This window comes from Lathamus discolor, chromosome 1 (assembly GCF_037157495.1).
Source record: "Lathamus discolor isolate bLatDis1 chromosome 1, bLatDis1.hap1, whole genome shotgun sequence".
Taxonomy (NCBI): domain Eukaryota; kingdom Metazoa; phylum Chordata; class Aves; order Psittaciformes; family Psittacidae; genus Lathamus; species Lathamus discolor.
Window position 1 is genome coordinate 134392888 of NC_088884.1, and position 72089 is coordinate 134464976.

General features: G+C 36.2%; 1 long non-coding RNA gene across 1 annotated transcript; it reads left to right on the forward strand.

The window, feature by feature from the left end:
- The first annotated feature begins 8856 nt into the window (after positions 1-8856).
- On the forward strand, positions 8857-45896 carry LOC136007373 (uncharacterized). Its single transcript, XR_010609669.1, has 4 exons — positions 8857-8923; positions 39706-39765; positions 43400-43484; positions 45721-45896. It is a non-coding gene; the product is annotated as an uncharacterized LOC136007373 (long non-coding RNA).
- Positions 45897-72089: the final 26193 nt, after the last annotated feature.

Here is a 72089-nt window from a genome sequence, read left to right on the forward strand (position 1 = left end):
GACATCAGAAGACCTGATCTGTGTGGTCTGTCTCTGAGCTGCTGACCTTGGGGAAGTCATTTGTCATAAGTGTATTTCTTTTCCCTCCTGTAAAACTGAAACACAATGTTCTTTAGTGCTTTTAAAAAAACCTTGGTATTGGATGAGGTTTGTATGTAGCTGCTCAGGTCAACTAAAAGCTACAACATTGTACTCGACTGTATTTTTTGTCCTTTAAAATGTTAACTAAGGAGAAAGAAAGCTTTGACAGCAAACTCAAACACGTTTAGCACTTAGATGGTTATCTAAATCTAACATCATTTTCAGCTCTCTGCTATAATCCTTGCCAGTGGACAATTTCTCCCTATAAATCACCCATCTCTCTGAGTGCAAGCTTATAATTTTTGACTTTTCTAACTTCTGGTTTGCTGTTTCTCCCAGTTCACAATGACATCTTTCAGAATAGTAAGGCAACTCTACCAAAGGTGGTGTTTCTCACCCACAGCTGGGAAATTAGGGCAAAGGATCCTTGAAGTCACTCAGTTTACACTCCATTGGTGTTCTCTGGCTGACTGAACAACCTACCTGGCAACAGCAAGACCATAAGCTTTTCAGGATGTAATATGTCTTGACAGTGATGCAAGACCTGAATACACATACTATTTCTCGTTTATGACCCTGGTTATTATGATATTCCTATAGAAGTATTTTGCAATTCATCTGCTTTGCAGATCTCACTTTGATGTAATAAAAATAAATTAGATGAGTCCTAAAATGAAATACAGTAAAACCAGGTACTAGCTGATATACCTATAAAGTAAAAAGCTCATGCTATTAGGATTTCAACAATTAAGATGTTCCCCAAATGACAAATTAATTTTGTTGGATAATTTGAAAGTGGGCAGTTGTTGAAACTTAAGGTATAGTCCAAGTTAGCCACTGTGATGTCAGGAAAACTTACCATTAATGTATCAGAGCTAGGCAATCATCACCAGGCAGCTTCATCTTCTTAGTAGACAGAGATCATCTTTTGACATCAGCAAATATTCTTTGTGACTTCAAAGTTTATCAGTTAAACTGGAACATTGAACAGCACAGTGTCAAAGACAAACTGTCTTGTCTTTGTGAAATACTGTGATATGCTGTGACATCTGTGAAGACTGGGCTAATTTCTCAATCAGAGTTGCAATCAGATCTGCTGTATTGTTTGGAAACCCTACAGCCCCGTTTCAAATTGAAAGGATATTAAGCATGTGTAAAGTATCATTGCGCTGAATTTATTGCAAGTTGAAAAGTTCTTCATAAACGGGATGATTTATATAAGAACATCTTTGCAGCGTTTCTACTTGCATAGAATTTGTTCCCCCAAAATCTTACATTACTAGATCTTACTGAGGTAAGTGAAGTTTACTATTTAAGAAAGTGAGACACGATCAATAAATGTCTTCCAAAGGGTTGAAATTTATCATGTATAAGGAAAGTTACTGTTCATTTCATTAAAAAAAAAATCTTTCTGCGGATTTTAATATTCTGTTGTTGTGTGTAGCAAATAGTGTTCTTTCCATTTCATTGCTCCAGTATACAATCAACAGTACTGTTTCTAAATGCAATTTCTGAACTGTCATTGCATAAGCAACTGAATCAAAATTATCCTAGTATTTATGCAACACCCTGTAGAACCAAAAAGTGAGAAGTTACAATCTTGACCAGCTACCTAGCTTATTTTTTAAATGATTGTTTAAAATCTAAGCCACTGTTAATCTTTGAAACCATACATAACTCCAAAATAGTAAAATCTGTCAAAAAATGTCATTCTGCCAATATTTGATTTCATGCCAGGATCAATAAGCATGCACAAGCACATTAAAAATAACTGTTCAGTAGGAAAAAAAGGTCAGCTCTCTCTTGGTTTTTTTTTATTTTTTTTTTTTTTTCTGTCTCAGTTTTCCAAAGGATAGAGATTGTGTTTATGCACAACAGAGGGAAGTGGAAGTGGTGAGAACAGGTTTCTTAGATAGCACACTTACGCTTATGTTTCTAAATTTATGCTGTAATATTGATGGTATATGCCAAGAACAAAACACAGAATCTGAAGTTAAATTGTTTGAACTGAGATAAATATATGGCCAGAGGACATGGAGTGAAAGCTTTATTACCTAGAGAACTGGGAATCCCTGACTTCCCCTAAGTTATTGCTAAGGTATATGTAAGATGGAACAAGCTTTATAATTCATTATCATTTATTTGATTTTAGAAGTTACTCAGGCATTTCAGCTATGATTTGAATTTCTGTTGGTACTAAGTTCCTTGATACTGTGGCTAAAGCCAAAGCAAGATCAAGCAGAATATGCGCTGAAAGGTTTCAGAGAACACCACATCTTGGCATTATTTTAAAATATCCTGTCTCTAAAATGTCTCTCTTAAACAGAATTAATGACACCAAAAGTAATACAAGTACCATGCAGTAGAATATTTAGTTAGAAGTGGGTTTTACTCATGAGTACACTCCATTTATTTATTACAATATGTACAAACCAAACAAGATTAGCTTTTTTCCCTAAACACAAGGTGAACACCATAGTTCATGTTCTGAACAACTTTTTACGTAACACAAATGATGGCAGTATAAAATGATGTTACATATTGTGTGTAATAAATATTATAAAAGGCAGAAAGATCATAGTAGTGTCATGAGTTTTTTGACTTTTTTTTCTTTGGTAAGAATTGATTAGGAGGACACCTAGCAAATAGTGAAGAGACTATACAGAGGAGAAGGAGAGAAGAGGACAAACAGGGAGAAAAGGGAAGGGATGAAAGAATTAATATGAAGAAGAATGTGGAGCTGAACAGACCTAAAAAGGTGTGGGAATAACAGGAGTACACAGCCCATCAGTAGTTGATGGAGAAAAGCCAGTCAAATCTGATGACATTCTGACTCACTTATTAGCAGCCTTTGCAGGTGCCATAAGCATCTTAATTTCTTCTCCCCAGATATATTTTTCTAGATGGCTTGTGGTGTGACAGTACATAATGTTTAATCTAACATCTCCTGAGGGAATCTTTCCAGTGCTTTTCTGTGACCACAGATTTTGAAATGAGGGATTACCATGATTATTTGCCATTTTACTGGTTGGCAGCCAAGAATAGTTTCATATCTCCTGTCTCAACCTACCTTGTGCTGTTTCTTACTGCCTGTGGAAGATAGTAAAATTTGCAAACGTTATGCACTGCAAATAGACTGTTCATACATTATTCACCAAAACCATTCTGACTGTATAAACATATTTGTTTGAAACTTATTCAATGAACACATATACAAACATATCAGGCTATGGATTATTCATGAACTATTTGTTTTGAATTTGTTTTGAAATCTTGTGTCTTTGCAGCACAATTGCACCAAATGCTACTGTATTATCATTGCTTTCCCTTCTGTTCGTAACAGGTTAAACAAGATTTCCTGCTAGCTACATGGAGAATAGTGAACTAGGCACACAGTAATTGCAGGGCAATTTTTTTGTTTCTTTCTGACAAGAGAAATGAAAGAACTTATTTAGATATTTTTAAAATTGGAAAAGGTTCTCAGTGTCAAATTGAATTCATAGTTTTTATTCAAATGAATGTTTATAAGCACATTTTCACAATATTTACTCATGCTAATAGTATTGAAAGATATTCTTGAAGAAGAAAATAGTGTTATAGCTTACCCATAGATATCAGGGCCTTGATAACTTGAGTGAAAGTAATGACTGTGATTTCACTATCCTGCAATTGTATTTGGAAAACATTGGGATCTATTTTCCTCTCCCTAAAGGCTCTCCACCCTGCAATAGAAGATGGCACTGGAACAAAAATCTTTACAGACTGAGGGAAGGTGGTAACAGTGCTGTGAAGTTGCTGTTCTACTAATTCATAAGCCATGTAAATTTTTGTGTTACTTTAGTTCTGAAATTTGTCTGAGAAACTTCTGCAGCTGATACAAACCCTGAGAACTTTGCTGTTCTCCATTAACCTGCTTGGCTTTTTTATCAGTGGCAAGTCTTAGATTTATGTTAAAATAGAAGAGGTATTAGGCATAAATATTTTTATCTTTAATAATGGAGTGATTTTTACAATCCATGACATCTATTTCAAAATCACTTGATTGACATAATTTGCATGGCACAAGCTGAACAGAGACTGAACAAAGATAGTCTTGTAAAGGAAAATAGGGGAACAGACTTTTTAATTGGCTGCAACTTGAAGTGAAACACAAAAAAAACCCAAAGTAAAGCGACTTGGAAAATTAATCAAAAAAGAGCATAGATTTGCTCTTTGAAACTCTCTAGGTTGCTAAAAAATAACATTAAAAAATGATTCAGCTGAAAAAGATGTAACAAGTATATTGTCTGGAAATTACAGCCAATTTAGAAATAGGTAGAAATATCCCACGGGAAAAGTGGTAAAGCATTTTAACAAACTATCAAGAGAGAAGATTAATTCTATATCTTTTCTAAGTCAGAACTAGAAATTACATTTTAGCTACATCTGAGTTGTTGGCTTCGGTACAGATGGATGTATATCTTTCTTTGTCTGCATTGCCAGAAGAGGTCATGTTATGTGATTTAATGGTACTTTCCAGCTTCAAAATCAATTTTGCTGTTGTATAGGTTTTCCAATAGGATGAACAGAGGGGAAAGGGAACAACCATGATGTACCTGTGCATCCACGACATCTCCAATATCTTTTATTACTTTTTTGGCAGGCAGCAGATTGCTCTGCAACTACTTTTCTCTCCTTGCTGCTCTGGGAAGCCTCTGTCTGAGCCAGGGGGGAATTTGCCATTTGAGCTGCTTGTGGAAGTAGCATCAGGCTCATCCAGCCTCACAACTACTGGCAGTCATGAGAGGGACTTGTGCAGAGCCACACTCTATGTATCTGTGGCCGATTTATTTACAGAATAGGTAATAAAGAGCAGATTACATTAGCAAGCCTTTTTATGATAGGCAGCCTCTGGATCTCTGAGAATATTTTTAGTGACATACTGCCTGCCTGATATATCTCTTCCCTTAATGCTGCCCTTTCACATGTGAAGCAGTGGCAGGCTTTACATAAGTAGAATTAATATGTATGTAACAGGTTTGCCATATTTAGAATACATGAAAGCTAGCTGGCATATAACTTTATTTAATTTGACTAAATCTATCCATTTTTTGCAATGTAATTCGAATTTGCTGCAAATAAATGACAGGCAGATTCTTAGAAACAGGGTAAGACAATTTTTTCAACAGACAGATGAATGCTAGTAATATGAGAAATTGTGATTTATTTAAGAAACAAGAGCTTTCAAAAATCTCTTTATGACATCTCACTTCCATTTTCCTATGTTGTGAATGTGACAATAAATTTTAACATAGGGTATATAGAAGTGCAACTCACAGAATCAATATATGACAACTATAATAGTTCAAGATCTGTTAGAATCAAATTGCTACTGTCCATAGCAACTCCACTACTTAAACTGGTTGTTCTAATTGTGCAGGTTGGCTAGACTCCTACTGAGGTCACTGGTCAATGCTCTTGGTGAAATCCACCTGCATGCGAAGCTTCACAGAAGACATTTGCACAGTAGTCTTTAAATGGAAAAACAAAAGGGATTTTAAACTGAGAACTTGTGCCAAGACTCTGCTTCTGTGTGAATTTTATTTTAAATAATCATAAAGTTATAATTTAATATTACAAATCAAATAATTGTTTCTGCACATTTTCTGACTCTTCTGCATTGTTGTGTTCAAGAATTTTTTTTCAGCTGCAGATTCATATGGTTTTACAGCATGCTGCTGTGAAGTTGAATGAAAGTGTGTAACTGTCCTGGGTTTACCAGGAGCCGTTTTGCTCCTTCTTAGTAACTGGTGCAAGCTCTGTGTTTTGACTTCCAGCCTGGGCAGAGAGCTGATAACACCGATTGTTTTTAATTGTTGTTAAGTAATGTTTATTCTGGCCAAGGACTTTGTGAGTCTCATGCTCTGCTGGGGATGAGGGGAGGCCGGGAGGAAGCAGAGACAAGACACCTGACCCAAACTAGCCAAAGAGGTATTCCATACCACAGCACGTCATGCCCAGGAGGTAAACTGGGAGTTACCCGGAAGGGCACACTCTCTCTTCAGGGGGGTCGAACTCATTCGGCGGTGGTATTGTATTCTCTTGTTATTTTCTCTTATCAATATTATCATTGGTGGTAGCAGTAGTGATTTGTGTTATACCTTAGTTACTGGGCTGTTCTTATCTCAACCCCTGGGAGTTACATTCTCTTGATTGTCCTCCCCATCCCTCCGGGAGCGGGGAGGGTCGGGGGTGGGGGTGAGTGGACGAACTGTGTGGATCGGTTTAAACCACGACAGTAACTTTTTGGCAGATTGCGCAAATAACTACTTGCAATTATATAAAGAAATGAAACCCAAAGAAAACAATGTCTGTTTAATGAATTTGTCTCTAAAGAAAATTTGCAAAGTATTAACCATGCATTTTTTAACCATTTTAAACCATTTTAAACCATTTAGTGATTAACTAATTACTGCTTCTTTTACTCACGGTGGTTGTGACTATATGTTAAGACAGACAAGATATCAAAAATTAGACTAATGTGAACGAAAGAAGTAAAGACCTGATGTTATAAAATCAGGTAATCTGATCAGATGCTTCTGGATATCTTTAAATATCAGATATACAATAACAAATATGTAACTAAAAATTGATTGTAATGATTCTAATTTTAATTAGAATTAGATTCTAATTCTGAAATGTCATTCTGGTGCTGAATTTTTAAGTTTATTTTTAGTGTAGTGAAATGCACGTTTAGATTAAACTGGATAAAGTACAGAAACAGTCCTGGCAATAGAGGTTAGAATGGAGGAGCCCCCTTTCTAGTTTAGATTCAAAAATCCAAATATTTTTTTCCCTAGCTGTACAACTTTGCATTTGACATTGAAGTATGGGTTTTGAAAACATAAAAAAATGAGCAGTCTAATTTTTTTTCCCGATACCGCTTGGAAATTTTGGATTTTGCCTGCTATTCAGCTCAATGTTGAAAACTTCTGAAAATACGCTGTTGAAAAAGATTTAACCCAAAGAAACTTTAAGACACTGATGATCAAGAAACAAGACTCAAATATACTAAACAAAAAACCGTGCAGTGACCACCTTAAGTACAGTATGGCATATAACTGATTAGGAATACCAAAAGCAAAGAAAATTACACTTTTGTTTACAACTGCTCCGCTTCTACTTTTACAGAGATAAGGAAAGAAAGAGAAAGCAGCAAGATTGGTGTTACTTTGTGGTGTCATACAGTTTTGTAGCCAATTCATACCTAACCTGTGCTTAAACCATCAGGAGTTTATTAACTGCTTTTGAAGCATAATAGGATGACATAAATCACTGACTTAATTATTTCATAAAATGTCTTTAAAAGTCTACCTTATAGCAATACACATAAATTTTGGAACATCAGTAAGGCAATCAGAGGCACGCACTCTGACTGCAGTCATGCTTCTGGTGTAGTTGAAGGCACTATCTTTCAACATTCAGGCAGCATATCTCCTCATTGTATTGCATTTTCATGCTTCAGTCTTAAGCTTCAAAAGCTAAAAGACAACAAATTAACCTAACCTGCTCTGCTATGGATTACTCCTAAAACACAGTCCAAAGAATGGCTTCTGCCAAGGTTTACTTTTTCCTTGCAGGCTCTCTGTTCTATGTTCATGACTTATTAGGAAAAATAAAATGAGTCGAGTAAGGCAGTAAAAAATGCTGTTGATATTATGATCCCACATTGTTATATTTGAGGAAATGAAGGTTGTTCTTGTACTAAAAAGAATGATAACTGATAAGCTCAGTAATGATAACATACCAAGGTCATCCTCTGTTACACAGAGACAAAAAGACTGTGACAGATAATTTCAACATATGAAGAATGCCGTGTTTATCTTGGGGTATTAAAAAATGAAAAGCTCTGATTTATTTTGAGACATATTTATTTGTAGATAAAAACATATGTTAAAATATTCTGTCATAACATCAGGAAAGAGAAAATTTACTTTTAAAAGGAAACTGTCTCTCATGCCCAAGCCCATATTATGGTGTTTTTTTTAAGGCCTGCTTCAGTTGTACCTTGATGGGTTTCTGGTAGCTGTCTCACTCGTTGTTTAATCTAGTGAACATGCTTTTCATTTCATTCCAGTTTCCTGCTAGCAGTATTTCCCTTGTTGCTTCACAAATATCTGTATTATGATATGCAGCAGCAACAATGGGAAACTCTTCTCCATGTTTGACTGCTTTTCTGCCTACTAAACATACTGTTGGGAGTCAACCAGTCCATATCCCTTAGCATCATAATTCCTTTCTATCACATGAGGTGAAAAGCACAGGAAAAACGTTCCTTCTCTCATTAAGATGAACATTTGCTGATTTGTGACTCCTTGCAGAGCTGTAAATGAGTACCTTCTTCTTTTGTTTATGTTCCCAGCAGAGAACACAGCTGACAGGATGTGAGTAGGGGTTGTGTATGCATCTGTTATCTACTATACTTTTATAATGTTGATGCTACTATGTTATACGGTATATTATCTAGAATAAGAACTTTGTGAGGCTAGATAGTCTTTGATACCTGAATGATGGCTGATAAATCAAAGGTTTCCTTACACGCCAAATTTTTGGCCATTACATAATTCAAGCTTTTGGCTCTGAAGGCTTCTAGAGTATGACCATAATTCTAGAGCATGAAACCTAGTGTTCCACTGTCAAAATTTACCTTGTTTTAATGCATATTCTCTGGAAATTTAGGTAAGCATGGCACATGACTGCAGCAGTGTGCCTTTCTCAATTCAGCAAATCAGTAAAGAAGCCACTGTGGTATAGTGCTAATGTGACCATGGACATATTGGATGGCTCATCATCGCAAACTCTGGTATGATATTTCATCCTGCTTTGGTGACTGTTTCAAAGGGTTTGGTGATTTTCATGGAGTGTCTGCAGCACTTGTTTCATCTTGAGGTGGCTGATCTCTTCTCCCAAGTAACAAGTGATAGGATAAGAGGAAATGGCCTCAAGGTGCACCAGGGGAGGTTTAGACTGGATATTAGGAAAAATTTCTTCACTGAAAGGGTTGTCAGGCATTGGAACAGACTTAAGAGTTAAGGATTTTTTGGATCCTGTGGGAGTTTGACAATTGTACCGTCACATACCACTGTGACCACCACTACATAGTGTTTTGGTAGCCGCCTACCATACTGCCTGAGTACCAAATCAGGTCATCAGGTCCTGAGTCAACGCTATAGTTAATTATGTGAACCTGGACCCCTGCTGCTGGGAGAAGACTTTGAAGTGGTCAATAGTAATATGTCTATAAAAATATGAAGAACTTCCCAAAACTGAAAGTGTTTGGTGCAGTTTCTGAAACGCCAGTATTTTCCTGTGAAATCATAATAAATTGACCTGAGTCAATAATAAATACAACATTTTTACATCTTCTTAGTTGTTCAGCATTTGGTCTTATTAAATATGTATGGTATTGACCTATTCAGTTTACTTAGTAGGTCAATACCAGAAGTTACAACTATGTCGTAGGACTTTGAAGGTCATTAATGATCAGAAGAGCCTTTTCAGTGGTCTTACAATAGCCTCTTACCAAAAATAATGATGTTTTCTACTTTAATACAATACATAGTTAGCCTTGAATCTGGCTGTTTGAGGGTTTGTTTTTTTGTTGGTGATTTTTTTTTTTTTTTAATTTCATCATGCTTTCAGAAGAATCCATAAGAATAGACAAGAATTGAATTTGTAGTTATGATTTAATATATGCAGTATACAGTGATTTTGAAATCTACAGCCTAAAGAGCCCTTCTATGTTTATTAAATTGATCATACTGTTTTCAGCTAAATTAGAATGAAATTTGAGTTTGCAACAAAACTGATATGCTGAAAGAAATGGATAGTTTTGTTTTATGTGTTATCTTTCCTAAGAAACTGTATTCACTTGATTGCTGATGATTCAAATTAATTATGCACAGGCTTTTTAAGTAGATAGGTGTGTTTATTTCTCTTCATTATATTTTAATCAAAAGTTTTGGAGAGTTTCTTTTTAACATAGCAGGGATAGACCCTCTGACCCATCAGAAATGGATTTTTATGTCTGAAATTATGCAGAAACTGATTTAAGATGTGATGAAGCTTCTTCAAGTCACAGTTACAGTTGTGTAGTGTATGCTGTGGTAAATTTTGACCTTGTCATGTGATGACAGCTGAATTATGATCCAGTCTCTGTGAGAAATGATATGTCTACCATATTAGATTAATTTCCTGTAAACTTCACCATTTTGCATTACCAAACCTTGTAAATGTCATCTTTATCCATCATCATGCAATATTTTGCTGTTGCTTATGGAGCAGTTCTCATTTCATTTCAGCTTTTCTAAAGAGTTCTGTTTCACTGTTAAATTACATTTTTTAAGTTCCGTATTTTTATTAGTTTCTGTCTAAGTCTGCATAGCAGCCTTTAAAAAGTTAATAAATGTGTCTTAGTTTCACTGTAAATTACTTGACAGCACTTCTCTGTGAAAGTCTGGATTATTTTTTTTCTTTTTTTTAATATTTTTGTGAAAGGAAAAAAGGAATGTTTATATTACTATTGTAATTGAAGTAAGGAACGAAATAAGGTAATTCATAGATGTAATCTCATATTCAATCTTCTTTCTAACTAGCTGCCTTTCTGTCTTTAATGTGTAGCACTACATTCTAATAAGGAAAACTTAGACCTGTGAAGGTAAAATAAAGTAGCTTATGAAAATCTGAAAATCCAAAGATCTAATTTGAAAAGAATACTGAGACCCTAAAAAGAGGCCTTTAAATCTGTACTCAAAGCACTTCTTTTTCTCCTGTAAGAACTGTATGTAGACAGAACCGATGAGCAGGCTTTCTTTGCCTGATAATTACATTGTTTTAGACAATCAAAAGCACAAAAGAAATATCCTGTTTCTCATGTCTTACATGATGGGGAAATTCTGGTCCATCTGCTTAAATACTTCAGCTATTAGCTCTCTTAAGAAGTTATGTTCTGTTGCGGTTTAGACCTAGCTGGTAACTCGGCAGTACACAGCCATTCACTCCTCCCCTTCCCTTGTCCCACTGCTCCATGTGAGATGGAGAGGAGAATCGAAAGAATGTTGAGATAAAAACAGCTTAATAACTAAAATAAAGTAAAATGTAGTGATAATAGAAAGACTACCAATAATAACAATAATAATAAAAATTGGAAACAAGAGAAGAAATGAAAGCTCAGAAAACACAGGTGATGCCCAATAAAATTGCTCACCACCCACTGACTGATACCCAGCCTGACCTGAGTAGCAATCAGTCCCTGCCAGGTAACTCCCCCCAGTTTATATATTGGGCATGACGTGCTGTGGTGTGGAATATCCTTTTGGCTAGTTTGGGTCAGGTGTCCTGTCTCTGCTTCCTTCCAGCCTCCTGTGCCCTTCTTCACTGGCAGGGCATGAGAGACTGAAAAGTCCTTGATCACAGTAAACATTACTTAGCAACAGCTGAAACATCAGTGTGCTGTCAACACTGTTCTCAAACTAAAGCCAAAACACAGCACTGCACCAGCTACTAGGAAGAAAATTAACTGTTACAGCTGAAACCAGGACATGTTAATGAGAATGCAGTTTTGCAGTTGAAACTAATTTATATTGCTAATTCATTTTCCGAAGTTGAATTTGGGAAATGAATTTTACCCTCTTTGTTCTTATTCCACTAATAAATGATTTTTATTTATCTGCCATGGAATATCTCCTTTCATTTAAACTATTCAAGAGGTAGCTTGGGTATTTTTAGTTCTGTTTACCTCTTCAGTTCCTCGTATTCGAAATTAAGAGTGGTTTTTTTTTTTTTTTGACTTCTTGTTAAAGTTTATCATTCCATTTTTATGAAAATACGGTACTTTATTCAGGAGAAATGTTTTTTATTTTATTTTTGTTTCCAGTTCATGTTTTTAACCTACTCTTGTGACTTAACCATTGTTTAACTGCCCAGGCCCTACGAATACAGGCCACATTCCTCTGTTATATATTCTTTTATTAAAGCTAGCAAACATCTTTTCACTACTCTGAGCTATATTATGTCAATACTTGGTTTCTTTAACTCACTCTTACATTTTTCATTATCATTCCAATCTGCTCTGTCCTCTTTTTTGTTCAGTTTCTTACGAATTATTTAATACCTCTGCTATGTACTGTAGTAAGAGATAAAGAACAATTTAAGAAGAAAAAAATATTTTTTACAACAATGTCCATTATGTCATTGTTCACATTTTTGTGTGTGAAATGATACTTTCAAGGTAAAATAGTCATGAAATGTAAAAAATAAATGGGAAAAGATTAAGAATAAAAATGAATCTGGTTTGATAAATAGTTTACTTTATATTTCTTTTATTTCTATTTTCCTCCTTCTATGCCTTTAATTATTTTTATTTTTATTTTTTCTTCACTTCAAGATGGGTAGCACTTATTTTCTGTTTCTTTTCTGTGTGGATTATCCAGAAGAGGGAGTCATGGGCATGTACACTTAAACTGTATACTGCAAAATCAGTCATTAACAATAAACTTAATGTGTTTGTGAGATTTATAATGCAGTTCTCTTCCAAACTAACGGTTGACAAGTCACCTACGGCCAACGTAATCTGTCAGGAAGCACTGGGACAGTCAATGTTCAGACAATTTTATCAGGACAATGTAAACTTCTGCTGGTCTTGGCAATCCTAGGAATCATTAATGTACTGTTACAGTGATGAATTTAGCATGTATAAGTAGTAAATTTTATACCATTTCCATATCTCAGATATTAAATTATTTATTAGTGCGGTCAAGGCTGTGCTTTAAATCAAACACTGGTTTTGGTTTTTCCATTATGAATGCATGTGATAAGAATGTTTTTGAAATTAAAACCTTTTAGCTATACAGTATAGACAGGTTAGTCATACTGTAAGAAAAATACATGTTATTTACTTTATTTTATAGATCAACAGTATATTCAGAATTATGTTAATTTGGAAAGATTTTATGGCATATTCCATATTCCTCTTTAAATTCAGAGGAAAGGAAGGTTAGTACTTAGGACTCAGCATAAAAGCTGAGCAGCACAAAGGAACTTCCTATTTAATCCTCTTTAAATGCAGAAATCTGGAGTTCAGTGGTCTTGAAAAGTCTTTTTTCAATCTTTGAAAACTATGGCAGAGATGCTGTCACAGTTCACACATGCATAGTCCTGGTCTCCTTTCTTCTGCCCGTCTAAAGATAATCCAACAAGCAGGCAGATTCTCTGAAACTTAAGACTTCTTTAATACATACTGCCACACTTGTATTTTGATAGTCTGTGATGAGTAAAATACAGTAAAAGTTTGTGAGTTACTTTATATATAGCTATGTACAGTTATGTATATATAAGTAAGTGTGGTTATGTAGCTCCCTCAATCAATTCCTTCTCAGATGTGCATTCATGTTTAGATTTGCATCTGCATCAAACTTGACGGTGCTGTTTTAATAGTTTTTCAAAATATTTCAGACACTAAAATCCACTGATCTAAAATCATAGCTTTGCCAGGTAGGTGCTAGATAGCAACAAGCAATGGGACATTTTCATCAATGACCTGGATGAGGGAACTGACTGCACCATCAGCAAGTTCGCTGATGACACAAAACTGGGAGGAGTGGCTGACACACCAGAAGGCTGTGCTGACATTCAGCGAGACCTGGACAGGCTGGAGAGTTGGGCGGGGAGAAACTTGATGAAATTTAACAAGGGCAAGTGTAGAGTCTTGCATCTGGGGAAGAACAACCCCATGTACCAGTACAGGTTGGGGGCTGACCTGCTGGAAAGTAGCGAAGGGGAAAGGGACCTGGGGGTCCTGGAGGATGACCATGAGCCAGCAATGTGCCCTTGTGGCCAAGAAGGCAAATGGCATCTTAGGGTGCATTAGAAAGGGTGTGGTTAGTAGGTCAAGAGAGGTTCTCCTCCCCCTCTACTCAGCCTTGGTGAGGCCGCATCTGGAATATTGCGTCCAGTTCTGGGCCCCTCTGTTCAAGAAGGACAGGGAATTGCTTGAAGGAGTCCAGCGCAGAGCCACAAAGATGATTAAGGGAGTGGAACATCTCCCTTATGAGGAGAGGCTGAGGGAGCTGGGTCTCTTTAGCTTGGAGAAGAGGAGACTGAGGGGTGACCTCATCAATGTTTACAAATATGTAAAGGGTAGGTGTCAGGATGATGGAGCTAGGCTTTTTTCAGTGATATCCAGTGATAGGACAAGGGGCAATGGGTGTAAACTGGAGCATAGGAAGTTCCACGTTAACATCAGGAAGAACTTCTTTACTGTAAGAGTGACAGAGCACTAGAACAGGTTGCCCAGGGGGGTTGTGGAGTCTCCTACACTGGAGATACTCAAGGCCCGCCTGGACAAGTTCCTGTGTGATGTACTGTAGGTTACCCTGCTCTTGCGGGGGGGTTGGACTAGATGATCTTTTGAGGTCCCTTCCAACCCTTGGGATTCTGTGATTCTGTGACATATATGCAGATTCCTTGCTTCCTGAAGCATGACTGGCGATGGCCATTATAGGCCAAAACCAATGGCTGGATCTGTTGCGATATGTCAGCGTGTTGGCAAGGAGATCCAGCTGACTGTACAGAGTCTTAATATAAAGAATATATTGAACATCAGACCAGTTGCCCTTTTGAAAAAGCACCATTTGAAGCCTGACAGAGATGATGACAAGTGTGGTTAAAGACAGAGGGGTGTCAGTACCTTTGTTATCTACCTCTGAGATTTACTTAGCAGGGCTTGCTTTCTAGTACTTTGATGTGTACATCAAATGTACATCTGCAGTGAGAACCATAATTCCTAACAATGCTAATGTGTATCAAGAAATTTTCAGTCATCTGATCTTGAATTGTCTTGTACTGACATCTTGGCTGTGGCATCTGGTAAAAGGGTCATTGAAATTATGGTACAGTAGAGAAGAAAGGAAACCTGTTGATATGTTCTGCTGTTCTAAGTCTGGAAACTGGTGATAATCTACAATGAACATTTCTGCAAGTGAATGTTAAAAGTGTCAAATAATTCTTTTAAATATCAGGGACAAACTCAGGGTTTCCCAGTTCTGACTCTAGTCTCCTTCATCCCCTATGTGAAAATGTTGAAAGAAAAACATTTAAAGTACAATGTCTGCTTTAAGGCTTTACTTCGCTATGTTCCAGTGTTATGTGTGTGTTTAGCTGATCTGTCTTGAGAAGTAGACACCCCCTGCACCTTGTGTTGTTGTCATGGGGACTATATAGCTAGATAGGCAGTTATTAGACAAGATGTCCTAGTAAATAGGCTGAACACTTAAAATCCATCCTCAGCCAAATAAAAAGCCAAGCATGCTCTAAATGCCCCACATATTGTGAATGGCAGCTTAACCCACTTTGTCAGAAATGTTTTCTAAAGAACAATGCTGTTAAAGGTACTATTCTACTCAATGGCCAGATTATAACTGAGAATCCAAATGACAGCAGCAGCACAGAACAAAAACTTCAAAGACTACTTCTGATTTTGTATTTATTTATGCATAATGTGGAAATACTTGTTCGTCCGGAGTTTTGTGGAATATAGAATCTGATAACATTCAAAATAACAACAGATTGGAAAGTCTATCAAATTTCTGGTACCATAAGATGACTTCTGAACAGCTGGCTATGTTCTTTACTTAGAGGTAAATATATATAAAAAAATCTATTTTTATGACGTATTAAGTAGCAAAGAGGAAATCTATTTCCAGCAGCTTCTCGTTATGTTTAATCCTGCAGAAAATCTATATAACAGTCCCTGTCTGAAATGATTAAAAAATCGATAGCGCACTTCTTTTTTAGAATTGTGTTTTGATAATCTTTCTCCGTGTACCGTTCTGGACATCCTTCACCACTTGCCTGGATGCATTATCTGTAGTTGTCTTTTAATAGACTGAGACTAAATTATTAGAAAAGAATTGCATCACCAGGGAGTAAGGGTTGTCAGATACCACTGAGATGTAATACATCAAATGCTGTTGTGTACAGCCTTATCTCATAGGCTGTTTTGTTTTAAGACACTGAAAAAAGTTTTGACCTTTGTCACCTGTTCTAGTTCAGGACAGGTAAAATAATGAATGCAAAATTGCATGCAGCTCCATCGAATTAATAAATCAATGGCAACAACAACATATTGGATAAAAAGTCCATGACCTGAAAAGCAGATGCTGCAAAGTTTCTTTTTAGCAGAGCGTAGGTTTGTTTTTCTGTCCACGGCTAAAGAGTTCAGTAGGAAAGTGCAGAGAGGTTTGCTTTGGCACTACAAGTTATTTACTGTGTGTTCCTCCAAAGTACTCTTCTACTTCACTGAGAAAGCATTTGAGCAATAGATAAGGGCTTGACAAATTCTTGAATTCCTGGAGTTTCTCTGGCTAAGCATTAGAGCAAGAATTTAACAGCTTTATGTATCGAGTGTCTTATCACCTACATGAAGATGTTAAAAATAAATAGCTACATATAAGTTGACAACGTTTAATTTGAGAGAATATTTGGATAGTGTTTTGGTATCCATCAGCATGTGTTATGTAATTTATTTTCATTATTTTGTTGATTTAATTAAATAATTATTGCATGTCATGGTTTAAGCCATGACACTGCAAAAGATTATCAAAAGCAAGAGCTGGATGAGAATGGTACCCCTATTTGCAGTTAGGAAAAGGTAATTTCGCTTTATGGTTCCTGTACTTTGAAGAAAGGAGCAGTGCCACAAGCTAGACAAGTGGCTGGACAATAGAACGGAATCCTCCTCCATATGTCAGTGCTGATTAAGTAGAGGGTCACCTAAACAGTGGGGTATTTTGGCAGGAACTTGAACAGAAGGGAGAGGAAACACAGCCTTCATATGTGAGATAAGCTTTGCACTTAGTTAATGTGCTGAAGAGAGTGGCAGTGAGGAGCAGCTGCTCACACTGTGGACAGGAGTCTTCTTTATGGACAGAAGGGTTCAAGGGCTTCAGAGTAAGAAAATATGTGTGATGGAGAACTGAAGGTGCATAAGGGCAAAATAATTTCTTTAGCAAAAAAAGGAATGAGTACTTGCTTCACAGGACAAGGAACATGCTAGGAGTGGCATAGTTATGTTTCCTAGGCAGCAGGAAGATAATTTCCTTTACTAACACAAGAAGCTAAGCTTTCCTCTTACATCTTTCTCATGTGCTTGCATGCTTTGAGACAGACAGGAAATTGCCTTGCTGTTACTTTATGTGGGTGCACTAGAGGGGCAAGCATCTGTATAACATTACCATTCCCCAGTGCACCTATGCACAGGGTAGGATTTAGCCACATGTTTCTTTTAGGCCTCCAGCTAATTTTTTTTCTTCAACTGTGGTGCTCACTACACTGTGCTTTACTGATAATGCACTCCATAAATGTTTCCCCTTAATACTTACTCTTTTATTGATTTTTAAAAAAGAAATAACATGAGAAAAGATGCCTTGCATGAGCAATCTGTCTGTGAGAAACACAATCAAAAATACAGTGTCTGATTCTCTGGGATTCTATCTGTGAGGAGTCTAAATTTCAGAAGCTGAGGTGTCAGGTGCTTAAGGTATGAGTCTGGGGGGAGAATATGTATATTCTGATTTTTCTGAAAAAAAAAAAAAAAAATAATAGCTTAGTAAGCTCACCACTTTTGCCCAAGAACTGAAAATGAATTTAATACTATTTTGAGTTTTCAGGGGGCCAAGCTGTTTGTGCTATCAAATTCATTATTTATAGAACTAGAAAAGGGAAGATGCATTTTTGATAACTTCTAGAATTTATTAATTTTTTTTTAATAAACTGTTTGTACAATCCTGAAAGAAATAACAGGGTTAAGACTTTTAGTACATAAATTACTCCCATTTCTCTTCAAAGGCAGGGGATGTAATGTGAGTTCTGTCATTTGATCTGAGTAGTTTTAAGACCTGTCTCTCTGAGCCTTTGAGAAATGAAAGTCTGGAGCTGAGCTTCTCTGAAAATTTTTGAAAGGCATAATTAATTAAATGTGCATTTTAATATGTAATATAATAGTATAGTAGTTTTTGAAAGGCATGAATGAGATTCTGGGCCCTACTGAAATCAGTGGGAGTTCTGTGATTCATCATCTTAGGGCCAAGATTTCATCAGCTGCAAAATTCCTTAGATATTGCTTCTGCAAGTCCCTTAAAGAAAAAGAAAACAAACCTGAAAACTAAATGACATAATTACATGCTGGAACATTGGGCCTGGAGAAAGCCACCTTACAAAACTGACAAAAAAATATATGCTATTTTTGTTCTTGAAAGACATTAAAAGATGTGTACAGAGTTTTCTCTGATTTGGTACTGGAAAAACATGCTGCAAAATAAATTTTATAGAGGTCTGTTATTTGTTTCAATAAATCGGAAATTTCACACAGGAGAGAGGGAAAGGTTATTTTTGAATCAGAAGAAAGAAACAGTTACCAGTTCTCCACATTATCTACATTGTACCTGTACAATAAAACTTAGCTTTAAAACTAAAAAAAAAAACCAACAACCAACCCAAAAGAGCAGCAGCTCAGAGCTCACAAACAAGTTTTGAATAACCTTCAATAGAGTTTGTCTTTTCTCTAGATATTAGACTCACAAATAACAAGAGAAAGATTTGATACAAGTTTGATTTATGTTTCCATTCATTTTACCAATGGAAGGAAGAGACTGAAGCTTCAAACAGAATAAAATTTACAGAATTAAGTCTGAGGTTAGTCCTGAAGGCAGCTGCTTTGAAAACTCTCTCCCCTACATATGACCAGCTGATTTTTGTCTTGAAACTTATGTGAATATTTCACTGCCAACAGCAGTTAAAGACTTTACACCGCAATATCTATTTCTAAAGAAAACCCCATTGAATTCATGTATTTGAAATAGCTATGGTATTAAAAGGCATTTGATGTTCTTATCCAAAGACAGAAATAAATTAGTCTTTTTATCAAGTTCAAAGAAGACCTATGTATCTTATGAATGGTGAGCTACATTGAAATCTATCTAATTTAATCAATTGCTAGTTTGTTGTTTCCTTGAACTGTTCATTATTGTGGCAGCTCTATGTGGACTGACATACTATTTACAGTTTGAGATACATTAAAAGTTTTTTAAAATCAAAGACACAGTTAATTGTCAGATGGTGTAATTTCTTGTCTAACCTGCAACGTGAACTGTACATGGAAATGTTTGCTTTAGAAGAGTACCAAAATTGGTCTGAAGATTTCTAGGCATGGAGAATGTACAGAAATTGTTCTTCTCCTAGATGTATGTTCCATATACTAATCATTTTCTTAAAGTGTGTGCATTATTTCTAATCTGCATATGATTAGCTGTAGTTTGTAAACAGTTTTCTCTTTTCAAAAAGTCCACAAAGAAGTTATTTAGATGTGATTCTTTCTTTAAAAGAACTAAAAAACTGAATTTACATTTTGTATAAGAAAAAGAATGAAAGTATACATTGGGTGCATGGAAAGGAATTAAGTGAGATTATACGGCCATTGGATTAATTTTGTGTACATTTGTGCAGATTAAAAACTGTGCCTGTATATCTAGTGTTAGGTTTACTTCCTTCTCATAAGATTTTCTATAGAAGTTAGTAGTGAGAATTTTTTATGAAAGGAAAAGTGATGTCACGTTCAACTGTCAAAGAAAGAGAGGGGGGTGGAGGGCAGGAGAATAAACAGTGTGAGATTATAGAAAGAAAGAAAATGAGTGAAGAAGAGACAAGGGTAGAAATGCATGCAAATCTTAAAAATATGCAAGATCCTAAAGTTCAGACAACTTGGGTCCACTGTAGGAAAGGATCTGGTTCGAGACCATCTTAAAAATCTGAACGTGCACAAGTCCATGGGACCTGATGGAATCCATCTGCGGGTCCTGAAGGAGCTGGCGAATGAAGTTGCTAAGCCATTGGCCATCATATTTGAAAAATCATGGCAGTCAGGTGAAGTTCCCGACGACTGGAAAAAGGGAAATATAACCCCCATTTTCAAGAAGGGGAAAATGGAAGACCCGGGGAATTACAGACCAGTCAGTCTCACCTCTGTGCCTGCTAAAATCCTGGAGCAGATTATCCTGGAAGGCATGCTAAGGCACATGAAAAACAACAAGGTGCTTGGTGTCAGCCAACATTGTTTCACTAAGGGGAAATCCTGCCTGACCAATTTGGTGGCCTTCTATGATGGGGCTACAGAATTGATGGACAAAGTTAAAGCAGTTGATGTCATCTACCTGGACTTGTGCAAAGCGTTTGACATTGTCCCACACGACATCCTTCTCTCTAAATTGGAGAGACATCAATTTGATGGATGGACCACTTGGTGGATAAAGAACTGGCTGGATGGCCGCACACAAAGAGTTGTGGTCAATGGCTTGATGTCCAGCTGGAGACCGGTAACGAGTGGTGTCCCTCAGGGATTGTTGCTGGGACTGGTCTTGTTTAACATCGTCATTGCTGACATGGACAGTGGGATTGAGTGCGCCCTCAGCAAGTTTGCCGATGACACCAAGCTGTGTGGTCCCGTTGATATGCTGGAGGGAAGGGATGCCATCCACAGGGACCCTGACACGCTTGTAAGGTGGGCTGATGCCAGCCTTATGAAGTTCAACCACGACAAGTGCAGGGTCCTACACCTGGGTCGGAGCAATCCCAGGCACAGCTACAGGTTGGGCAAAGAAGAGATTCAGAGCAGCCCTGCAGAGAAGGACTTGGGGGTGTTGATTGATGAGAAAATGAACATGGGCTGGCAGTGTGCGCTCGCAGCCCAGAAAGCAACCGTATCCTGGGCTGCATCAAAAGGAGTGTGACCAGCAGGTCAAAGGAGGTGATCCTGCCCCTCTACTCTGCTCTTGTGAGACCTCACTTGGAATATTGTGTGCAGTTCTGATGTCCTCAGCATAAAAAGGACATGGAACTGCTGGAACAAGTCCAGAGGAGGGCCATGAGGATGATGAGGGGACTGGAGCACCTCCCGCATGAAGATAGGCTGAGAAAGTTGGGGCTGTTCAGCCTGGAGAAGAGCAGGCTGCATGGAGACCTCGTAGCAGCCTTCCAGTACCTGAAGGGGGCCTATAGGGATGCTGGGGAGGGTCTCTTTGTCAGGGACTGTAGTGACAGGACAAGGGGTGACGGGTTCAAACTTAAACAGGGGAAGTTTAGATTGGATATAAGGAGGAAATTCTTTCCTGTTAGGGTGGTGAGGCACTGGAATGTGTTGCCCAGGGAGGTTGTGAGTGCTCCATCCCTGGCGGTGTTCAAGGCCATGTTGTATGAAACCTTGTGTGGGATGGTTTAGTGTGAGGTGTCCCTGCCTATGGCAGGGGGGTTTGAACTAGATGACCTTGAGGTCCTTTCCAACCCTAACTGTTCTATGATTCTATGATTCTATGATTCTACTAAGAGTGTTACCACTGGGAGAATTAAAGGATGGTTTGACCAAACCAGAAAGATTAAAAATATTATTTTGAATTACTTCAATGAGAGGAAGGTGCATGAAATGTTAATGTGACGGTGTGTTATTTATCAAGGTTTGGGCATTTACCACAGTCGAGGAGAATGAAGCAACGAAAAGGCAAAAATCAGTGGTTATTGAAGCTTGTTTGTTGGAGGGATCTATAATTCACAGGTTGCAGGCCTGTGGTCTAAGAGTTCATAGGAAGTGACGACTGGATAAAGCTAGATTGATGAAGTTCAGTTGAAAACCGGGAAAGGTTTAAATGATATGACTGTAATTACATTGAAATAGTAATTTATTTTTCATGATGATGTAAAGTTATTGGCAATGCATGGAAGTCTCTTTTAATACAAATTCCTTAATCCAACTATTTTAAAATGCTGCATTATGACATTTTAATTAGGGATCTAATAAGGTTTTGTACGATCCAGTGCTTTGCACACTGGTCATAGAAGTTTAGAATGTTACGGCTGGAGACACATCAGGTAAATCTCCCCTGTTGACTTTTTGGATGAGTGTGGTGCAGTCATTCAAATAATGTGGCATCAGAGAAGATGCTTTCCCTGACCACATTTCATACAATCAGAAAATGCATCTGAGGTAGAAACTATATTTTGTTATCTACATTTTATGGTGGTGAAGTGAGAATAAGTAGAGGTAATGGCCCTGATTTTAACAATCACGTAAGGATGCAAAGAGCAGAGACTTAAATGACTAGTCAAATCTGCCACAGGAAAGTTTATAAAACAGATGATCCCAGAATCTGAGAATAGCTAAAGATCTTTCCTATCCTGAAGCCCTTAATATGTGACAAGATTTTCAATGGTTGTTGTTATTTTTATTCAGAATTCATTTTCAACACAGAAATAAAGAAGAAATTGTTTCAAAAGAAAGGCTAAATTGAGATAATTCTAAATAAAATTTAAAACTTTTTGAATAGCTTTCAGCCTTCCTGGCAGTAAATGAAGAAAACACCGAGGCAGAGTGAAATTTTGTTTAGCTGCCTTTGATTCCAAGGCTATAGGCAGTTGTTGTCCCCTAGCTGAGCTGACAGAACATCCTGTGAAAAAACTCAGATCTCTTGGAGTGCTGCTGTTTCTGTCTCTCTTGTTTTAGGTTTAACAAGACTGGGTATTTGATGACTTTTAGGATGTGATACATAGCATGTTTTGATCAAGATTTGAACAAGCTACAACGATTACTGTATATTTCAAGGGTTTATATTTTTTGTAACAGTTGCTTTTATTTTAATTATTATAATGCAGAAACTTGTTACAGAAAACAGATGTCTGGAGATCAGTTACATAACCAAAACTGCATGAGTCATAAGGACAGCTAGAGACTTCTTTTTGAAAGAACTGAGATCTGAAAGAATGTGATATAATCCTATATGTAAATCATATCTTGACACCTGTCTGCATGAGGAGATTCTATATACCTGTGAATAAGTAAGATTTATTATTTCACTTTCATTTTGCAGAGACTTAATGCACTGTCCATAATTATAATTCTCTGAGATTTTATTTTCTGTGGAATATCCTCTTTCTACCAATATGCTCCAACCGAATTTATACATTTAATCAGAACTTTCCCTTGAAATCAGGTCACTGATAGTAGCTACACAACACTATTACTTTCCTGTCACTGCTTGGATCAAATTCTGTCTCTCTCCTTCTCATCATATTAAGGTTTGTCATGTTTATCAGAGAAGAGAAAAGCTGGAGACCATTGTCCTGTTTATAAACACAGGCCAATATTTTGAATCATGATGCATTTGTTTAGACGTATAAATGCATTATTTAAATTTACAATGAAGCATCAAAGATCAGAAATGCTGGTTAAATTAACAAAATTTCTTAAAAGAGATATGAAGTTTAGAAAAGAATGCAAAGACCGAGACTCCCCCTAATGAAGGTGAGCTTCCAGTAGTTACGGATGCACTACCGTAGTGAGGGTGAAGGGTGGTATACAGTTCACAACAGAAGCCTACAGACAGTAAAAGCATTTTTCCCAAAGCATGCAGCTTTATGTGAGCTAAGCTGCTGCTACTGTTCCTGTTTGTGATATATCTTTTCCTTTTGAGTGTTTCCTGTGTTACATAGGAAACACTCCTATGGTGCTGCAGAATGCTAATAGAGAAAGAAATGAACACCTGGTGAAAAATATTTTCTGTAAATCACTAGTTTTGAGTTTTCTTTTTTTTTTTCAGTTAAGATTTTAAAGTTCAGAGAGCTAAGTGTCTAATTTCCTGAACACTAAAAATTTTCCAGCCAGAAAGACCCTATAAGGGAGGGGAAAAGTACATCTGCACAAACTGAAAATAAATTAAAACAAAACAAAACAAAACCCAACAAAATCCCACAGTGATGGTTTAACGATTATTAGGCAACATTTATTCCTGGAGCGATTATATAGTGAAGTCAAAAGACCTAGGATATGTGGTACTATCTATTATTCATTGTCTGCACTGCATACAGAGGAAGGTACAATCTATGCTTCATGGAAGTTTGCTGTCATGTTCATGATTAATGATTGTGGCATTCATGCAGAATTGGGTAGCTTTCAGTTTCAGAGAGCTGTATCAACAAAATTGATATTTAGGGAGAAAAAGATAAATAAAAGCATTGGCAATAAGGCTTGGTAAGTTCCCCATTTTATCTGATGTTTTTAAATCCATGTCATCCAAAATAATTTTTAACGGGAGTTTTTTAGGGACTGTGTGAAGTGTTGCTGAATTCTCAGCCAGACATGGTAGATCATAGGTTTCTGTTTCATTGTTCAGTCATTACGGCAGCTATCTACAAGTTGTGTGTGCTTCCATGATCATGGGGTGCCAAGAGAAAGGCTGTTATGGGAATGCCGTTTTAGTGATCTTATTCCGGCAGAAAGTCCTTCGCCTGTGTGCAGAATCACATTCCTCTCTCAGGCCCAAATTCAAGCTAAGCCTTTGTTGTGGTTTAACCCTAACCAGCAACCATGTGCCATGCAGCAGTTTACTCACTCCGCCTCATGTCCCTCCCACTCTGTTAAGATGGGGAAGAGAATCAGAAAAAGGTGAAACATGTAGGTTGAGATAAGAACAGTTTAATAATCAAAATAAAGAAAAATATAATAATAATAACAAAAGAAAAAAAAAGTAAAATAGTGAAAGGGAGCTTGAGAAAGAAAGAAATAAACCCCAAGGAATAAAAATCAAGTGGTACACAATACAAGTGCTCACTACCCACTGACTGATACCAAGCCTGACCCAAGCAACGACAGGTCCCATTCAGGTTACTCCCCTCAGCTTATACACTGGGCACGACGTGCTGTGGTATGGAATACCCCTTTGGCTAGTTTGGGTCAGGTGCCCTGTCTCTGCTCCCTCCCATTTTCCCCTCCTCCCTGGCAGAGCATGGGACTGAAAGGTCCTTGATCAGGGTCAGTGCTACTTAGCAACAACTAAAACATTGGTATGTTATCAGCATTGCTCTCAGACTGAAGCCAAAACACAGCACTGCACCATCCACTAGGAAGAAAACTAACTCTAACCCTGCCGAAACCAGGACAGGCTCCTCCTCATCTCTTTGGTCAGACAAGGTAATAGTGCAGATGGCATAATTTTAATGGTTTCTTTGTCCAATTCTCTTCTTGACACAGTCCATAGATTTACCAGTGGATATATTTAATACTGTTATAAAGCATGCATTCAAGCAACATGTAAAACCCAATGTATTAAAATTACAGAAAAGTCCAGTAATGACGAAAAAGCTGTGGTTCCCAGATCACAGAAATGAGATGTAATCTATTGTCCAGTCTCCATCACCTCCATTAAGCCCATTAGCTACTTCCAACAATTACTAATAGTCACTGGTATTCTTGCATGAATTATTACTGTAGCATTTCTCCTTGTTATATCTATAATATTTGGTTATAAATAGCCCTTTTAAAAATAATCTGTGAAAATTAATCAGAAAGAAAAAGAGGATATACAAATAGCTTGAATAAAATTCAGTCTTGCAAGGAAGCATTTGCTACTGATTTTTCTGGAACAAGGATTTTCCCAGGAATGTGTATGCTAGGTACTAAGCTCCTATATCCAACTAACTAGAGAAAACAGGATTCGACAGAATTCCTGTCTTTTTTTGACAGGAATGTTTTGACTTTCAAACTGTTCTTCAGGGACATTTTCAGGGGCTTGCTTAGCTAAAAGCAGTTTCCATTGTGGCAAGGCCAGTGAAGGATTACTTCTGCAAAGTTTCTTATTTTGGTATGGAAACTTAGAGTGTTATGGCTTAATTGTACCTGCATATATAATACCAAGTAGAAACAAATCAATGTAATTTAATTCAGAACAGCAGCCAAGGAAGTGTCACAGAAATGATATTCAGACTGATCAAAATTTAAATGAAGAAAGATATCAAGGCTCTCCATTCATGAAGCACTATTCTGAAGGCAGCTCAAAACTTGTGCTGGAAAGCTAGAGAGTGATCTGAATGGGTTTAATGAGAAACAGATTTCATCAAAAGAGAACAACCTTAAAAAAATATCTTGTCAAGCATGCTTTCCTCTAAAACCATTTGACAGATGTTTATGCAGTTTAGTGAAAAATCTTTATTCATCTAGGAAAAGTGGTTGCCATCCTTCTTCCCTTCATGTTCTTGGGTAGTTAGTAGCATAATAGCTGATGCTGGGAATGGTGCACCTCTGCCCTTTCCTTGGGGTTGGTTTGGGTGGCCCAGAGTCTAGTCTGAATGGGGTTATTTGCTTTGATTGCTTTGCAGAGAAAAGAACAAGGCCAGAGGGTAGAGAATCTAAAAGCTGGAGTAGGAAACAAATTAACTGGGTTGCTGGAAGGGGCTGATCAGTTCTTGAATAGAACTGATGAGCTGCCAAGGACTGTCATAATGAAACATGCCAGTGCCTCCTGGGGGACCATGCTATAGACTTCCCTCTCAACAGGCCTTTGAAGGAATTTTGAACAGGCTGTTGTCAGAGAAATTGTTACTGCACTGTTGCTCCCCTTTCATTGTAAATGCTGGAGTTATTTAGTAGAAATGGCCTAGGACTGTGAATCTTTCTAATGTAAAACATAGCAGCTTATTCTTTTAGAATCAACGTTTTATGTATGCCTTGAATATGCAAGACAGGATGAGACTCAAAATTTTGCCCTGACTAGCAGTTAGTAAGACATCAGAAGCAGTTTAAGTAGAAAAGGTTGGCTAGGTACCACGAGCACTGGAAAGAATTTTTGTTTGGTCACATCAATAAATAAAATTCCTATTTAAAGACACCTCATAAATTAATTTGCCTTAAAATTTCATTTTAGTTGAGCTATTTCACTTTGTGAACATCTATTTTAGTTTGTCTGTAAGAAGAAAGAAACCAATACTTTCAGATCATTTTTGCTAGTACTGATAAAATTTATCTTTCAGATTAATTTAGGTATACTATTGGTGCAAAGCACTGTGAATTCAAGAAGTATTTTTCTGTTTATTTTCCCCTGCTGCTTATAAAATTCATGCAGAATCTGTCATTTATCCAGTGGTGGCAGTGTACATCTAGACATTATTTTCCTCCCCAGGTTTTTTGTCAGTTTGTAGTAAATTATTTTGCAGTTCAAACTTTTAATAGTTCAATGACACTAAATAGACACTATTTTGTATTCTTGAAAATAAGTTAGTGATGATGAAGATTTAATTTGTTTTTACTAGTATTTAGAGTAGTTTTCGGACAAGAATAGTAGTCTCAAGTAATATCTTGGTTTAAAAAAGCAGAAAATAATAATGTCATTGTACTTTTAAGCATTGTTAAAGACTAAAAGATGGTAGAAACTGCTAAATTTGGATGACAAAACATGCAAAGTTGATATTGAAGAAGTTTTATGTACAGTGATATAAACCCATGGCTTTCTATTTGTCTTTTGTACCCAAAGCAGAAGCTTTGCATAGACAATATCAGAAACAGCATCTTCAGAGAATCGAATATTTAAATCTGGCAACGGATGTTTTAAAAACAATCTTCAATTACAGATTCATTACTACTTCATTACTAATTACAGATTCATTACTATTACTAATCCATTACTAATTCTATTAATCCTATAACAATGGAATGTATCACTCCATTATGAGCACCAGGAACAGATAGTTCAGTGTCTTTACAAGCAGTGTCTAAGTTTAGGCTTTTAGATTGGGCCTGGGTGATCTCATAAAAATGTACAGTTTTTTTTTAAACAAGCAGTTTGGAGATGAAGCTGAATATACCATATTTTATCATTGATTTTCTTTTTATGTATAATGTTGCATTTCTCATCACAGAATTAAATGGTAGAACATGTAGAATTTCTGTTCTACTGTTGTCCTGGGTTCAGCAGCAGCAGTCATTTCTCTCTTTCTTAGTAGCTGGTGCAGTGCTGTGTTTTTGACTTTCAGCCTGGGAACAGCGCTGTTAACACCGATGTTTTTAGTTGCTGCTCAGTAATGTTTACTCTGACCAAGGATTTTGTGAGTCTCATGATCTGCCAGGGAGGAGGGGAAGCCGGGAGGAAGCAGAGACAGGACACTTGACCCAAGCTAACCAAAATGGTATTCCATACCGCAGCATGTCATGTCCAGTATATAAACTGGGGCAGTTACCCAGAAAGGTTAGATCACTGCTCAGGTCGGGCTGTGTATTGGTCGGCTGGTGGTGAGTGGTTGTATTCTCTTCCCTTGTTATTTCCCTTATCATTGTTATTATTGGTGGTAGCAGCAGTGGTTCGTGTTATACCCTAGTTACTGGACTGTTCTTATCTCAGCCCGTGGGAGCTACCTTTTTTTGATTCTCCTCCCCATCCCTCCGGGAGTGGGGTGAGGAGTAAGGGGCAGGTGTGAGAGAGCGGCTGCGTGGTTCTGAGTTACAGCTGGGCTTAAACCATGACAACTATCTATGCAGGAAAAGTATTTCATTCTTTCTTTAAGGTTAACCATACTTATCTGAGGGTTATATTAAACTCAATCTTTTTTCTGTATTTTCTGACCTGTTTGCAAAACTGAAACTGATTCTTTCACTTGCTATATCTGTTGCTATTGGTGATATCAGAAAGGTTTCCACATTTTGTTAAAATTTTTTCTTACAGGTAAGTTTTTAGAAGTTTTTGTCTAGTTTCAGAAAAAATCCTACCCATCTATAAGATTCTTCTGCCTCCTCTGACATCATTAAATCTTTGGCATGATTTTCAGCTTTTATCCCAAGTTGAATGTATTGTTGCAGTTTCCTGTCAGAAGGAAAAGTCTGTAGCATTTGCCAGCAAAGAACACCCCTGAGACTTTGTTCAGTTGCCTGAGCATAGCTGTCTCGTGCCCTCCGAGGTGCCCTGGAGTCTTCTGCTGGGTCTCCTGCTACTCCTCCAGGAGGAAGTGAGCTTCCCACAGGTCCTGCACTTTATCTGCCAACCGCATGTTGATGTTTCAGCATGTGTCTAGGCATGACAATAGGTGCTTATAGGTGAGCAACTGAATACAGCTTTGGGTTTGATTTATGTGCCAGGAAACTCAAGTCTGGAATACATGATGTTAGCTATATTGTGAACTTGAGTAATTAGAAGGCTTCTATATCCTCTCAGTGATGAGTTCAGACATTTCCTCTGTTTTTCAGTTGTGTTTTTCTTTTACCATTTAATTTCTACACACTAACTGTAAAAAGTAATTTCTTTCACTTACATAGCCTGAAAATTTGTTAGCCAAACAAAATGAGCATCCAAGTGTCATAAAACAAAGGATTAGAGTGTCATGACAAGAATACAGATTAAATAGGATCTCTGTTGATGCAAACTGTCAAATATCTTCCTTTTCCTAGCACACAGCCATGAATTTAGTTTTGTTTTGCCTTAAGCGATACTGAATTTTGGTAAAGACAAGATTTTTCCTACAGTTTATTACCTACTGAATTGAGAAAACTCATGCTCATTTGCATCAGTTGTTTATGTTGAATTTTTAATTAGATAGAAATACTGTTGTGTTTGACTTCACTATCGAGGAAACTAGAGGTATTGATCAGATATTAGTAAGTTATTCTAAGTAAGCAATGTAGATAAAACTTTATAGGTAGCTTGCATTCCCTATTTATCATTCAAAAGTTTGAGTGATAGAAGTGCTTTTTGTAAATGAACTCTGTGGAACACAGTCCTGTAGTCACACCAGCTTGTGTGACAGACACTTCAGTGTTGCATTTATACTCTATTAAATAATAATAATGAAAAGACTGTCATTCATGCTTTTTCCTGAAGATAGCAAGGGTGAATAGTCCCTGCCTTCCTTAGAGCACAGGAAATGCAAGAACTGAGTTTCTGGTCAAAGTGCTTGCTTGTCTACATAGAGACCAGACAAAAACTTCTTTACTTTTAAACAGGAATAACTTTCAGAAACCAAAAAGAAATAAAAAATATAAAACCTCAGTTGGAGAGAGAACAAATACAGCTTTTTTCCATATGGGCTGGGGCAATAAAAGAGACGCAGCAAACATGGTGAGTCCTGAGAACCAAATGCTTCATAATTATACTACACAAATTCAAGAAAATTCAAACTTTTTACTTGATTTAAAAGCAGCTTGTGTTCCCTTTTTCTTCAGAATGTTTTCAGTGGCAAACACAATTTCATTTCTGCAAATTTAAGGAATTTGCATGAATTTGCATGTCATTTTCAAATGGTATCTGGAAGAGAGATAGCACATCCAGCTTCCAGAAGAAATGTAGATTAAACAAAATTTGCTGAATTCTTGGCAGAAAATAAGTTATTTGAATTTCTGGCAGAACAATTTCTTCTCGTACGAGAATTTCTTCTGAGAAGAAATAACATTTCTGCTGTGGAAAAGCAGAGTGAGATAAACATGTTCTTAAAAATATAACATAAAGGATCAGGACATGTAAAGTAAATCATGGGTTTTCTTAAAGGATTGGGCAGTTGCTTACATCCTAAGCAGCAGTAACCTAAATTTACTGGAAGAGATTGAATTGAATCATAAAACATGTTTTTTTTTTCTGTGTTTTCTGCTTCTTCATTAAGGTAAGTGAAATATAGAAAATATAAGCTACAATATACCATACTTTGTGGTCCATGCCTAAATCAGACTAAGATTTGGGAAAATTAAAATTATATACCTTCTCCTCATCTGAGACATTTGTTCCTGACACACAAAGAGACTGTAGATTATTTAGGAAATTACCTGTTCTTTCGAATTACTTATTCTGTTCAATCTGCTCCCTCCTACCTCTGTTCCTCTGAATGAATATCTGGCAGCTGCTTACATGCTTTTGAGAGTTTCCTTATGCACTTGATGATGATCAAAGGATGTTTTTTATAGTACTTAGTAGGCTTATGCAGATGCAGATAAGCACCAATGAGAATTAGATGCTTGGGTACCTTTGAAAATCTCATTTGATGGCTGTTAAGAGCATTAAGTTCCCTTAAAAATCTAGATGTGTATACTTAGCCTATCCATAATACTGAAAGTGATGATGAATCTGGATTTAGGCAATTTTTTTTTTTTTTCATCTGATTTGTAGGCCTTTGAGAATAGATCAGAATCCACTTTGATTGATTTTCCAAACGGACATGGAATCATTCTTTTATTATTGCCTTAGTATCAGATGAATAGTTGGATAAGAGGAGAGGCATCCCATTCTTTTATTACCCTGGACAGAAGTGGGAAAGCAGTAAAGTACTGAGAAAATGGCTCAGAGAGGGAATGAAACTGTAATAAAGATGTTTCTAATCCTGTTGCTTATTTTCTATTGTAGGCAGACGGCTAAAAACAGGCTGGGGGGTTATTATAATAGAGGAAGTATATTATTCAGACACAGCAACAGAAATGCAGTGTAACCAAAAATCAAATATTTTCTCCCCTTTATTTTTGTCTCCTGGTGCCTTAAGAGCTGGGCAGAAGGCTGAGCTGTGCATGAGTCTTTCCTGTCCGTGCACCACAGCTTCAGGCAGTGGCAGAGCATCCAGAGCTACATTTGTACTAATGGTCCCCAGCAAGTGAAATGGTCAGATCCTGTGGCAAAGATCTGTGCTAACCATGGTCTCAGTTACAGCTGTTTATGCCATGAGAACTTATATGTGCTCCGTAACTACTCCAGTCTCCAAATGAGCTGTGATGCCCAAGGAGCAGACTGACAGCTGTCAGGCTGGGTTTTGTTGAGCTTTAGAATTCTATGAAGAGTTTTAGAATCTTCATAAATGGAGTTGTTTCTTAACAGCATGTTTTTTTAGGAATTATATATTTTCCACAAAGCTACAGGTTTGGATGTCATGTCCTTCCTGTCCCCAGCTGGCACAGGGCTCTGTGAGATTTCTGAAACAAGTTTAATTTTAAAGCACCTTCTAGGCAGAGTTTAAATATGCTTTGATTTGTAATATCTTCTGTGATAGCAAGCATTAGGAAACTGGAAAACTAGATTAAAGTTAATTTTACACTCTTTTTCCTAAAATGCACAGAAACTGCAGAAAATGGAGATAAAATATCTGTATGCTTAAAAAAACTTGTTTTCGTTTCCAGAGTCATTCATCTGGGTTTCTTTAACTCCTGTGATAGAGCTTGCAGAATGTACCATAAAATGGAAATATGAAGAATCCTCAAACTAGACATAGAAAAAAAAATTACTTTTACTCCAGATCAAGCAGTCAGCAGTATCAATCACATGGCTCTAACACTGCTGGTACTAGGTAATGAAGAGCACAGTGTTATTATGATGCAGTGCGAAAGCTGTGTTAGAATATATATATATATGTTTCTGATTTTCAGGTCATAACAAATGTTTTATTTCAATTCTAACTATCTGGTTCAATCCTTGGATTACTGAAAGTCATAAAATGATAAAGACACATGTATCAATAATTTACACAACATAAAAATTGAAAAGAAGAGCAGGAGATGGAAGATAGAAAGAAGGAGTCTGAAAGTCTGAATTAATAATCATTGATTTTTCTCTCTAATCTTCTTTGATCTCTGGCAACCTTTTTTGAATACTAATCTTTTTTATTGCTGAGGACAGTAAATGCAAACGGCATTGTATTCAAAATTCTTATTATTTCTGTTTCATTTAATTGGTGGTGTAACATTTGGATTCCTTGAGCTTAAAAGTGATTTCTTCTTTGAGTAATGAAGTTTTAACCTTACATATCTAAGAGATAAAATTTATACTTCCTGTTACTAAGGAAAAGTCACTAATGAACTTGCATATATGCTATACCTTATGCACTTCAGTCTTTCCTGCTTTCAGGAAATTTAAGGAGGCTATGAACCATGATAACTTTTTACATGATCCCTCTTGCCATTCCTACAAGATTATACAGAGAACGTTGTCAGTAATTCAGCTTGTAGTAGCACAGGAGTGCAACATTCTCTCTCACGATTTTTTTCCTCACTGAAAATGATGTGTACTTTTTCTGATTTTGCTTCTTCTGAATTTTCTAATGAAATACAAAGAGTTATTATATATATATGTATGTTAAATAAAAGAGTTTACCTACAAAACTTTTAGCATGTGCCTGAAAACAACATTCCAGCGTTATCGTCCATGCTGATTCTAGCAGTGCAATTTTAAATTCATCATAGAATATTAAAAGCCAACAAAAGAAAGGTTTCCGATGGAGGTAAGCTGGTATTTAGTATCTCTTAATGACTTGATCAAGAAAACATTACATTTCAAGTGTGTCTTTTACAAATCTGGGAAGCTTGGGAAACTGGGAAACGTGTTTTGTCAATAAACTGTAAGATGTACATTCAAGTGAAGAAACTGGAAAATTAATTTCTGATACAGATTGTGACTTTGTTTTGTTGTTTATACATGGTTGGCAAAGATTTCTTTTTAGCATTCAAGTGCAGTATGTATGATTTAATCAGGAATACACTATCAAAAGAATCTTGTTAAATAGAATAGCAAAACCCCCAGGAGGAATCTAGGAGAGGCTGTTCTGTTGGTGAGAAGTTGCTTTCCTTATTAGTTTTCATTTCAGTCCATTGTCTTTTATCTATTCATACCATTATCTTACCTTTTAAATATAATTTCCTCTCTATTTGTATTATGAAAATTCATTTATCAGAGTTATATTGTATTACAGCCTATATCTGTGGTGGGTTGATCCTGGGCTTGGCCAAAGACAAAGCCGCTCAATCATTTCCCTCCTCAGCTGGACAGGGGAAAGAAAATGTAACGAAAGACTTGTGGGTCAAGGTAAGGACAGGGAAGGATAACTCACCAATTACCATCATGGGCAATCCAAACCTGACTTGGGGAAATTACTTGCTTATAACCAAACAAATCAGAATAGAAATTTTATACAAAATAAAACCAAATCTTAAAATGCCTTTCCTCAAACCCTCCCTTCTTCCTGGGGTAAACTTTACTCCCAATTTCCTCTACCTCTTCCCCACCAGCAGCACATGAGGAAACCGGGAAGGGGTTTTGCAATCAGTTCATCACATGTTGCCTCTGCCATCCAGTGTGGGGTGCCTCGCACAGGGGACAGTCCTCCACGAACTCCTGTGCGAGTCCTTTCCACAGGCTGCAGCCCTTCATGAACTCCTTCAGCGTGGGTCCCTTGCAGGAGTGCAGTCCTTCAGGAACAGACTGCCTCAGCGTGGGTCCCCTGCAAGGTCACAAGTCCTGCCATCAAACCTTTTTCAGCGTGGGCTCCTCTCTCCACACGTAATGTAAAAGTATCAGATTATTTTAGACTAACTCGTTACATAAAAAGGCAAAGACAGACTTCTGTGGGGATCAAAGACATTCACGTATCATTGAACAAAAGATCATTTATTTGTCTATTTCAGTTTGGGAACTGGATTTCCAAATCAGACTTTTTTGGCAAGACTACAGTGGCCACACTGAACAGCTCACTGTCTAATACTGTGGGATAACTGTATCTAGAAAGCCATCACAGTGTGACCAATAAATCTGTGTTGCAGGTACACAGCAGACCCAGTTCATCCCTTCATATTGGAGAACGGGACAAATTTTGCCTTTCTGTATTTGTGCTTTATTTGGCTCATTAAAAATTAGCTGGAGATTAAAGCAGGTATTTTGTTCTCTATGAATTCCAAGAACAAGGAGGATATATGTTCTCTGTAAGCTATAAAAAGTGCTCCCAGTATTGCTCTCATCTTGGGGTCTGTGTGTAACAGTGTTTAAGGAATATATGAGACAAATATTAGAAGATGCAACTCATTTTCATGTACTCGTAGTGCAGAAGCTGTAGTCTGGAGGCTTTAACTACAGGATGCGACATGGCACTGATACGGTATCTATACTGAGAATAAAAGTGTGTGGTAAGAAGGAACCAATTCTTTGACTTCTTTTTCCTTCTTCTTCCCAGCCCACCTTCTGACATAGGACTTCTCTGAAATTACAAATTCTATATAGACCCATGTTTGAACTAGTTTCTGCAGAGGTTTACATACATTATGAAAGCAAGTTGCTTACTGTTAAATTTTAGAACTTTTAGACAAATGATTTTGCAAACATGAGTGTGCAATTTGCAAAAAAAATTAATTTATTCAACTTGTCTAAATGGCGTGGAAGTCAATGAAAATATTCAAATTACTTCAATAAATAACAAGCAGGAACTAAAGAAGAAATTCTCCTGTGGGTAAGCTAGGGTATTAAAAAAATATATATCAGGAAAAACCAATATTCTTACCAAAAAAGGTAACCTTCTCATGAAAAAAATCCATTTTTTTTAACATTCTTTCAACATCTGAGGATCGATTTCCATTCAGTTGTCACTGATGTATTTTGCAGGTACAACATGTCAGCTTACCAGTTTTGTAGACATTCATACCCTCTAGAATAAAAATTAAAATAGTCTTCAATCACTGCACTGGAATCACACTTTATGTGTTCCAGATGACATGAAGGATTTTAAAAACCTTGGCTTTGGGTTTGAAAGTATTATCAGCCACAGTATTAGAGTGACTATGTTTTAGAAATGCAATGTGTGGGAGAATGGAGTGTTGTCATGAAAGTTTATGTGCCCTTACACTAGTTTCTTGAAAATGATAATTGGTTTTATCCTTGTGCAACAGCAAGGGATTTCTAGTGTACCATTTAATTGTGCGAGTGCAATCTCTATAAATATGTTTTACTTCATCATGTTGATAATATTGATTTCATGGACCAAAAGCAGAAATATGTATGTGATTTTGAAGTAGTAAAACAATTACCATACGATGTAATGTTCTAGAAAAAAATTGTACAATATTTCCTTATGTCTGGAGTGTGGGTTTGGAACATTACCTTTAATTTAGGTACTGTGGCTGATTTGAATATGCACTTTCTGCCAGCTGGTAAATGTTACTTGTGCATATTATTGGCCTCTATTACCCACATTTGCTTCCTCCTTGTCTGCCCTTCTGTCTATCTCAGGAAGATGAGGGGAAAGATATGGGTATGCCATAAAGAAAATATTAATCTAGAGGTTGTTACAGACAAGGGTGACATCTGAACTTAATTTTTAATAAAATGTTAAGGTTATATTTATAACAGTACATACTCTTATACCTCTGATAGACATAACATTGTAAAAGAAAGAGAAATTCATCATCCATTTTGATTTTTCCAAACCAGTTAGTCTCCTCTGATACTGGCTAGTCCTGGTTTTGTTCTATATTATAAGGAGTGAGGGCACAAATATATTTCTGAGACCAGATTTGGGGTCACAGTTATTGTAGTGGGGGTATTTTTCACTGTTTTTTTTTTTTTGTTCTACTGCTGTGATAAAACCATGCAACCATGGAAAACATTTTACTTGTGTAACTATGCAATTGCAAATCCTTACTAAATAGCAACTAACCTGTCCTTCCCAATTGTCATTGTTTAATCCCAGCTGGTAACTCAGAACAACTCTGCTGCTCATTCACTCCCGCCCACTTCCCCCCACCTCCCAGAGGGATGGGGAAGAGAATTGAAAGAGTGTAACTCCCATGGGCTGAGATAAGAACAGTCCAGTAACTAAGGTATAACACAAACCGCTACTGCTACCACCAATAATAATAGTGATAAGGGAAATAACAAGGGGAGAGAATGCAGCCGCTCACTGCTTGCCAACTGATACCCAGCCTGACCTGATGAGCGATCTGGGCCTTCCAGGTAACTGCCCACCTTTTATACACTGGGCACGATGTGCTGTGGTATGGAATACCTCTTTGGCTAGTTTGGGTCAGGTGTCTTGTCTCTGCTTCCTCCCAGCTTCTTGTGCCCCTCCTCACTGGAAAAGCATGAGACTAAAAGTCCTTGATCTGAGTAAGCGCTACTTAGCAACAACTAAAATCATCAGTGTGTTATCAGCATTGTTCCTAGACTAAAGTTAAAAGCACAGCACTGCACCAGCTACTAAGATGGAGAAAAATGACTGCTACTGCTGAACCCAGGACACCAATTTTCAAAATTAGGAAAGAGGAGAGAGAGAGGGAGAGAGGGTGAGACAGAAGGAAACACTAAGATAATAAAGAATATATTCAAGGAAGAAAACACTGGCACCCTCTACTTGCATACAGTAGCAGTATGGGACCTGCTGGTGAAAAACAAGATGAAAGGCCATAACTTAGTTCACAGGTTATTTCTTCTTTGTTCTGAATCGCTTTATTTTTTGCTTCTTCAGAAACAAATATTGTGCCCTGTGACTGTTTCAAACTTCTCTATGTTTTCTTCAAGCACTAGATTAGTATGCCAGAAATCATGCAAATTTCTTGGCTTTGCAGTCCTAAGAGGAAGTCTCTCATTTTCATTCTCCCTGCTCCACTCTCATTTATTTATTTTCTCCTGTATACTTTCACAAAATGGTCCCTATGGTACGAATTCTTATTTATCCCTCTCTACTCTTTATATTGCCCATTATCCCATTAATCTTTGTAACACATTTAAATTCAGTTTCTGAGTATCTCATAGTGCACATCTCAGTGCTGGATTCCATCCCACATCCTCTCACCTTTCTCAGTGAATTTCCATGGGAACGGAAATCCCTGTTTTTCTATAGGGGAAAAAAAAAATAAAAATGCTGCTGACAGCAAAAAATATGAGCTTTCTTTCTGGGACTCTGTTAGACTTCCTAAACTTGAAAGACTCCATCCAGGTTCTAGGTCAGGTGTCTATTATTTTCCTGTATTGCTACCCCAATGACCTGCTACCACCATGTCTTTTTCTGTGGACTTTCACATTCAGATGTGGAAGTGAAGGGGGGTAGCTGTGGGCTGTTGAGGTCCCTGCAAGCTGGCTGAAGGCCACTGTGAAGCAGTGGCAGGTTGCCTCAGGCAGTCAGTCCCTCCTGTCCCCAGGCAGCAGTGCAGTACAGCTGCAGGAGCGGTCAGTACAACGAGCTCTTCAGGAGCTTGTGCTGAGCACCAGTGTGCCCATTCTTAGCAGCATAGCTAATTATTTTCCATGAAATAATAGTTACTCCCTCAAAATTTAACTTCTGAATATAGCTGGAAACTAATTTACAGTGTTTAAAAATGAGGTGTTTTTAATGACTTAACTGCATTTGTGTACAACCAAATCTTCAAACTATATTGTCTTGCCAGCAATTCCAGATAATGAGATGTATATTGTGAAGGTTAGTATGTGCCTAATATTGTATATAATTAGTCTTAAGTAGTGTTCTATTGATTTTTAATTAGGGATGCTATGCAGCACTTACTGCTATATACTTCAAACAGCCATGCCTAGTGCATTAAATAACAAGGCTGACATATGTTGACTATGAGTCCACACTATGGAAATCACTGACCCATCAAACTCTTAGTTTAATTTAAGTTTTGAAATCTTAAATCTCTCAACAGCTTTATGATGTAGTTGTCTTGCTTTATTTTCTGTATTCTTCTCTACTTAATAATAAGTATGAAGAACTCTCTTTTTTGTTTCAGCATTCATGGTAAACTCCTAAATTTTGCATTCTCACTTATAGCTTTCCTGGTGGTTTTCTTCATTGTTTTGTTTATTTGGGTTAAACTTTGTAGAGGGTTTTTTTCTTATGCACTTATATATAACAAGGGATCCTCTCTACTCTTAAGTGAAATATTTCTGAATAATCCCTAAATTCTTTCATGAATTCTAATATCTTCAAAATTCATAGATTTTTGAGTGTCATTGAAGTTCTCTTGTAAATTAATAAAATATATCATCTGCTTCCTTTTTTGAACATATGGAATTTGAGTTGGTATTTTTTCTTAGGACTCAGGCTCCAAACACTGTGATCAAGAGATAGATTTTTTCATTTGTTCACTTTCAAACGTAAAATTCCTCAAGCCTTTCCCTGCCAGCACAGAATAGCAATACCAGCATTCCAGACATCATTTTATATATATATATATATTTTATTTCAGTATAGATTTGAAGCTTTTCTCTGTAATGCTCATATGTTTATTTGAACTGTTGCATTCACCCTTTCCAATTTTGACATATTCCCTTCAAAACTTTAGTGTTTAGTGTGTGAAATTCGTTTGTCTCCTGGCAAAATCCAGACTTTCCATTTTGACTGTTTATTCTGTATGTTTATTTTATTCCATATGAAATAATTCTGTTCTTATTATCCTATTACTTATTACAATATGTAACATGTTGTATTTACTTTCCTTTTTTTTTCTTTGATTATCAAGTCATTCTTTTGTCCACTCATATTCTGTATTAAAACATACTTTCAGACTTCCAGGTATGTTCTATTTTTCTCATGCACGCACAGTATGCATGCAATACTTGGGGTTTCTAGTAGAATATTCTCCAGCATGTGTACAGATAGGCTGTGTGAAGGAGCTTACATACATTCTGACTTATTTCACGATCATAGTTAGAAAACTTATTTGCAGCAACTACAATAAGATATATTCCTTGAAATTAGATATCAAAAAACACTTCAGAGAATGAAATTTCTGGGACTTTACTCTTAACGTCAATTATAATTTTGTTCAGTTCTACACTCTGGTCTGCAGTGAGCTGCAAGTAAACTTTAGAACAAACTTCCCAATTTCTTAAATCTTCACTTTTCTGGGGGAAAGAAAACTAAGGGAAGTTTTTCTAAGATTGTTGATGACATCTTAATATCTTTTTTTTTTTTCTTCTAATTGGGTAAGAGGGGTGGGAAAACAGGGCTAAGTCAAATCCCCCTAATTAACTTGCAATGTTTCTTTTCCCATTTTTCTGACAGTTTCTCAGGGAACCACCAAATCTTTCAAGCACCATGGAGGCACTTAGGAGTCCCCACCAGGTATAAGTACTTGAGCACATGCTGGTATCTTCCTTTTGCTTAGCATGCAGGGCTGCAAAAGCAGCTCCCATCAGACAGCTCATGTGAGTTAATGGAAATATTTTGCAGGAAGAATTAATTTAGCATTATAGAAAAGCAAGAATAAGCTTTATACTGTCTGTTGGTTAGGTTTACGGGGATTGATTAGCCTATTTTGGATCTGGATTTGTTGGTGGGCCTTTTTTATAAGGGATGGACTCTGAATACAGACATAAAGGAAATGAAGATAGATTAGCTAGTGAGTCCATGAAGCTATATACCTTTAATTTTCATTAAAAGGTATCAAAGTGCTAAGAAAATAAGCTAAAATTTCATTTAGTGAGAATTAGTTATTTATATGAGTGACACCAGACTGTGACCAATCCCAGAAGAATTGATTTTTTGATATATTAAAACTGAATATTAGGCACAGTTTCAAGTTTAATACTATACAAATATCATATGACAGGAATGGTGTATGTTTGTAATTCTCCCTTGCCCTCTCCACACATTTAGTTTTTAGATGTTTATTCTCCAGATTTTCTTTCCAAGTTGATAAAGACCAGTTCTCATTGAACTGCAATGAGGTTATGGTACTTCTTCAAATTTTATGAACTCTTTTTACTTTCTTTTTTTTTCCCATCGTCTTTTTTTAATATAACAACACTAACAATCCACTACCTTGTGTTGTTCTGTGCAGAGTCTCAAGTTAGCACTTGGACTAAAATGGAATATGACTGCTTCTTTTCTTTCTCATTATCATGTTTTTTTTTTCTCTTTTTTCTTGGTGGGGTGCATTTTCAATGACATATTTGCCCTATTGAGAGCTGCAGGATTCTGTAAAATCTGTATGGAGACCCATTCCTTCATCATTATTTCAGTTCTAAGTATTCTTATAATTACAAATGTATCAGGGTTTCTGTCGCATCTTTCTAAAGATGAATAAATTAAACTTAAGTGGTCCATTATCAAAGGTGAAAAAAACCCTCATATTTTTACAAGTGTAGAATAATAACCCATATTCTGATTAATAGGATTAATGAATTAATTGCTCCTAATTGCACACTACCTGAAAAATTGTGACTGTTCAAAATACAATTATTTTTAAGCGTGTTCATGGAGAAGAATTGCCGTCATCTCTGCATGTATACCTCCACAATATAGCTCCTCACAATACCAAACAAAGTTAAAATTAAATAAATCTGACAGTCATTTTGAGCTTAATACTACTTTTCAAATTCCCCCAATAGCAGTTTTGTTGGCCCAGGGGAACGTAACTGCTGTACTTTTAGAGACAGTTGTTTTAGTGTCTTCAGATAATTCATTGGAAGGCTTTCACTATAGGAAAGGGAGTTTGAATTACAGATGTAGCCTGTACAGTGCAGTTAATAAAGGTGATGATTCCTGTCAATGATGTGCTGCTTCTGCCAGTGAGCAAACTAGAGTGCATTTCCTTGGGTAGCAAGGAGTGAGACGGAATGTAAGTCCCAGACTATGTGTGTAAGGAGTCAGTGATTCTTTTCAGTGAGCAAAATGCAGAACATGCTCCAGGAATGATTCATAGCTTTTGTTTGCCATCATTCATGCCTCTGCTTTACATACAGCAGTCTGTTGAGAAACAGTTTTCTGACCAAGCTGAGGTGAATTACTTACTAAAGAATTTCTTCCCCTGATCCTCTGGCATACTAGTTGACATGAATATAATTTGTGTTGCGCACTAACACCAATGTGTAAAGTCTGTGTAGCTTTAATATACTCTTTTTCTCAATTTAAAATTTTCCATTGCTGCAACCATAATAATATCAATAGAATACTATTTAATCCATTCTAGAAATATTCTTTTCCTGTTCACTGAAAACATATGCTGTAGGGTACACACACATATTTGGCAAGTGAGACTCCATAAGCAATATATATTCACTATTTCTTCTCTATTTCTGATTCAATTTCCAACATCCTTTTTTATCTTTATGAAAACACTTGTACATAAAACAGAGCGGTTCACTTTTTGTCCATTACTGTGCATCAAACAGAGTCCAGGGAGTAAGGAATGACACAGTCTTTAATGTATAAACCAGACAGCTTGACTTAAAAGAGTGACCATCACTTAGCACAACTGTCAAAATGCTTTCTGCTACCTTTCCTCTCATCCAGATTTTTATCAGAGTGTGAGTTTCCTTAGATGTTAAAAAAATTTAGGCATCCTTCCTTCCTCTTTCATCCCAAATGGGATATGTACTATGTCTCCCAGCAAGGCAAGTCGCTTAAATATCATTAGGAAAAAGAGAATAAGCTCTGCTAGGTCCATCATTGTCTTGAAATACAAGTGGCTCAAACAAACCTACTTCTCTGGCAAATGAGAAGAATTAGTACAGAACTAGAAAACCAACCAGAAGTGAGTGTAAGATTATTTTTCTTTTTAACCTGTTGGTTCCAAAGGATTTTTTTTTTTCATTTTTTGACTAGGAAACAGACGCATTAATTGCAGCGACAACTCTATCTCTAAGAGTAGTATAGAAAAACATAGACTATAAGAAAAGACAATCTGTCCATGTAATTGCCAAAAAAATCTTGAGAGCTGACATTTATTGATCCCTAGATTGTCTCTGAAGTTTTTAATTTGCTTTCTCTTTTCTGCAAGACAATATATTTTGTATTCTGTACACCTATGTAAGAGCCTAGTTAAATAGAAGATAATTGTTAATGTTGTTTGGTTTATTACAGCAGCATTCGTATACCTTCTATAATTTTTTTTCACTTAGACACTTCTTTTCCACTTATAAAAATATGTCTGTCAGTTACAGAATCCATGGATTTACCGATTACTCCCAGAGATGAACATGGAATTACCTTCATGTTAATAATGATTATTTCACTGTTTGTTGTGTTTGTAATTTCAAAGTAAACAATGCAATTGCTTTTTTGTTCTTTGACAGGAATAATTAACTACCTCTGCACAGTGTTTCCATAGAACGTATTTGCAAGTGATTTAGATTGTTTGTCTAGTCATGCTACAACAGACAAGAGGGGAGGGAGAAACCATCTGTCATTTAATGTATTTCTCGTTGCATTATGTATATAAAGCAAATGCTGGTTATGCATTAACATTAGCTAGATGGAAAATTTCTTTGTATATTTTTTCCTGCTTCTAAACTGTCATTTTTATAGTCTTATGTTTGGAAGATAAATAAATGCCTTCTGTTGCCTATAGTATGAGTTTCAGAGCTATGTTGAGAGAAAGAGCTAAAAGAGCCGTGTTCAAAGTACCTACCCTCTGATGGATAGATTGGTCTTATTTGTAGTGTGTATAGTATGCAAAAGGCTTTATTTATTGACTTGTCCTGGGGAAGTAGCTAATATGTGATTCTATCTTCCAGTCTTTAAAGATTAATCCCAGCATTTCTGTCTGACAAATGCCTGCCTCCTCGGTGATTAAAGTGGTTAAGCACTGGTCTTTGACAGCTGAGATGCTCTTTCCGTATGACTTATTGCCCTCAATAAAATTAACACACTATATATGACTAAAATTTCATTTGTCTTTACATTCTGTGAAGTTTCACAACACTTCAGGACAATACTTCAGACTGATTTTAATGTCTTCTTTATTTCTTTTCAGGTCTGGTATCTAGTTTTGTCCTTGGATTCATGAAAGAGAATGGATGCACTGAAGTCTTCACTCCTTTTCCTTTGAGCCTTTAAAGGTACTTGCCTTTAATTGCTCTGTAACAAAATGAGCAGTGAACTTTTACTGCCACAAGATAACAGAAACATTCACTGGTATTTACAGGACCTTTTGTTTCTTTTTATCTTAGTACGTTTCTAATTATGGTTTTTGTATTACAGAACAACTGAAGAATTCCAATTAGGAATGAGCCTCCTTTGTATTCATCTTTCTATTGAAAAAGAATTGTGCCATACCCTGAGGAGTTTACAGTTTGATTTAATACAAAACTAAATTAATTTAATAATTGGGAAAAATAGCTGTTATGAAAGAAGTCCATTTTATCAACCCAAGTGATGTTAACAGTGGTATTTTGTGGTTTACTTTTAAATCCAGCTTTTAAAATCAGAAGACCAAGCTGTTAAGTGTCACTTGGTTCATTCCCTCCCTTCCCTCGAGTAAGATTTAGTTCTTAAAGTTGGGACAAAAACTTAAAAAAGTGAGCTTTCATGGTTGCGCTGAAGTTTATAGAGACAAAAACTTCTGAACATTTTGCAAACTATTTCATGAGATTAAGGCCCTTTTATTCTTGAATGTTTATGGCTTCCAGTAAAATGAAAAATTCATAGCACAAAAGTTGGTTAAGCAGAGTTATATACTGCCTTGTAGCATAAATAGGGGGACTTTAGTGTTTATATTCCAGTTTAAAAAGTGAGCCTGTTTAAATACTTAGAAAGGTGGCATAAAAACAAAGAAAACATCTGGACTGTCCTTATTTTTAAACATTATTCATATGCCATCACTAGTCCCAGCTCTTATCTGTAGTGCCCCAACTACAGTGAGTATGAGGAAAACCTCATGAGCAACAGAAAACCTATGTTGGAAAAGAAACAGTGTACAAATCTTCATTTTGTTGCAAAATCATTTGCTATTTCCCCAAGACTACCAGAGTCTTGTGTCAGTTTTTCTCTTGATATCCTAGGATATCCAGCTAGCAGGGCAAGCAGAACCATGTCTCTAAACATGTTCCAGATGTCAAAACATCTTGTCAAAACATCTGATGGTGACCCATTTTCAACCTAAATATTCATAGATAATTAATATTGTGCTATGCATAGAAAATGAATATATGCATAGAAAATGAATATAAAATCCACAGTCACTGGGATGTTAAATTCTTTTTTTGCTGTTTCTGGGTAGATGAAGACTCATACTATGTCCTTAACTGAAGCCATGTTATTTTCATTTAGCATACTGATTTTTTCAGGTTCTGCACTAATGATTTAGTATCACAATTTTATTACAGCAGAAAAGGTGGTTTTGCCAGGTTAACTGAAAGCAGCCGAAGAATTTACTTGAATATTTCTATTGTATATATTTTTATTTACAAAAAGTCTGTTTATGACTAAAAGCAGCAGCACAAACATATTCATGCAATAGTGATATTACTGTAACAGATCTTTATCATCAGATGCCCAGTTACAGACCAGGCTGTTAGAAAATACCTGTTCTATAATAACTGCTCTAATTTTTCTACAAGTGCCAAGCCTTTAGAAACTACATATATAATCAAGACAACACATGTATACATATGGGCGATTCAATGAACAAATATGTCAGGTTAAAGAGCAGTGCCCCCAGGACCACTTTGCCTTTCCATGTCCTTTGCTTTTGTAAAAGCAACACTTAAATAAATTTCAACAACATTTTACAGTAGAGGTGATCCTTTCTTTTTTCATAATAAGGAAAGGTCAAGAGTTTCCGACAATGCTAAGTATTTCCTTAATCTGAAGACTATAACTAAATATTGAACTGTCAAGAAACCATGGTGTGACTTGGAGATATGTCTTACAGCAAAACATCCCCAGTTCAAAGGGCAGTGTGGACGTTTTTCTGCAACTTTGCCTCTTTGGTTAAAGAGCTTGTCATTTCTGATAATGGAATATAGACCATCTGTAGCCATTTACTTTAGAACAGCAATACAGGCTACTAAAATTTATAGCTGCATAATAGCCAGAAGGAAAAGAGGACAATATTTTAGAAAGAGCAAAAGTGAACTTTTTGCATATACTTTATACCTTAATTTGCAGTTTCGGCTCCTCAGTATCCTGGGTCTGTATCTTTTGCTAGGAAATAAATACAGGCATTTTTCACCTGTCTTAAATGTGCTATTGAACACTTCCTGTTGGGATATAACCATAGAATAGCTGTACTCTCAACATAATTCAATAGTTAGAACCTATAATGTTATTTATACCCCTTTTTTCTCCTTCTAGAGACAGGAAACAAAGTGGGGTGCCAATGCAAATGAAGAAAATGGAGAAAAATTCACCAGACAAAGAAGAGTCAAGTAACATACAGACTTCCCTTCTCTGATGCTGCTCCTGTATTACTCATTTTTAAGCTCTTCATTTTTTGTTTGTCTTAGCCCCTTATAAATACTCGCATAACCAGTCACTTTCTCTTAGGAGGCTTCACAAAATTGTACTGCATGGTATTCTTTGATTTAGGGATACTTAACATGCATTTTTCATTTAAAGTTGATGTTTTTTTCTTTTACCTGAGACGTGAATTTTTGTCCTTTAGGACACATTCTAGCTCTATATCTCTCCTTCCTCCTTTCTTCATCTCAGGTTTATATCTTTTAGTTTATGGATCAAATGTTGTTCGTCAGCCTACCTCTGTAAATCTTTCATGAATTAGTCTGGATTTATGTTGAGGGAATGGAGGGAAAATTGACTTCCTGCCTCTTATCTGGTGTTTCTTATCTGAAGATTCCTTTCCCTTTAAAATACAGCATTTCCAGACACTGAGCAGACATAAAACCGATATGAAAGCTCCTATCCATAGCAACTGTTTTTTAATCAGAACCTCCTGCTAAATTGTTTACTTCTTCCTTGATCTGTGCCTGTTGCCCAATCCACCTCTATTATTTTTGTTTCCATCTTGCCCAGCAAAATTTGTGTGCTTATGTATTTTATCATGTTTCCTTCTGTTCTTGTCCACAGAGTGCAAGTTTTATGTCAGCACACTGAATCAAAAGATGAGGTGATTAAACAATTACTGTGGGATTCAGACTTTTCCCCTAATGCTGAAGATGTAGCATTGAGTGAACACCAAATGGGAAAAGATGTAACTGAATTTTTAATACAATTAATATGTTAATTCACATTATTTCAAAATTCCTGAACCTACTTTTCTCACCACACTGTTAAAAATGAATCTCTATTACTGCCAGCCTGCTTCTTTAGCTAATAGAAAAACATTATACTTGATATAGGACTCACAGAAAGTTGAATATCCAGTGAGATCAGCACAGAATGGAACAGTTTTCTGCCCTCTTATAAATCTTGCAGGTCTCCATTAGTTATGTGAAAGCATATTCACTCTGAACAGAATGTGTTACTTTGTACTCGAGGCCATATTTCACAAAGAATAAATCGTGGCACACTATACCGATTGCCAGGCATTTCTATTGTAATGAATCAGAGGTCTGTTCTGCAACTCCTGCTCCCAGAGAATGGGCAAAAGATCAGCAAGGCTCAAGTGCCAGCAGCTGTCACTGCCTAATGGCAGCATCACTAATCCTTGGTGTTTATTGGGATACATAGAGCACTAGTTTTTGAGTGTCAGTGGACAGCAGTAACCACTGACCAGGGTTTTCTTCCCCTTGTCCTTAATTCTGTTCAGATAGCACTCTCAACGAATAGCTCAGGCTTTTATGGATGAGTCTTGCACAGCAGATCTAGAGAAAATTCTTAGAGCTTATTTCTCTGCAACAGTGACAAGCTGCAAGAAAATAAAAACTGTCTAATATTCAAGCAGCAAATGATTAAATAATATTTGAGTGAAGTCTTATGTTTGCAACACTCACCAAACCATTCATTCCTGCTTTTTTTGTTGCCTGCAAATGCCTTTACTAGCATTTTTTTTCTCTCACCACATTCTCACAAAAGATGAAGAAAGAAATTCTGTTTAGTGCACACCTCTCCTGCTGACTAACCTAAAAGCTGCCTATTAACCTATGAATCTGTAGTGCTTCAACTGATGTTTGACATTGAAGTTGGATGTCAGTAAGTATTTTCCTCAAAGCAGACTGCAAGTCTTTCAAAAAAATTGCCTATATTTGCGATAATTTTAAGAAATATTGTTAATCCCATTTTCTATTGAATTTCTATTCATAAAAGGATTAATTTTTTTATATGCTTCACTTCTGCAAGGAAGGGACTTGCTTTGTAGGTTTGGGTATTTTTTTTCAGCAGTCACTGAAATGCTTTACCTGTAATTAGAAATTCCCTGCTAAGTCTCTTGTTGCAGTGAAGATCATCGCAATCTCAATTGAAAGCTTTCACATTTGATCTATCTTGTAACTGGTTGTACTATTTAATTAGCATTTGAGGATTAACTTTTGAAATGGAGTATTTAATTTCAATTTAATTTCTGCAGAGCTAGGAAAGTAAACCCATGTGTCATTTAATTTTAAGATATCTATACAGCTTATCATTTGAGCATTGACATAATGTAGCATGTTTTTTAGATAGGAGCAGTTCCTCTGGAAGGAACATATTCAATTTGTATGAAATACCAGATGCCAGGATCTATCACATCCTCTAAAGACTGTGATTAGAGTCCATCTGGTATCCAGTTGAAATAAAAATGACCAAATTCTGTTCAAACACTGAACTTTAATAAAATAACTTAATACAATTAATTGTCTGTTTTTAAAAGGAAACATTTAAATTATTAAACATGTTTTTAAAAATGGATAATGCACTTCTTTTGTCATGAAAGATTAGTATTAAAGAGTAGTAACAAACTATGAAAGACATAATTCTGATACAGAATCACTATGACGTTAAAAATGTGAGATGTATGTAATTGACAAACTATGGTATGCTTCCTTTCATCATATACTGGCATGGATTGTTTTGGGAGCCTGAGGTGGGATGCAGAGAAGGAAACCTTTGGTCACTGACTCAATCTGGATTCTAGGCTACATGGAGTAGGAGTTCCAGGATGTCTGATAAACCTCCTTCCTTTTTAAATCTACACTTTGTATTTTTCGGAGAGGATAGTATTTAGCCTTTATCAAAATATTTAACACATAATCCTGCTTTCGTACCAACTGATGTGTAAATGCAATTTCTGATTTAAACTGCTCTTGAAACAGGCAGTAGACTGAGGGACAGATGTTGAACCACTGTCTTGGAAATGAGGATATGGGGTTTCTCAGTTGCAGTGCAAGACCTTTGATTAGCTGTGCATTTTTTTGGTGTAACAGTTTTCAGTTTGTAAAATAAGGGTTATAATAATCATCTGTTCTTTAAAAGATTTCTCATTTTAATAGCATTTACAAAACTAAAAATGATCCAGAAGTTAAGTAAAAAAATTATTAATGTATCTTCTTAAGGGAAAAAGGGAATTTATGGCAGGAGGGAACAGTCCTGTGAAGTGTCATAGTGAAAAAATGAATTACAGCAAGAAATGTAGATTCAGACTTAACAGAAAAATAAAACATTTTTTCTACAACTGTCCATCTAAGCTGATATTGTTGTAGAAGCTGAGCTGTCAATAACGTGAGACTTCGTGAATATTCTCTTTCCGGGCAAGAAGGGGAGAAAACTGTAGTAATGTAATGATTTTATTTTCTTGTTTATGTGTGAAAGGGAAAAATACATGTGTGTTCATGAGAGTGCTAGTGAAGGCTTACTTACTGGTAGAAAAAATTGTATTTACAAGAGGAAAGAGTTGAAGGAGCAGGTAGTTCCTACCTTACTCTCTCTCTAATGTTATTGAAAGACAAGCTGCAGGAAGTTACTGTTCCTCTGTAAAGATAAATACTCTTCAGACTACAAATTTTTATACAGAATTCTGGAATACACAAAATCCTAAGATTTTCAAAGAGACCTAGTGAATTTTTAGGCCTTCTAGAAAGTATGAAGTATTTGTTTTCTGAAAATATAACTCATTTATTACATTTTAAGTTGTCAGATGACTTTTACATAACATGTTTTGGTATATTAGATACATTATGGCTGCTGTTCATCTACATGATTCTCAATGTTACCTTTCTGTCAGCATGAGGTGGCTTCTTACCTCCACGTTGCACACTAAGAGAGATAAGTCACTTAGGCTTTTCATCATTAATTAATCTTATATTACATTAGTATTTATGAAGATGTTGAGATTTAAAGCCTTAAGGCACATGTTCTTTCTTGTGTAAGTTTGGGAATTCAAAAGATAGCAAATTGTGAGGAGGATCCTTCATATGCAATTATGTGTCAGAATAAACATTCTGACTGTCAATATTTTTCCCCTGTCTGGGAAAGCGTTGCTTCCACCATGTAATTTATTTCCAGTTAATTTCACAAAATGAAAGAATAAAACTAGGAGCCTGAATACTACTGTTTGTCAATTTTCAGGAGAAGACTTTTTCCTGAATCACTTTTTCCTTTAGGAAAGATATATTTCTTATTTTGCATTGCCTGTGTTTGTTTGTCATTGACTGTGAAATTCATCTGCACTACCTGACCCCGCATGACCATCTGTCTGTTTTGGCTGGGCAGTGATGCCTGTAAGCACAGAGCTGACCTTAGCCACTGGCATGTTATGACCAAGGTCATTAATCCAGCTGGAAGGCTTACAGGAGTCATGCTGGCCCATAGAAAAGTTTTGATAGGTCCTTTCCCAAGAGCTTCTCTGCCAGATGAAAGGGCTAGTGGAACTGCACCACCGGCAAAATCTGAGAGTAACTTTGAATGTTACTTGCCGCTGAAAAGTAATAGAAAAAGAAGAAAGTCTGTTTTGTATTTTTTTTTACAGTAAATAGTTTTTGGCTGTTCATTTAGGTACATCTTAAAGCCATTTTTCATAAACTAACCAGAATCTGGGATCTATTGAAATAGCCCCTCTTAGTCAGTAAAATAGAAGTGGTTAATATGAATTGAATTTCCAAAGAAAAACTGCTTGATGTTTTTAAAACTGTGGAAACTTCATTAAGAATTTAAATTACTAAGAAGTGTTGTTTTAAAGGACTTTTAACTGTACAAATATACATGTATACGAAACCGATGCTGAACTAAAAACCAAACCAATTGTTAACTCTGCTTTTCTTTGCTAGTTGTTATGAACTGAAAATATAATTATTCTAAAATGATAAACAATCATGTTGATTTATGTCATATATCTATGAAGAATATTTTTTCTACCAAGTGCAGCCTATAAATAAGGGATAAATGCAGGCAAATATTTTGGCTTACTTATTTGTGAATGTGGTTTTAGAGCAAAGTTGCATTGGACAATTGTAATATCTTTGAATCTTTCTGTGATTTTTAGAATAATTTCTTTACCTTGAATCGTTAGTATCCTCAGAAAGACATTATACTCTCTGCTCTCTGGACAAGGACCACTTAATTAAGGAATTGCCCTAATGATCTCTTTGCTGACTTCTCCTGAATTGTTTAATTAAGTATTCTGGTTTTATCCCTTTAAAAAAGATCTTATCTCCAAATCTGGCCCATGATATTGTAGGTACCCACGGTATTTTCAAGTTTAAGACACATAGAGTGTTCTTTTCTTGACAAGCCTGTGTCCCAAGTGGCTTCCCTCAGTCTTCTCTGCAGAAGCTTCTATAGAATTAGCTTTATTTTATTCTCCTGAGCCCATTTTTTCCCCAAAGAGCAAATTAATTCCTCACCAAAATGGAATTTTCTGTCTTCTGGTGGTCCACTGAGGGAGAAATAACTGTGCTCTCAAACAACATCCAAATGAGGAAGGGCATAATGAATGGAAAAGGTGAATCATATAATCTATAGATCATCCTTAGAAGAAAACTGTAAATCCACCTCTCCTAATGAGGTTAGTTACTGCTGGTCCTTCTATTTTTTAACTGTTTAAATCCTTGTTGGTTTAATTATTTTGGCTGTATGCAGAAAGTATTTTCAATATTCAGTTAGGTTTTCCATATGTCCATACCAATAAATGCAATAAGCAGTCAGTTATATTCTGGACGTCTCTAGCCATAACTTAGGCAAAATACTCTTTATTTCCAAAACCAGAAAGAATGGTAGAATTTCCTCTCATCTCTGCTTGTTTTCAGTTTCAATATAATGCACTCAGGAAAGACTGTTGATATTAAGGATTACCTTTGTTGCCTCTTTGCATGGTTTTGCTGCTCTTATTGCAGTAAACAGGTAAGTGAAACTTTAAAAAATGAGAAGTTGTTTGTGATGGATAATCTTAAACAACAAACCTACTAGATCATGTTTATATCACAGATCATTTTTACAGAACTGAAGAGTTTAAGGGTGAGTTATGAATAGCAGAACCCAGAGAACCCACAGTATGAGTTTAGGATGATGCTGGAGCTTGTTGTCATTGTACTGCCTGATACCCGTCTGTAGCTGTTATCCACCTAAGTCACTACTCCCAGGGACCTCTGTGAGCCCTTCTGTATTCTCTTCAGAGCAGAGCAGCAGTGCGCTCTTGCTACACAAGCTGATGTCCAAATTGCAGCTACTACTGATGGCACAAAGGTGCTAAGGACAATGGAGAGCCAATGCCACCCACATGATGATTCTTCTTACACTCAACAACTGCTATGGGAAAGAAAATCACACTTTAACCATGTGAGGCTGAACAAAGTCTTTTCAATGTGTCAAAGGAACTCAGCATCCGGTTTGAATAGAGCTTTTCAATGTGTCTATATTCAAAATTGTGGATGTGGGGAAGGAGACTTAGGGAAAGGAAAGGGACTTTTATTGACTGCTGTGACATTGATACAGGGCACATTCTTTACTCTGAAGCAATTAAAAATAAAATATTTTAGCATAACTTTTAATTAAATTCTAAGTTCAGTGAAGCATTCAGACTTATTTGGTATAGAAAAAAGCTTGCTCTACAACACCTATTATATAAAAACATTGAACCTTTTGTATGATTATGACTAAAATTATCTTTCTCCATCTTTAACGAGGATGAAAGTGCCTGAAAAAAAAAAATCTGAATTGCATTGTGCATTGATCTTTTTTCTCCTTACATGATGTGACCTGAGACAACTGCAAAAGTAAGTTCTATTCTCCTCCTTTCAAAGAGAATTCAGAGAAATATGGAAGTAGCATTCACAGGGATGACTTATACAGAGGGGGTCAGCCTGTCAGAGAGTGTCCCCCATAGGAGAAGTGAAGCAGTGACAAAAGGCTACTGGGAATTCCTGAATGTATTAAAGTAGCATCAGTGGTTTAAAAAATATCCTGGCCTCCAGGAAAACATATTATATCACCATTCTTTGTGAAACATGATCTCCATAGTAAACTAGAACAACTGGTCTCCTTCACAGCGAAAAATATTTAGATCTGCATTCCTGAACTGGGTCTAATAACAATGGTGTAATTTTATGTTTAATAAAGCATACTTCACTCTGGTAACCTTCACCCTATCCTGCACTTAATTTTATGAAGTACTTCATTCTCTTTGTCTCTGGTCCATATTCCTCTCCCAGGATCTCTGGAAGGAATGTAAATGTATCTCATTCCTTTCAGCCCATTTATTCACCAGCCTGCACGGCTGCAGGTTTCGCAGTAATACATGAACAGTCAATCCAGCGTTCAGGAGAAATCATGTACCTCTTTAAAATTTTCTGGGGTGAAGGGGAATAAATGAAGAGCATTAGAAATCTGCAGAGGAAGCTCAGAGATATGAAGTCATATCCTTTCTTTTGCCAAGTGTAAAGATAAGAAAGGGCAGCTATGGCTCTGCCTCTAAGGTTCTGGATTAAAATTATTTGGTTTGGGTATTGTACATTTTCTAAAGTATTTTCTCCTACATTAGCAGACCCACCAAGCTATTGTCCCACATAACATAAGAAACAACACAGTTCTGGGATCAGTTAGCATATTCCACCTAAGATGGCTTCAGAGCTTTTTTTGGGGTATTTTCCCAGCAAAGTTATTGTTTTCTAGTTCACATGTGCTGTGCACATTCAAGAAGCAGGATTAGCTCATCATCATCCTGTTGATGTCAATGAGCTTACACCAACAAAAGTTTGGCTAGGCTGTTTTTCTGTGCTTAGACAGAATGACTTCAACAAGCTCCTGAAAATTAGGACTCTCATTTCTGTGCTGTTTAAGAAATTAAAATGATGCCTTCAATAAAATAAAAGCTTTTGAAATACAAGAAAATACTCCATGCAGTAGCAAATAAGAGCAAACAAGCTACTTCAAATGTCACCACAGATAGATCAGAAAACATTAATTTCATATGAACTGTAATAGCTGACTATTAACTCTGACAAACTTCTTAAAATGTGTCTTTTTCAGTCTGCTCATATTAGCACCCATTTCACTAGCAATACAGAACCCACTGTGTCTGCCTGACATGAATAATAAGCATCTGTCAGGATATCTGCATCTACAATTAAATTCTGAAGCTGCTGTATAGTCTCTAAACAAACAGAAGTTGAAAATCTGTCTGTTTGTATCCTGAGAATTATTCTGGGAATTTGATTGCCCACAGTCCACAGGGGATTTAACCTTGCCCCATCATGCATCACAAAAGACATTTAAGCTACATGACCATTAATTTAATCATCCTGAAGTTCACCACTGGGAAAAGGAGGGTGAGAGGGGAAAGAGACCTGAGAGGTGCACAGTAGTGATTCGTTGGTCATCCAGTCTATGGAAACCATCATCACAACAGTCATTGACTCCCTTGTTGGCAGTCTCCACAGAAGACTGAACTCACTCCAAGCCTAAATTGGTCTAATAAAAGTATTACCACTCTCCAGAGATCTTAACTCCTATACGGAAGCAGACTTCCTTCGATGGGGGTGCTCCCACTCAAGTAGCCCTGAGGTTACCTGATTTACAGGGAAGATTAAGATGACTATATATATGCAATAGAGGAGTAAATGCCAAACTTACTCTCTACTATTGCCACCCCAAAACCTTTCAGGGCATTCAGTTAATGTACTAAAACCTCTTCATAATTTTTTTACTTCAAAGTATAATTCAAATGACAAAAGATATAATTTACAGAGATTGCTCTATTTAGGCACTTAGACACAAGTTATATACTTCATTTATCACTAAACTTGATCTATTATTTAGTATACCAAATATCATTCCACTTTTTAAATCTGAAATGTATACTAGATTTATACCATATCATTCCTTATTCTCCCTAAAGAACAAATTTTCAAAAGTGGGGATATAACATCTGTGATTTTCTAGTGAGAGATTTTCACAGATTTGTACACTCTAAAAGGTAGAAAAGTCCACCTGATCTGATGATAGAACTATGCACCAGACAGCTTCCTTCAGTTACACTTGTGTTAAACTGCCACATTTGTGTTTGGCTTAAATATGTTTTAAAGAAAGACAATCAGTCCTGAAATTAAGTTGTCAAGAAATATAGAACTGTTCTTTACCTCAGTAATTTATTTTGAGGGTTGATTCCCTAACTGCTTTCTTAATGAAATGGGAGCCTTTATTTTTAATATGAGTTTGTGTGGTTTTAGTATCCAGACTTTTCAAGCACTTTTTTTTCCCCTATTAAAATATTATTTTTCTATTATTAAAAAGGTTGGTATTGAATTTTCTTGGAGGTATTCCAATACTTTAATTAAATAATGCCTCAGGCTTCTCTTTTGATGAAGTAAATGGACTTGACTCCTTAATTATCTCTCCTTTTTGCATTTGTACCTCAATTAAGACATGGGGTTGCTCTGTGATCTCTCTTCAGTCTGTCAATCTCCCTTCAGAAGTGCAGACATCACAATAAGCTACAGTACTCCAATTTTATTTTCACTGGTGATGACTCAGGTACATACTACCCACTTTTCTCAAAATAATTTGCTGTTTCATGTCAGCTTTCCTAGGTGTGTTTGGTTGTCAGTCCGTCTGGAAATTGTGCCGCTTTTATATTAATGACTTGCTTTCAGCATACAAAGTTGAAAATGCTGGTATCTGCTCCAAGAAATTAATCCAAGAAAGAGCTTGATGTAGACAGAATCTAATATGACCAGAGACATCTATTGACTTTAATTAGGCTTTATATAAGCCCAAATGCCTTTGCATGTGGAAATCCATGAATCAAATTTGAAAATATCTACAATTAATCAGTAATGGAAAAGAATGAAGGCAAGAAAAGAGAAATATGCTGAAAAAAATCATCTTCAGATAGGTAGCATTGTGATTCTTCTAGTTTCAAAAAATACATTTTATTCATAATTTATTTTATTATTTTATTTTATTTTAATTTTACTAGTGTATGACTGGTAAACAGATGACCGATAACCTGTAGCACGAAACAACACAATGGAACTGGAGGACAAATTCCACAACAAAATTATACAGTCTTGGTACTTGTCCCATTGATTTAATTTCTTTAGCAGCATATATGTCAGCTAAAGCCAAGGATTTAACAATAGCACTGTATTTTCATTTGTAATTTATTCATTGGAAACTTTTTTTGAAAGTAGAAATCAATTTGAAGAAGACCTCATCTATTATTTTCATCATCAATTCCTATGGGAAAGAGCTTAGAAAAATTATCAGAGATCACGTGGAAACTTAAATCAATTTGTTAATAATTTCAGAACATTTATCAAATATAAATATGAAAATTGGAAAAAAGCTTTCTGGCACAGATTTTAAATTGCTGTTTCAGCAATCTAGAGCCAGAGGCAAAGGAAAGATGCGAAGCAAAATTAAGTTTCTCTAGGTGATGTTGTCTAACTATGTTTTTGTTCTGCTTCAGAAGCCAGGAATGCTATACATACAGGACAGAAAGCGAAACAGTAAGGTAGGAAATTGCACTTACTTCACCACAAATTTTAAGTAGTTGTTAAGATCCATTAATGACAAAAGAAGCAAGACTGGCTTTGACTTCTAGTGTAACTTTTAGAAGCCCAGAGGAACAGCTTCTCTTTCTTTAAGTGCAGTTTATACCTGACACAGACCCAAAGGTTTTGCATGACAAAATCAAATAAATATTGAACAATCTAGCCTGCCCGCATTTTTCCTGTGCCAGTGTAGAGAGCTAATGCTATGAATATCCCTCTGAAAGTAGAAATAAATTGCAGCCAAGTTAGGTTGGTAGTGCCACAGTTAAGGTTCACTCGTTTGGCAAAAGCCTCAGCTTTAGCAAAATACATTCAATGAACCTCTGGACTAAGTGGAGAGCACATTTTCTTTCCCTTGATTTAGGACATCCCAGGACATTTATCTAACTACCAGCAAAATATAAAATCTGCTCCCAGAAGTCAAGAGTAGTCAGGTTATGGGGAGAATATGGGTAGAGGGCAACTGTTTCTGTTGTAAGTGAATGTCTAATCTCTAAGTAGAAGACACTGTTGATGTTGAAGGAAGTCCTGATTCTCTAAGGCATTTTGGGACAGCTCATCTTTGTGAACTGAGTAAAATCAACAAGGACTACTTTTGAAAATTTCACATGTTCTGTGCTGGTTATTTTCTTTCCTCTAATTGTAAAGGTTCTGAGGTGGTCTACTCAAACTTTGAAAAAATCGAAAAGGGAAAATATTTAAAAATGTTCCTGACAACCAAATAACTTTATATTTCTATGTAAAATCTGAACTGACATAAATAATTACTGGACTTAAAATTAATTATAAAAACTTAAAGGGAGGTAATGATATTGTAAAGCTCTGCTCAGGGCAAGAAATCTTGCTTTTTTTAGAATAACAATTTTAGGATGGAAATGTTCTTTTTCCACTTCCAGTGCTCACAGCTGATACCCCAAACAATAAAAAAAGTCACTAATAAAGTCTGCCAAATTACTATTGTTGTCAGACACTGGCTATTAGGGATGATGTATCTTATGACACTACTATGATTTTAGACTGGACATCACAGACGTATGAGGTAATTCCTTACAATACATCAAAAGCTGTTCTGACCACAAAATAACATCAAATTAAGTAAAATGGGAAATTAAGCTTTTCAATAATATCATTAGCAATTTCACATTAAGTCTGAGAACTCTTGGCAGCATTGCACAATAACATATTATTCTGCAATGTGTTGCAACACATTACAGCAGCATACTTTTTGCTTCTTTTGGTTCATGTAAACAAGAAAAAACTATTTTAAAGTCCTCAGGAAGACAGGCTTCATAATAGCAGTTAGAACTGAAGCTTCAGTTTATGTCTATAAACATATTTTTATGTTGGTAAAGAGTGGACATGTGTCACCAAAACTGTCAGTTTTCTTCTCTGCCACTTCTGCAATATTTCCTCATGAGTTTATTGTTAGGTATGCATGTGTTTGCTGAAGGTGCTTGAAAGCTTGGGCACGTAAGAAATGTTCCAGGACAGAATAATGGTTCAGCAATTTCCATAACCTGCTCTAATGATGGCCAGTGATGGATGCTTTATATCTACTTAAAGGTACAATAATATATCACGCAGATACGATTGTCCTTATCCTACACAGCCCTGGCTGAGGAATACTGAATCGTCAGAATTGTTTATACTAAAACTGTTCAGTTATAAATCCTTTTCCATGACGTATTCTGACTTTACAAATTTAGTCCAGTTTTAGAAAGGAATAGCTCTGCTGATGTCAATATGGTTTCACTGAAGGGTTGAATGTCTAGGAAGCCAAACATCAGTGATGATTCTGGTAATTCATGATAAATGTGGAAACTGGGAAAAATCAAAGAGCAGGAGCCAGACAAAAACTTAACTAAACTTCAAGAAGAAACGGTGAATGTTTCTCATCTATGTGGTTATTTTCCTAATAAACACTGAAAGCGGATAAGGAATTTCTACATTTTACTAAAGTGAAATCCAAATTTATATTCTGATTATTGCAAACATGAGCAAACCAGCTTGTTTTGTAACTCTGGAAAAAAGTGGATGTAACTATTTAAATAGAATTCCTTTTCTATTTATGATAGTCTTTGATTCTATGATTCTATAAAACAATGCTCAAAGCAAAAATTTAGAATGCAGCCTGCATAGGAAGATGCCTAAGAAGTTCATCATAGAATAGTTAGGGTTGGAAAGGACCTTAAGATCATCTAGTTCCAACCCGCCTGCCATGGGCAGGGACACCTCACACTAAACCACTAAAACCATTGTTTTAAAACAATGCTGTTCTCCATTGTCTTCCACAAAGTATTTCTGCATTTTCATAGCCACTCATCTTCAGTTCCTTATCTCTTTATTCCACTAAAACAAAGCCCTGATGTAGGTTTAAGATAGTCAGTGAGGTTTGGAAATTAAGTCCTCTGTTTTTGATTAAGATTTCCAAACAAAATTAGATTATCTTCTATCACTTCTGTCTAATTGTACATCTATGTGTGTGGAAAGTTTTAGTTATCAACTTAAATGTTTAACCCTTTTCTGAACAATGCAAATGAAAAAAAAACTCTCGAAATTATAATTACATAAATTGTAAATAAAAATATTATAATGTCTTTCTATTCAAATATATGTAGGGCTTGCTATTGAATTCTCCTATGGTTCTCTGACTCAGCTGAAAGAGATAAATGTGTAGAAGACAACCAACAGATAACATGAGTTCAAGGACCCAGAGGTAAGTAGTTCATCAGATAATGAATTGTACAGGTGACAGAGTGTATTCATTAGTTGTTCAAGTCAACTGTAGAATATTTTGCAAGGTCAGGGAAAATTTCCTTGATGAAGTAAAAACTCTGCTGTATAAAAATTGATTTACTCTGGTATCAGTATTCGATCTAGATCCTTCTCAGAACACTCTGCCCAGCTGTTTTATAATAAATGATACAACTACTCTGCTGTGTATTGACTTTCATTTTCTAGGGTTTATCCAATACTGGATTGCCTTCAAAAATTCCCCAAACCAACAAACAAATAACCAGTACTCTAGACCTAATATTTTGTATGTACATTAAATTTACAGATCTGTGAAATTAATTTTCACACGGAGTTTTCATTTGTGTTTATTTGTCTTTCTCTTACAGTTTAGCATACCGCAATATATTTGTTTCTATTCAGTGCATGGTCCTTTGTATTTTGCTCAGTGTTTTAGGAAATGATGGACACAGATGAATTAGAAATGCGATTTTTATAAAATAAAAAAAAAAAAATAATGACAACATTTCATGGTGTTTTAATTCAAAGCTTGGGAACTAAAAAACCTTTTTTTGCACAGCCATGTTATACAGTTAAACACTATCAGAGACTGATTTACATGTGAATGTATTTACAGGAATGTTGATTGGAAACTGCCCAGAGATTGAGGGCAGTCTGTGGTTCTAAATATATGATACACAGTGTGAAAACTCCATTAATGCAAAAGATTTTTACTTGTGTTTAGCGTACTCTTTAGCTTGCCACAGGTGCTGATGGATTACTCCCTAATGGTGAAAAGAAGTTGTATCAGCTCTTTGTGAAAAATGGACTCCTCTAAGGAAGAAAAAAAGGTAATATATTTTGATATATAGAATGGAAGCAGTGTTGCATTAATTAACAACGTAAAACCAGCTCATATCTGATATAGTTAATTTGGATGTTTTTAACTTAGGCTCGTTCTTATAAAAATGTTCACCTAGATCAATACTAAGTTAAAGTGTATTAACTTCATACATCAATTTTAATGGAGCCATGGGGATGCAGAGCAGGCAGGAAATCAGCTTGCCACCCTGACATTAGGAGTCAGAGCCTAGAGCCAAATCAGCATTTAATCAGCTAAACTGTAACTCCAGTGCAACTTAGGCAGCTCAGTTCTTCTGACTGACCCACAAAATCTCTGTCTGGCTGCTTAGGATCCCTGATGTGCCAATAGACTTTTGGTCAGCAATATTATTTAGCTCCCTAAACCGTAGAAGTGTGCAGATATTGTTTAAGCCAGACATAGTAATTTACTTATTCTTCTTACACCTAAGGCAATGAAATCAAGTTGCAAGTTAGACATATTTTCATTTTAAGAAAGCCTGGATTTTTTAATATTTTTTTTTTCTTTTTGTGAATCAATGATACTTCTCATGGTGCAAAAATTACAAAAACTAAAAGTTCCCTTCTATAAAGGTCCTTTAATCCAACCTGCGAATGGAACAGATGCCCATTTACTCCAGCAGGGAATTTGACTCAAACTGAAGAAACTTACAGTGACCTGTTTCTTTGATTCTGATAGGGTTCATTTGTACCTTAAGGGTATGTTGGACATCTTTGTTCTCCTTGAAATCCCAGCCAACAGATATTAAAGGCTGTTCAAGAAATAGTGCCCATAGCAAGCAATTAAAAGAAACACAGACAGTGTTCAACCAAGGAAAGGCACTTGTCCTTCCTGTGTCTAAGGAAGGACAAGTTGTTAACAGTCTGAAAGAATTCCCTGATAAAGTCAAAATAACTTGAGAAGCTCACCTTTACCACACCCACATTTTATATAACTGTGTTGCTGAGTAGAAAGGGAAATGTTTTCGCTTGCTTTAGTCAATTATAAAATGATGCAAACAGAAATATCAAGGGGACAATTCTTAATCCATTTGCTTTGCTTCATTCTGACCATATAAATTAATACGAAAATCAGGTTAGTTGCCTTCTGTCCTAGACAGCCCGCTACCAGGCTCTTTATTACCTGCATGTAGATGTTGCTAGAAGGATGTGGCTACAAACAGCAGTAGCTGTAGGCTGTTTTGGCAGACTATGATCTATGGGCATACTTTTGGTCATACTTTTACTTTGGCCATACGTCAAGAGTTACTCAGAGCACTTCTGTGCATGCCAAGCTCATATTTTACCCTAGATAAAATGTGATCTTGGAGTGCATAGAAGTGGGTATGTGCCCACTTTTTATTCCACAGCAGAGATGGGAGGTTTCTAGCATCCATGTTTTGTCGCCTGTAGGGGTACTTCTGATTTTCCTTGCATTTCACCTCTCTATAAAGTGCTGTTGTGACAGCTGACTAACAACATTTTGACATTGTTCCTATCAATTTGTTGGGTGTTTTCCCTAGAGTTTTGAAGTCTCATTTCCTCAGCTTTCCAAGTATGTCATTACCTATCAGTTTTCTAAGTCAAAACAGTCTCTATTGGTCCTGTTTCCTCTATTATCAATGTCTCTTGATCTGTTTTGATGGCTTTTAACTCAGTCTCTTTGATCAACTTTTTTTTAGGCATAAACTGTATACATCCGCCATTTAATTTAACTTTAACCTCCTTATGATGTTTTGGTATATAAAGCATAACACCAAAGTGTAAGACATATTAAGGGAGGGCAGGGTTAAGGGAGTCCATACAATATAATAGCATTACACTACAGTACCATACAAGCAACTCAGAGTACAAGGAAATCCATGATACAGCATAATATTTGCATCTCTGAATTTGACACTGCGTATTCTTTGATGTTATTGAGAATGTCTACTTATTGGACCGCAATGTCAGCTAAGAAGTCAAAATATAAAATGCTCAGTTTTCATTTATGTCTGCACTAGCAAAATGAACTTTAAAAGAAAAAAAGGGCTTTCAAAGAGCTGAGAAGCCTCGCTTTAAAAGCAACTCTAAGTAATTTTGAGGCAAAGGTACATACATGGGATGAAGAAAGCAGAGATATATTTTTGCTACTAATGCTGAATGAAATAACAAAGTAAAATCAGCAGCACTGCCAATACAGCCTGTTATGTATATTCTCTATAATAAAATTTGAGAGAGACATTTCACATTCTACTCCATGGCTTAATGACTTAATTGTACCATTAACTCTATACCCTTGCATTAAAAGTAACTGATGGTTCATGAAAACCCCTTAAAAGAAATAATCCTACAAACTTTTCATATGAGATGGTTTTCAAAGCTTTCCTCCAGCTATTAATTGTTATTTAGTTCAACAATATATATATGACATGTCAGTACATTTAATTATATTAATTATATATAATGATTCTGACAAAAGACTTACCATTTCCATTACCCAGCAAAGAAATAATTTAAGAAATTAAAAACTTCAAGGTGAAAGAAAAGGATATCAAAGAAAAATGAGGACAAGACAAGGAAAGTCAGAAAGAAAGTTATAAGGAAGAGCAGAAAAAGAGAAAAGAAACAGAGAATCAGATCTTGGTTTTCTCCAGTTTTTTAGTTGTCTTCTTTGTTTAATCATAATTTATTTGTAGATAACCACAATTCATAGAATTGCAGAATCATAAATTCATATAATCATTTAGGTTGGAAAAGACCTTTAAGATCATTGATTCCATCTGTAAATCTAACACTACTAAGTCTACCACTAAGCTATGCCTCTAAGTGCCAATTATCTGCATATCATAAACCGCTGTTAGAAGACATTCTGCTTTCTATGGATAACATTGACAATATGTCTTCAGAGATGTACACCAGGGTTGAGTCAGCTGAGAAGACTATTGGGTGTTCAAATTTTCTGAATATAAACATCCAGAGAGCATCAAAAATAAGGCAAAACAATAAATAATATTATGACACACACTAAAAGTCTTATATTCTCATCTATTTTTACTGCAGTTCCAGAGGAAATATGATAAACGTCACTATATATTTATAAGCAATAGAGAGAAAAACTTTGCCACAGAACTATTTGAATGCATTTTTAGCACCAATATTCACCAATAGGTGCCCCATTACCTAACACATTTTATGTAATGGAAATGGCGTGTTTCTGACTCAAGAAAATCAGTTGTATGAGGGAACCTAGCTATTGTTTCTTACTAATGAAGCAACACAAGATTTGAAATAGTGTACTCTCAGTCTTCAGACTATCAAGTATGTAACTCAATGTGATCACTGCCTTTCCCTACTGCTTTTTTGTTTTCTCTGAGACCACTATTAAAACTAGCTGTTGGGTTTTCTTTAGATGAAAGTAAATGTGTATATCTTTCCTTCATTTTTATTTATAGCTTTTTAATTTTCATTAATATGATGGCCTTGGTAACATCTGTGTATCACTACAACATTTACATTAATATATTCTATGTTTGTCTGAAATACATTTCTGATGGTGCAGATGAGAAACATGACAATCTGTTATGTATTTCTTGACACATACATAGAATCATAGAATAGTTAGGGTTGGAAAGGACCTCAAGATCATCTAGTTCCAAACCCCCTGCCATGGACAGGGACACCTCTCACTAAACCATCCAACACAAGGCTTCATCCAACCTGGCCTTGAACACCGCCAAGGATGGAGCGCTCACAACCTCCCTGGGCAACCGATTCCAGTGTCTCACCACCCTAACAGGAAAGAATTTCCTCCTTATATCCAATCTAAACTTCCCCTGTTTAAGTTTTAAACCGTTACCCCTTGTCTTGTCACTACAGTCCCTGACAAAGAGTCCCTCCCCAGCATCCCTATAGGCCCCCTTCAGGCACTGGAAGGCTGCTATTAGGTCCCCACGCAGCCTTCTCTTCCCCAGGCTGAACAACCCCAACTTCCTCAGCCTGTCTTCATACGGGAGATGCTCCAGTCCCCCGATCATCCTCATGGCCCTCCTCTGGACTTGTTCCAGCAGTTCCATGTCCTTTTTATGTTGAGGACACCAGAACTGCATACAATACTCCAGGTGAGGTCTCACAAGAGCAGAGTAGAGGGGCAGGATCATCTCCTTCGACCTGTTGGTCACGCTCCTTTTGATGCAGCCCAGGATACGGTTGGCTTTCTGGGCTGCGAGCGCACACTGCCGGCTCATGTTCATTTTCTCATCTGCTAAGGAAGAAATGGTGCTTTTACCTTTGCAGTTCAGGAAAAAGGTAAGGACTGTGTTCTTGTGACATAGCTATCTACAATGGGGTCTCCAGGAAATACCTCTTCAATGCATGCCTCATGAAGTAGTGAGTGCAGACAATGTGGTCACCTCCAAGGAATGACCCATCTCCTTTGGCACTTGGAAGCCTGTCCTCTCTGTTATGCTGATCTATGCCTGAGATGGTATAGAATTTTATTTTTCATAATCTCCTTCCCTCTTTTTGCAATTTGATATAGGGAGCCTGAAATGTTGCTACAGCTCCAGAAATAAGTTCAGACCTTACTAGGAGTAGCAGGAGTGGGTGCCTACTCTATAGAGCCATCAGACTCTTAAACAATTAGCAGACAGAAAAGTAAGCTGCTTACTAAAGCTCTTTGCATTGTTCTTCAGAAATGACTGCTTCTTGTGACTGCTTGTACATGGAGCCAGGTTTTGGCAGTCTTATGCAGTAAGTAACACGCTGGCTTAAGTCTGGGCAATAGACGTTTTGAAATACATATCAGAAAGAAAAGGAAAACCCAAGAAGAGAACTTCTAATTCTGTGTTGCTATAAATAGATGAAAGAAAATTGTGGAATCACATTTAACAGGAGTATTAGCTGGTAATCAACAGGAAATGCTGAGAAGAGTGAGGAAGTGTATTTAACCTGATACTGTCAAATGATGTCTAAGGCTAATGCCTGATGAAGTCTGAGTATTTTCTAGTGATAGGTAGAGAACAGTCACTAAGCCCACACAGCCTGGGAGACTGCATCTTCTGGACACCTTAGATGTTCAGAGATCCTTCAGCTGCAAGAACCCAGGGGTAGATAATTCATGATAATCATTGTCACAGTGGATCTCCATAAGACTGTGTGATGCAGAAACTAGTTTCAGAGGATAAAGTTTCCTTAATATCATTGCTGCATTAAAAGTTTTCATGGGTAACATGAGTTACCTTTCGTCCTTAACTGACATTCCTTTGCAGCTAGGTACCATGATTTTTGTTCTTGTTCTGTTGCTTTCTCATTATTCATAACCAACCCATTTTTGTATAGATAAAATTGAAGGGAGACCATTACATTCTTAGAGCACTTTGAAGATTACAACAGCAACAATATTTAAAATTTTAGATTATAGTTTTTCCTCACACTTCACCTGCATTTTAGCTTAGCAGAGGTTCTTGAGTAAAAAACTGCCGATTGCTTAATATGGACAATATACATGGTTTTTCTTCCATAACTCGTGGTAGTGTCTGCCAACCTTCACTTTCAGTGACTCCATTAATCTAATCTGCATCCTCTCTGGAGCAGAAAATGTCAAGAACTAAAACACACTTCGATGTGGTATTAGAGACATAGTTGTCTACCAGAACATATCCTTGGAATACTGAAGCTCAGTGTTGAAGCCAATGAGAGTAGATCTAAAAGGTTTTGAACAGCACAATGCTTTCACTTGGAGCTTTGTGAATAAGAGTGTGAAAGCCAACTTTGAGCATTGACAGAAAGGTCCAATCGACACAATAATAAGAGAAAACATTAAAATTGATGAAGTTAGAAAATCAGAGAGTTTCCCTTCTTGTTGGATGCTATAGTAGCTGCTGCAGAAGAGTAGATAAGAAGAAAGCCCGAAGATATTGTTTCACATTAAAATAAACAATCTATTTCTGTGGGATTTTCATATTGCCAAAACTGCAAATGTATATTTTCCAGTGTGTTTTCTACCTGTGTTTGAGAATTTGAAGTATGCCTTTGGCAGTTCTTCTGTGGGAGTTAATACTGGATTTTCTTATTTTCTGTTTTCTGACAGTTTTTCAAAATCAGCTTAACTTTATTTTGGACAGGAGCTCTAATCCATTTTCTGTTCTTCCATTGCTAAATAGCAGTGGTGAAATATTGATAACAATTGGTAAGACAAGTCCCAGAGGAACAATAACTTTGTCATTAAACATCGGTTCACTTAATGCTATTCCATCCCTTCACGTTATTAATAACTTGTGAAACTTAGTTGTGTTTACTGATGTGTTATTAATAGTTCCAAAAATCTGAAGGAAATAATATTCAAATAGAATTGAATTTGTTTGGAGATGCTTTCAGTTCAAATACTAATATCTGTCTCCTATTCCTGTTTCAACAACTGTGAATCAAGAGCTGGAATACTTTTACTGTCTGTGCTCTCTCAGCATAATGTTGGCACTAAATATGATCTTATGAAGGTATAAGACACCTGTGTCACCCCTCCATCTATTTCCAAAATAGTTGCTTCTCAAGTGGAAAGAAACTTTCAGATATTGTTGTTTTTATCCAGACTGATACTTTGGAAAGAAAATACTTAATATCAAAGACTAATAATAAAGCTCTGAAACTAGTCTCTGACAACTGATAATCGTACAGCGTATAATTTATTTACACTGGTTTTACTACAGGAACTTTTTACTTACACTATTTTCATTTATTTTATTTACTTATATTATTTTTACTAAGGGAACTTTTAACCCACTATCTCCTAAAAATATGTTGCTTGGTTTCAAGGGCCTATATTTCCTTGACGCATATTTACTACCTGTATTTTCTTTTCTTCTTTAGGCCATGTGGCAGGGAGCCTTCTCCACTGAACCCTTTCTTACCTATGTATCTATGTATCTGTATTCTTCAGGCATCCTACCAGATGTCTGTCAGGTCTTGGGCTGAAAAAATGGTAATTCTTCATTCCTCTGGTTGTGCATCTGTGGGCAGTTTTTTTGCCCACTGGCATAAATCAGAACCATATTAAGGATACCTTCTCTTATAGCTGCTTGGAAAGTTTGATGAACTGTGGTAGCAGCCAGGGACAACCACAGTCCTGAACAATTTTTTTTTTTCCATATTTCCTTCTCTCAAACACTACTTTTTTTTGGTAGGATCCATGCAGATAGTTTTAGAGATGACTGTATCAGCTATTCTGTGTTCACACCCCCCTCAAAGATAGAAATGTGTTTGCGCTGCAAAGTGCTATGGTTACGGCCTAGTTCCACCTTCCTTTTAACTTCTGAAAAGCACCTCTCATTCCCCTTATCCCAACTTATAGATACTAAGCCTTTTGTGTTTTATCAGGCCATGGTAGAATTTCATACTTCAGTAAACATATTTGCACTAGTTTTCCCCTCATGAGTGCAGAGAGCAGTGGCGTAATGTTTAGTCCATAGAGACGCCCAGTGTCTCTGGCAGATTTTTATAACGTATGCTTAAGTTATAACACCAAATTTTGCTGATTCTTTTCAGCTTGTAAAATCACAGTTACTTCAGCTTTGTCTATCATGCTGCAAAATATTTCAGTAAACACACCAACAGTGAGGATTTGGGTTATTGTATCTTGTATATCACTTACCCTTATCCACAACATGGCCGATTGCATTTTTATACAACAGGTTTTGGTGAATCATGGAAAAAGTAACCAAAAGCATCACATACCAAATCAATTCTTATGTGTTGGCACTTTTTCTCTCAGATGACATTAGTTTTCTACAACTCTCAGTGTCTGTGGTGTATGAGGTGTATTTTCCTTATTCATCCTTCTCAGTTCTTTCTTGGTGAGCTTTTGTAAATCAAATCAATATATTCATGCAACAGATTATCTTTCTATAATATAGAAAGTTATTATACATATATATGAAAAACATATATAGACAAGTATATACACAACTGTATATATTGCAGTGGGCTTGAACTGTATGACCTTCGAAGGTCCCTTCCAACCCAAACTATTCTATGATTCTATGATTCTATGAACTGAGTCTACATAAGCACTCAAAAAAAAATCTAGGATTTTTTTGAGACTACAGAAGACTGCTGGTGGAATTATCCACATTTCAGGATGAATTAAGATGGAAAATCTTAAAATCAGAAGTAAAAAGACATTCCTCCTTCATGCCATGCCTCAGTTAAGTTGCTCAGCAGAGAAGCACATCTATTTTTGTTCCCAGACAGTACGTACATAAATACACAAGCCTTACACCTACCCAGACAGTACCTCAAACACCAATCTTTTCTGAGTCTGTCTGGTTGAGTGGCAGATGGTAATCCATGTGTTTAATCTCCCAGATGGACACTTGATCTAGTGAGGAAAAGTAAATACTTTAATATTTTAATGACTATGTAAACATTTAATAAAAAATGGAACAGTGACATTAATAGGATGGAAAGGGGGAGGGGGGAAGTTGAACGAAATCCTGCCTTTGAATTACAAAACTACCATTTTGTTTTGGAAGTTAAAAATACACATTCGTGTCTTCTGAAACAAATTACTCCTACTGTAGATGTGTGTACTAAGCAATAGGTTATTGCACAAAGGAGAAATAACTTAATCTCCTTCTTCTCTTTTAACTTTTTTGCTTTTAATCTATATAATTAATTTTCTTTCTTTTTCTCCCAGTATCCAAAAGAAATATGCCATGTGACAAATTGAACATTTCACAGGTACAAATCAGGTTAGTTTTCTTTTTATCAAGAAATATATTTTTTAAGCTCTCCGTTGTTTTGCCTTACCTTGCCACTAAAAATAGGGTAACAGAACGGGGACCTTCTATTAGCTAAAGCTATCTAGATCTGAAAGAATTTTTTTTATTTTGTTTTAAACCTTTAGATTTTTACAGACACCTAAGCTAAATGCAATAAATTAAGGAGAAATAGTTGTCTTAACCTCTCATTATGCCATTGATACATGTCCAGATTTTCCTATAGACTTTTCTGGAAATTCAGTACTCAATCTGATTAAACAATTGGATATGTTTATTTCCTTTTGGTTTACTTATATAATTAAGTAGCAAAATATTAATAAAAAAACAAATTAATGGTGAATGCAAATACAGTATACAAATATAAAAATATATCAATTTACAGACTGCAATTAATAATGAAAAAGCAAATAGCAACACTGTTTACAAGTATGTATTAACCTTTTTATTATTAACTTAAAATATATTAATCGGGTAACTGTCTTTCAGAATATGTTTCTGGGAAAATAAGCTAATTAATATGCTGGAGTTTGATATATGACTATTGTCACTTCCCCAGAATTTGCAATTAGGAAGTTTCAAAATGTCTAATTAGATTGCCTGCTTTGATCTGGGGTTTGTCATGCATGTACAGATTTTTACTTGTAATAGGATGAAGTCTTAAACACCCTCCAACTTTCTGAAACTTTATGAAGAGATGGTTTCCTTTTTCCTATGTTATGTCATTAATCCAGGAATTATGTCACTATAGCAGTACAGGCAACGTGTCTTAATGCTATGCTTAATGAAGGAATGGTCCTGGGACCAGCAAATTAAAACATGGTTTCCACTCTTCATTCTGCAGCAGTTGGTAAGGCTAAGCCATCCACAGCTAGCACAGATTTTGATGTTTAAACTGAACACAACTTATGGAATCTTTAGAAAAAGACTTCCCAAAACCAAGACGCAAACACAGACCTATTCTTTTAAAATATAGACTACCTAGATAATTCCCTGCATCTTGAATGCTACAGAGGAAAAACAGAGCAAGTGCTAAGAATAAGATATTTTTGCCAGCCAATCTTCATAAAATGAAGATGTACAGTAGTAACCTCAATATAAATTAGCTAGTGTAGTCACAAAGATTTTTTAAATAACATGTAATTTGATGCAGACATTGAAATTATGCAGAGGCAGCAGTCAAAAAGTTTTGCTTTTCTTCTACCTACTGTACCATACAAAAATCTGTGAGTCTTCTGATGTTAGTGATGTTGTAGTGACAGAGAATATATAGGAAAAGGGAAAGATGCAATCCTTTGACTGAACTTCAGATTCTGACAGACCGTACATATTTAGGCTTAAAGACAGCAGATGTACTGAGTTGCCATGAAAGTGACAAATTTGACAACAAGGGATATGACAAAAAGCTTATGCAGTGATGTCTGCTGTATGCCTGCCTATTATCAGCCTCTCATTTTTATGGGCTGAACTGATTTACAGAGTTCAAGCTTCTATCACTTCTGAATAGAATGGGTATGAGAAGAACCATGCTGACAATGCTTCTAAATAGATGATAAACAGGGTGAATAGAATACAATGATGTCCAGTAAAATAATAACTCTTTCAGAGGGAGTTAATTATCTATCTTCATGATGCAGATAAATGGTCATAGATTCATAGAATAGTTAGGGTTGGAAAGGACCTTAAGATCATCTAGTTCCAACCCTCCTGCCATTGGCAAGGGCACCTCCCACTAGATCAGATTGCTCAAGGCCATGTCCATCTTGGCCTTGAACACTGCAAGGGGTGAAGAAACCCAAGAAAGTCTTCTTCAAGAAGACTTGAAGAAAAAGACTTCTTGAAAAAGACTTCCTCAAGTAGACTTTCTTGGGTTTCAAGGAAATATATGGAAATATATATTTTTATTTTTTTTTGGGGGGGGAGGGGATATTTTTTATACAGAAAACAATCAACGGGGTTAGAGACTTGAAAATATATCTTCAATGTTCCTCACTCTTTGGAAATATTCAGCCTAACTTTAATGAATAACAAATGCATAATTTGTAATTAAGCCTTAGTCTGGGATCATTTCATACCATAAGAGATGTAATTTCAGGACCAAGTAAGCCTCATTACAAGGTGATAGGAAGCCAAAACTTCCAAGCCAAAACTCCCAACTGGTCTACAAAAAAGTGTTTCTTGTTATCTTTCCTAATCTACCACTTGCAGGCAGAATTGAAAAGGAAACTTGAAGAGAATGAAATAGAATAACAATATCTTCAGGAAAAAATTATTAGCCAGCATTCAAAAGACACATGGAATGGTGGAAGTGCAATAGAAGATTATGTTAGCTACTATCTGGTCATTAATAACATTCGTGTATCTAATCAGACCTCTAAATTATGTATGTAGAGGAGCAGAAATAAGCCTACCCTATCTTCCTGTTCCCTCTGACCCACAGATTTCATTATTGTTTTGCCTACACTGTGTGTTATGTACCTATCTCTGCTACCTGTGTTAAGGCCTTTGATTAGGAATGTTTGTCAGAAGAAAGGGAACAACCTGGCTGCTCACAGGACATTAGAAATGTATGGTCTCTAAGTATCTTATAAAAAACTCTTTTACTAGTTCTGGGTTGTATAAGTGAGATGGAGCAAGAAATATTTTGGTGGGATGGTGGGCAGAGAGATTTATTTTTTTAATTTAGCGTCTGAGAAAAGATTGAAAGGAAGGAACAAAACCAACTAACATCTATGAGGAACAAACAAAATCTTATATGGCATTATCATCTGAAGCAATTGATGTGAATGAAAACCTGAATATCTTCCATTGCAGATAGAAATTCATAAACAGTGAAGCAAGTGTAGTCTTGGTATTTTATACAAATTACTGCAATCAAATTAACTAGCAAAATTAAATCTCTGATAGAAAGATTATCTGCAAATCTAATCCATATCAGATTATGCTATACACTTGTGTAAGAAGTTTTTCCTCTAAAAGTTGCTAAACGATTCACATTTATCATTGACTTTGCCATCTGAAAAATGAATGAGGCAGGCAAGTACTAATCTGATTTGCAGATTGGAAATGGAGATGATAAGTGGCTCTCTCAATGCATACGTTAAGTCTTGTTAGCAGCATGAAGAATAGAAGGTACAACTTCTGACTTAGTTTCTCTGTTCTTTAAGTTTCAAACTGCTATCTTTCATTCACCTCTCACCTGTTTGTAAACAACAAAAGTCGTATTGTTGCCATTAAGGTTTCCCATTTCAGTAACAATCTACTGTTAGATAAATTTTCATTTTTAACAGCTCCAAATTCCAGATTCTTTTTATGTAGGAAAACAGACTCATGACAGATGAGCAGAATTTTTTCACAGTGGATTGTGGGGCAGTATCTGAAATAACTGAACTAGTCTGTAACGGTCTGAGATAACACGCAGAATCCAGTGGTCACACAGGTGCCTCTTTCAGACAAG